Source organism: Diospyros lotus, chromosome 5, assembly GCF_014633365.1.
Source record: "Diospyros lotus cultivar Yz01 chromosome 5, ASM1463336v1, whole genome shotgun sequence".
Lineage (NCBI taxonomy): Eukaryota > Viridiplantae > Streptophyta > Magnoliopsida > Ericales > Ebenaceae > Diospyros > Diospyros lotus.
In genome coordinates this window covers 36,551,873-36,622,396 of record NC_068342.1, presented here as the reverse complement: position 1 = coordinate 36,622,396, position 70,524 = coordinate 36,551,873, and the positions used below count along the sequence as shown (strand labels likewise).

Genomic DNA, 70,524 nt, shown 5'->3' with positions numbered 1-70,524 from the left:
CACCACCCAATTTGTTATTATTGCCAACCCTATGATCAAATGTCATATTCAATAATTACACAATTATTTAGATCTTGATAATATTAAAAATATTTTTGAGATTATATGTGTTTTATTTAACGTGGTGGAGTTTGAATTTTTATTAAATTCTATGACATTAATGTAACAAATTAAGTTAAATTAGACAAAATATTTAAATTAAGTTGAAGGAATATAGTGTTAATATTAATAAATTTGAAGAGATGATATTAAATTATGAAGAAACTATATTTTTTATTTTTTAAAATTAGTTTGAAAAATAATCTTTCATTCATTTGTCAATATTAATGTTTTTTGAATTTTATATTTTTTGTATTTTTTCAATAAATACATGAAAACAACATTAGTCATAATCCGATGGTATTTTTGTCATCAACTCTTTTATTCTATTTTATTCCATCGAAATCCTTGTGTACTAATAATGGTCATTTATTTTTATTTGTACCGAACATAACCATGAAATGCAATGATTATTCCATTCTTATTCTCATTCCTTATTCAATTAAAAGCTATTTTGTTCAACGAAACCCAACATTTAGGAAATGCAATGATTATTCCATTCTTATTCTCATTCCTTATTCAATTAAAAGCTATTTTGTTCAACGAAACCCAACATTTAGGAATGCCAATTCTCTCGCATGTATGGAATTCGAGATTTCTTTACAAAGTGAATGGAATTCTAATTTATTTCTTAGAATAACATTATAAGTACAATTCTACTCTTATACTATTAAAAATTACCATGTACCACTATTATCGTCGTTGACCACCACCACCACTTTTATTCATTATTGTCATTGTCGTCATTGTCTAATGTCGCCCACATCACCACCTATATTCACCATTATCGTTGTTGTCCATTGTCATGCTGCCATTTGATGAATAAATATAATTTACTTCATTGTATAAAATTTTATTTATTTTAAACCCAAAATCTTAACTAAAATTATATTTTAAATGTAATTTTAGTTGAGGGAATGCCTATAATTATCACATGTGATGGAATGAGCATTCACTAGAGAATAAGAGATTCCACTCCATAGTTGCAACCAAATGCACAATATTAGCACGATTTCAAATATATATTTTTAAAATACAAATATAAACTAAACATATATAATTAAATATATTTATAAAAAATTAATTATTGAATTGCAAAAATTGTATTTTCCATAAGTGTAAATATATTTTCTAAAATATAAATATAAGCTCTACATATAAATAAAAGGTAAATATATATATTTTTATTTTCTAAGGTAACATTTGTTAACTAAGATATAGATAAAAAATATAAAATATGGAAAATATTATGGACAAAAGTGTTTTCCATTGTATTTGTTAAACTTTTTGAAAAGAAATTATATGATTTCTTATCTTGAACTTTCAAGATAAATTTATGATAAAAATAATGTGTAAGGCACACACTCACGAGTGAAAGTGAATTTGATACTTTGAAAATTTTGATTGAAAATGAAAATCTTTTGTTTGCAAATATGTTTTAAAGCTGAAGTGAGAAATTTATCAATTTAACAATCACAATAAAAGAGTAGAAAATAAAACAACAAGAATATACATAGCGATTTATTGTGGTTCAACTTATTCCAAGCACTACAAAAAAATAACGTTTTAGCGATGAAAAATTTCGTCACTAAAACATCAAAATCCGTCGCTAAATTTTTTAGCGACGAATTTAGTGACGGGTATCTTTCCATCGCTAAAAATGGTGTTGCTAAAATTTAGTGATGGGGTTAGCAAATCAGCGACGGAATTAGCGACAGGGTTTTACCCCGTCGCTAAATTTTAATTTGGTTATTTAATTTTATTTAAATATTTTTTTTATTTTTTAGTAATGGGGTTGACTCTGTCACTAAATTAAAATTTTTTATTTAATTTTTTTATTTTTTAGCTACGGCGTTGACCAAATCACTAAATTTTAATTTTTTTTTTTATTTTTTTTATTTTTTAGCGACGGGGTCGACCCAATCACTAAATTTTAATTTTTTTATTTTTTAACGATGGGATTGACTCCGTCGCTAATTCTGAAGTTAAATTCAAAATTCAACGCGCACTAGGCCCCGGCCTCCCCTCATGTGCGCCATGTGGCAGCGTTGGGATATTACTCCCCGCTATTATCTCAAGCTCTCTACTAGATTCGAACCCCCAACCTCTCATGATCAAGTTTCGCGCTCTAGCCAGCCAATCTGGAAGCCTCCTTGTTTATTGATGTATATAAAATATATTTATAGTATTCTCTTCCAAATATTTCAGAATTATATTTATACACCAAAATTTCTCAAACTTATTTAATGATATTAATTTTAATATTAATGTTAGTAAAGGAAAATGAATATTAATTTTAATTTTCTTTCATTATTAATTTAAATAAAACTTTATTAATTATTATATTAGCAGTGAAAATTTATGTTTTTATTTTGATTTTAATTTGTAATATATTTAAAAAATTATTATTTTAATTTTTACTAATATTAATGTTAGTAAAAATATATTATGATATGTTTAAATGTAAAAATTTTTATTTTTTATTTAATTTTTTTTATTTTTTAGCGACGGGGTTGACTCGTCGCTAAATTTTAATTCTTTATTTAATTTTCTTTTATTTTTTAGCGACAGAGTTGATCTCGTTGTTAAATTTTAATTTTTTTCTTTTATTTTTTAATTTTTTAGCAACGGGGTTGACCCGTCGCTAAATTTTATTTTTTTATTTTTTTTATTTTTAAGCTAGCGAAGGGATTTTCGTCGCTAATTCTGTAGCTAAATTTAGTGACGGGTATTTCGTCGCTAAATTAAAAAAATATTTTAGTAACAAAATAATTCCATCACTAAAAATTATTTTTCTTGTAGTGAATCCTAATCTACTACCTTAACTCGTTACTAAGTATTTTTAAAATCAATTCACTAAAAGATAAACTTCCTATCTTCAAGATAGGCCCTATAGCAAGGATGTTAGGAAAGTATAAATTTCCCACTGAAAGTGTGGGCCCTCTAGCAAGAGCTAGGAAATACAAATGAATAGAAAATAATACAATCTAAGTGTTTAAACCCTATGTTACAAGTTTCGTCAAAAATAGAATAAGACTTGGAAAGAATAAACAATGAATATACAATAAGTCTTTCCAGTAAATGTGGAAAGAAAAAGATGAAAGCATTTTAATAGAGTCATATCTTACTCATTTTAACAAACACTTCTTAAATAAAATATGTGTTACCCAAAAATATCTGAAAATGAGGTGAATTGGGCTTTCAAATTAAAAAAAAAAATTACAAAAAAAAATTATAACAAGAGTTTTAACTTTTTAAATGTGATTTTTCACAACCCATAGTCCACAAAGATCTCTGATAAAGTAGGCTCCCCTGAATTGGAGTAGGAAGGACCAATAGGGCTGGGCTAGCTAAACACATAGTCCATATCTCGAAGAGATGTTGAGCTAGTTGCAGCCCCAGCAGGAGGATCTTCTCTAGGAGCATATATTGTCTTCCCTAGGCTCATGGGTTTCTTGACCTTGAGATCTAATCCATTTACCATCAACTTTTACACGACTGATTCCAACAAGTTTAATTAGAAAGGATATAGGAGATGAACATGCTATAGGGTAAGGGTGAACACTTTTGGCTTCCAATCTTTGGGTAAACATTTTAAAATTTTTCTTAGAAATTAATGGTTAGGATATACTTTATCACGAGATTTCAAATTATTTATAATATATTAATAAATTGAGTAAATATATCAAAAATTAATTTATCAAATTTTATTTTAGGTAGATCATAGTTATTAACTAACATTCGTATTCTTGTTTATTTAACTTGGTTACTTCCCTCATGAGTGAGTTGAAGCATATCTCACATTTGTTTTAACAGTTTCATAACAAAGATATCCTATTAAATTCATTAGGTGAAAATACATAATATGTAGTAGATTTATGGTCTTTGCATTACTTAGTGTTATCCTTAGTGTCTTCTTCATCCAAGTCATTTCCAGGTTTAAGAATAATTGTACCATCTTAACCTATGGTTAGCATGTCTACTCCCTTAATTATTGCTTTCTAAGTCTCATAATAATCATTTGTCTAAACATAGATCTTCATTCTGTCTTTTCAATAAACATAGTTGGTTCCATCAAATAGACATAGTTGGCTCCATCAAATAAAGGAGGCCTACTGGTAGATTGGCCTTTAGTCCCATTTTCAATAATGGTTGTCATATCTAATAGGTGACAAAAGAAAGGCTATAAACTACTTATATGCTTGTTTTAATACCCTTTGTTGTACAAAAAATGCTCAAGAGTAGTGCGAATTGAGCTTTTAATTTTTAAGAAAACGTAACAAATTTTGTAGAAAATATTTTAATGAGAGTTTAATCTTTTTAATGTAATTTTTAAGGATGAATAATGTGATCAAAACTAAGGAAAGGTCAAGCACAACATAACAAATCTATCTAATTTTTGAATTACTAAATTGTAATATCCCGAGAGCTCAGAGAAATTAGTATATATCGAGGATAATATAAGAAAGGGAACAATACCAGCTGGATACCTTTTGAACTGAATGTTGACAAAGAACTCTCAAGTTAAGCGTGTTTAACCTGAGGTAATTCAGGGATGGATGACCCCCCGGGAAGTTCACGTAGGCCCATTAAGATAAGTTGTTCCGGTTCTTCCGATCGCTCGATCGAGATGTTACATAAATTCTACGTCTCGTTTTGAGTCAAAACTTGAGGGTTTCACTAAATATATATAAAAAAAAAGTTCTCTACCCTTTGTTAGATGTTAAAAAATTAATATAAATCTCCTCGCACAACAATAATAAACTTGAGACAAGTAAAATAAATTATCACTCAAGAGATATGCAAATGACATACAAAGTGTAAGATAAAACTCTGACTTATAACGCCTTTATAACAATAAAGATGAAGGAAAAGCACCAACTAAAATTATACACCACACTTGAAGGCTAGAGAGAAAACCTTCTTCTTTCTCATAACTTTTAGAGCAATAAGTGGCCTTCAATGAAAGTGGTTGAGCTCTACTTAAAGGCCCATTTGCCTCTTCCAATCGTGGGAGAGAAGAAAAATTCAAATAAAAAACTCATTTGCTGCAAAACCTTTTTTTTTGAAAACTTTTAGACAGAAAATATAAACCAAAAATTCAAAAAATTGTTTGACTTGAAATAATGTGTTCAAAACCTTGTAGATCATAGTGAATAATGAATTTTAGATTGATTATGCATAGATTTAGAAAAAGAAAGAAAAAAGAGTTCAGAAAAGTACTACTGATTCAAGATCAATTTTCAAAGGTATCTGAGACACTGATTGACCAATATTTTTGATTTGATTGACTAAATTAAAGAGCAAATCAAAATACACTGAAGCATTTTGGAAGGAAGTAGTCGACCATTCAATTATATGTTATAGTGATTTTGTTATTAGAGAAGATTAGGTGATTATACCAAGTTAATTTGTCAACTAATGTAGCAAGATGGAAGACATAGACTTACTAGATAAAAATGGTCGGCTACTTTTAAGCAAATGGTTGGTCACGTCTAGATAGAAAATTTAAAGACAAATTGGTCGGCTACATATAAAAAACTAGTTGATTACATCTTGATTGAAGATAAAAAAAATAATAGAAAAATCATTTTGAGACATTTTTATTGTTAGCCTTTTTCTAAATAATTTGAAATGATTTATTTTTTTTAAAAAAAATATTTTATTATCATCGAAAGAGTAAATGATTGTCCCTCGAAACTAATCATATATATATGATATTTTATAAAATATAAATTTAAACAATATATATAAATAATTTTTCTAAAAATACATATATTAATATATAAAATATGTAAATATATTTTAACTAATATATTTTCTAAATATGTGTACATATAAAGATTTTAGTAAATAAATATATTTCAACAAACATATCTCTAAATATATAAAAATATAAATATATACATATTGTTGGTTTTGTGTTTCTTAATGAGACCCAAGGTTATGATGATTTTTTGGGTGGGTTTTATCTTCATAGGTTTCGGCCCGAAATTAAAGAACCCAAGTTCATCACCACTTTTAAGCAGCCCATTTTAAAAGTCGGGCCACAAGTCCACTTCCTACTTTGGAGGTAAAATGGGCTTCAACCCATTTGGTCAAGTATGGGGAAGCCCACAGTTCTGAGCCCAAAAAACCTCTTCTCCCTTAGCCCATAAACCCACATATAAAAGGCTCTTTGTGCGGCCCTTTCTCTTGTTGTTTTCCTTTTCTCGGTCAAACCCTAGCTTTTCTCTCGAGTCTTCCTTCCTTGGCTGACTACGATCTCTCTCATTCCATATCCAACCAATCGTGATCAGGTCTTCTTGCCTTTGTGGGTTGATTTTTACTTCCTTTCTCTTGGCTGCCTTTCCTTGTGTGTGCGATAGGCGATCTGTCGATACCGATTGCAACCTCTACATATTATCGAGACCTAAGTCTCTTTTACGGGTAAGTTTTCTTTCTTGGCTTTGTGTTTTCTACCCTGCGTCTTTGTGACCGATCTACCTTTTATGATAACTTACTATGTGTGGCTTTGATCGTTTGGGTGAGAAAAGGTTTCGTTGAGTCCGACCAAGAGTTGTTAGGGATTTTTGGGCTTATGGTTTGGGGATTCGTTGTGGCTTGTGGTTCCTATTTGTTGGCGTTACCAAAGTTGTGAACGATTCTTTCAAATCTAAGCCTTGGAATAGTCTTCGTGACTGTCATTATTGCCGAAATAGGGAATTTTTATTTCTGTTCTTCGTGTTCTTAGTTTTTGTTAAATTTGGTTCGATTTGATTGCACTAATCCGTTCATTTTGTAGTTGATTTTTCGCAACATATATTGCTAGCACCATATCGGGGATGAGTTTTACCCCATCGTAGTGATAAGCAAGAAGAGTTAGAAGAGAGATGGGAAAGAAATGGTCAATTTTGATGTCGGAGATGTCTTTATTAATATTGTTAAGATAGATATCATATTTTTTAAAAATATAAAAGTAGCTATTTATCAAACTTAAAGGGGGACAATTGTTATTATTCTTTTTTAAAATAAAATATTATCTCAAACTTATTTATTTTTATATAAAAATAAATCTATTAAAATGACATTATTCTTTTTTTTATATGAAAATGATTGCCTAAATCTCTTTTGATATCTCTTTTTTAAAATGATAATTCAAAATACTTATTTATCTTTAACGATTATCTAAATATATTTGGTGTTTAATAATTACAAAATAATTATCCGTCATACAATTTATAATAAATTTAAAAAATAATAAAACAAATAACATTATAGTGACTCATAATATGATTTTTTAAATGAGTAATTAATTGACGATTGGCTACAGTCTTTGACTTGTCTACTCAATTTTTTTTTTTTGGGAAATACTATATTTATAAATAAATTTAATAAATAATTTTCATAAATTAATGTAATACATATAAATTTATAATAATTTTAAGTAAATTTATAATAATACGAAATAAAAATGCCTTAAAAATGTTGATGCTTGACGTCCGGCATCGTCGCTTAGTGCAAATTATTATAGGATAATCGGGGCAGTAATGGCTGCCACGTCACGAGGAATGACACCTGAGTTGAGTGTGATTAGATTACTACATCGTACCATAGGAATAGCAACGTTGAATGTTGGGGACGGGGGTGTCGACGTGGACGAAGAAGAGCCAAGTCTTATGGGGGGCTTCACATGCCTGGCAAGTGACGCAGGGTCGTGGCTACTCGGCTCTCCAGCGAAGCCACCCAAAACTCGTTTTCTTCTTGTCCACCTCAAAATTCCTCCGCTCCCTCCTCTTCCTGCTCCTTCCACTCCCTCCTTCCCGGCTCGCTCGGCTCTCAACCCCCCTCTACACTACTCCTCTTCCTAGTCTCAACCTCCACCGTCCGATCTGCATCGCCTCTCTTCGGAGTCTGGACGGCCCAGCGCCAGTCACTCTTTGCTTTTAACAAAAAAATTATTTCTCTCATAATAAATTAATTATTGTATTTTTATTTATAATTTTTTTTTTTTGTTTTTTAAAATAGTCAAATAAGTTATTCTACTCAGTTAATAGAATTAATTATATTTTAAATCAAATTCTAACCCCTCAAAATTAGATTCATTGAAAATCCAATGGATTTATGTACATTCTATTTAAGATTAGAAATGGAAAAAAGCAAGACTAGGGCATGTGCGTGTGCCCTATCTCCGACACGATTCCCCATACCTTGCCTTTTAGTCGGGCACAAGGTAGGGTCAAGGCTAAATTCAAAATAGTTCCTTCAAAAAATACACACACATATATATATATATATACACAATTTTGACATATATATAATTATATTACAGTTATCTTTCCAATTTAGATACATAATAAAAATATAAAACTATACTATTCATTCATAGAATTATAATCGAATTGAGTTGAGTCGAATTTTACCGAGCAAACAAACACATCTATCAAAAATGGTTTAGAGGTGTATCTATGCGACACGTGTGCAAATAAAAAAAATATTTTAAATCTTGTTCACATAAGTTTTATTTCTTTAAGTAAAATAAGAAAGGGTATTTTGGAATTCACAATATGATAGAGTTTTATAACTTCAAAATGACCTAAACTATTTATTTAACTAATAGAATAAATAATATGTATATATATATATTTTTATGTATAATTATAATATAATATATAGTATTGGGGCAAGGTTGAGTTTGAGGTTGTGATATTAAATATTATTCCAGTCCCAACCTCGATTATTCTCAATTGAAAAATACCTAAACTTAATCCTTACCCAACTAGGACACAGCTGATCCTCATGAATTCGACCCATTTTACCAACCTTAATTTTACAACAAGGTTCTTGTGTTTGATTTGTACAAGGTAGGGTTTTGCAATTATGAATATATTTGTAAATATGAGTATGATGTGTGATTGAGATCGAAAATTCAATTTAGATTTGAGTTTGGGCTCTTTTTGTCCCTACCTTATATAAGTACAATGACTTATTTGGCTTTCTGATCAAAGTACATGGACTAATTTTAACACTTTGACCTAATTAAAATAAAACAATTAATATTTATAACTTTTGTTTATTTAAATTGTCAATACAATTTTATGTATATATTTAGAGTAAATTTCACACACGATCCTTGAGGTTTAACCAAATTGCACCTACCATTCCCATGTTTTCAAATATGTAATTAAGCTCCATTGACTTTATATATTGCGTGACACTAAACACCTTGTTATTAATTAATGACCATTAAACTTTTTAAATGTTTAAAAGGCCATCTTCTCCATACATTATATTTACACAAAAATAAAAAAAAATATTGGGATAGCTAACAACTATTGCAAGTCGACTACCTCCATGTTGTAATGAGAGAAAGGAAAAGGAAATGGAGATTATCCCCATCACTGATCATCAATAGTCTAGGTTGCACGAAAACGGAAACAGGAGACGTTTTCGATAGGAAACGGAAACGCGGAAACGGTATTTTTCTAAAAAGATAAGAAACGAAAACGCGGAGTAAATTGTAAATATTAAAAATATAGAGGTTTTTTTATAAATATAATTTTTAATATAAAAAAATAAAAAATTCAAATATAAACAAATATTTGAATTTCTCTTACTGTAAGATTTCTAATTAAAACATCAACCAAATATTTGAACAAAATAACAACTTTTCAAATACGAGCATTTCTTTTACTGTAAGATTTCTAATTAAAGTATCAACCAATTCTTAACTGCATATATCAAAATTACATACAAAACTCACTTAAATTAAATATATAGAACATAATTGCCAACCCTGTAATTGCACATACAACACTGTAATTGCATACAAAACTCATTTAAATTAAATATATACAACTATACAAGCCATTAGCCAACACTGTAATTGCACATACAAGCCACAAAGAGGGAAGCAACCAAGGAGAATCAGGAGATTACTTACAAGAGTGCGACGAAACAGAAGACAACACGACAGCGAAGGCAATGACGAAGACGGCAAAGGCGACGGTGAAGACAGCAAAGGCGACGGCGAAGACGATGACGAAGACGGTAAAGGAGACGATGAAGACGGCTAAGACGACGACGAAGACGGCGAAGGCAACGACAAAGACAGCTAAGACGACGACGAAAGAGATGAAGTGAGGCGCTGAAGTAGAAGGCGATGAGCACCGAAATGAACCAGAGGGGCGAGTGCGACGAAGCTGACGGCGGCGAGAGCCACGAAACAACCAAACCAGAAGCAGGTAGCGGCGAGGGCGAAGGCAATCGAACTCGAACTGGAAGAAGAAGAAGGAGAAGAAGATGATGAGAGGAAAAATTTAGGGATTTAGGGCTTTTGTTCAAGCCGCGGCTCGCTGGAAGCAATTGAAACGCGTTTCCTTCCAGAATTTTTTTTTAATTACGGAAACGTCTCATAAGTTTATAAAAATTACACAAAGCCGTTTTTAACCGTTTTCGAAACGGGAAACAGTTCGGAAACGCCGAAACGACGCCTCCGAGCTATTTTCGTGCTTCATAGTCAATAGTCTCCCTATGGCTTTGAATTTCAATTGGTATCTAGAGAAATAAAGATAGAGACAAATGGAGCGATGAAGTTTCTCTTTATCACTAATCGTTAATTGTTGATGACATAAAAAAATCTCATTGTTTGAAACCCAAATAAAAAGAGATATACATAGAGGGGGTATATAGAAGGGGTATATAAAAGTAGAAAAACAAATATAAAGAGATAAACGAGATTTCTTTCTTATCATGAACTGTCAAATGATGGGGAAGAAACTTTATTATTGTACAATTGAAATTTAAATTAGATAGATAAAGATATAAACCTCGAAGACGAATAGAGATAAAGTGAAGAAAAGAGAGATAATGAGAAAAAGAAATCTAACCGATGACAAGATCAAAGGAGAGAGACACAAAAAGAAAGTGAAATAGCTATAGAAAAAGATAGAGAAACTTACACCAAACCATTATTGTCGCCATTGAACTTAATTAAAACCCTTCCACATAGTCTATTTAGAGATGATTTTGACTGCCACCAAATGGAGAAAATAGAAAGAGAAGAAGAGGAAGAGACAAGAATGAAAGTGATGGTGTAGAACATAGATAATCACTGGTGACACTTTTAAAATAAAAAATAATCGATATAATTTCATCAAATCTTAAAGATGGTGTACCAAAGTTACCTATATATTATGTGAAGTGTTAAACGTTGGATTTATATGTTATTTTTAAATATAAATTGAGAAAATAAAAATATTAAGCTTGCAAGCGAGCTTACACGAATAGTTATAGATGCGCACGAGTCGTTAAGGTTATGATTTATTTTTTCTTAAAATTTATTGTCTTTGCTCGGTTTTTCGTTGTCCGTGTTTTTTATTTCGACAGAATAAGTAAATCGCAGGTGGAAATTTTTTCTCACTACGCAACAACAAAGAGTCGAATTCACGATCTATTGATACGAATCATAACTTATCATGATCTGATCACTTGACCTAATAAATTTTAAGAGTAAATAAATTTTACTAAATTATTAAAAAAATGATATTGTTTGATAATTTACTGTTCATATACCAAAGGATATTCCTGCCAGCTTCTGACAATTTATTTATAAAATTATAAAAATAATGATAAATTATACTTAAATTATGTGACATGGAAAAATAAAAAATAACCCTTTACACTTGGGGCTATGTGCAACTTATCCTGTACTTACAATTATATAAAAAAACTCCTTTACATTTTTAAAATGTTACAATCAACCACAATCTATTTTTATTTTACATGATTTTGTGCAATTTATTGGTTAATTAATGCAAAATTATGTATTTTTTTGATATATTAAAATTATCTATGTAGAATTATATATTTTATATGTAGATTATTATACAAAATTATATAAAATAACAATAGATTGTGACTGATTGTAATATTTTGAAAGTGTAAGGAATTTTTTTGATGCAATCAAAAGTACAGAAAGATAAATTACACATGACCCTAAGTGCAAGAGATTTCATATAATTTATCCAAAATAAATTGTATTTAAATTTTTTTATAGTTGGGTCATTTGTGGAGACATTCATGTGATTTGAAATACTTTTAAAAGTTTTTGTACTTTTTTTTTTTTACATAGACACTCATTCTATAAACAACGTTAAATTAAAATTAATAAAATTAGATTAAGTTAATCAAATTAAAATTAACTCATAAGAAAATTAGAATATAAAAAAATTAAAAAAGGGCAAAGTTAATTAAAGTGGACTGACTATAAATGACTTTTGAATCTGAAATCCATCCAACGGGTTAACGAGAGATGAGAAGAAGAATGAGGATGGAGAGAAAGTTTGACGGCTGATGGTTCGTCGATGACTTTTTTAATTTTTTTTTATATCCTATTTGTTTCATCTTTCTTTTCTCCCTCTTTAGGTTGTCCTTGACACACAATAAGATGAATTGAATGATAAAAATTTATTAAATTAATTTTTTTTTTAAATTGTTAAATTTTTCTTATATAAAAAAAATACTTATTATAAATGTTTATGTTATTTGGGAGTTATAGCAATATAAATACACAAATAACCACATATTAACACAAGATATATAGTGGTTCAGTGTCTCTAACACCTACGTCCATTATCTCAAGGTTAACCCGACACTTGAGGTTTTACTATAATCACACTTAGATTTTCCAACAAATTCACTTATAAAACTTTTACACAGTACCGAAATTTTTTTCTTAGCTTACTCCGAAAACTAATACAATCCACCTAAATTACAACGAGTTATAAGATGTCACTCACAATCCACAATTAATACAACTAAACATTCATATGTCCAACAAACTTGGATTAATATGAATATGAATACAATAACAAATATTACAAAACAAATATACAAATGATACAAGAATTACCAACAAAAAGAAATCTGTTTCTTCTTTGCCTTGAGTTTCAAATTGATTGATCTTTGTAACTTGAGTTTTAGATTGTTTTAAATGATATATTGAGAGCTTGGGTGTGCTTTAGAATGATAAGTCTTGATAGTACATTAGCTTTCTCCAAAAAACTCTTCTTGATATATATACTTGAACTTCCAACGAATCTGTAATGGCTAGAAAATTCCAACTATTGGAGTTTGAAAGTTGACTATTTTAATTGACAATCAACTTTGCAACACCCACAATTGACTTTAGATGCCGACAGTCGACTCTAAATGCAGACAGTCGACTCTCATTAGCCTACAATCGATTGAACAAAACCTGTTTTTGACTATCTCGACTCTGCATAACCCACAATTGACTATCCCTCACCGAGAGTCGACTCTTAATCCAGATTTTTAGAAAAATTAGATTTGTTTGATGATATAATCCATAACATGTATACATTACAACATATTTACATTTTTTTAGTTTAAGTAAATATCTATATTTTCTTTAATTTATATTTTACCTTCCATTTACTTTAATACATAAATGTAAATAAGAAAGTACTTCCCATTTGAATTCAATAAAAATATCTAAAAAAATCAAAATCTATAATAATAAGAAAATAGAATTTTGATTTTAGTATTGTTGCGGGTATTTCTTGCTCTACTCTTTATGGGCTAGACTTAATTTTGCGGGTCAGCCCAATCGCATAAGGTCCAGTAGACCTCGAGCTGAACTCGTTGAAGCGAGCTCACACATTGTTGGAGCCCGAGTTCAAATTGCGAGGCCAAGCAAGCTCCTAAAAATGCCTCTAACTCGTCAGCCTATCTGTGCGAGCTCCCAACCATGCTTCGAGCGAGCTCCCAGCGATTCTCACAGCTCGTCGGCCTGGCCAATCAGGTTGTATAACGAGAAGGTCATTCGCCAGAGAATAATAGTAGGCTAAGCGCAGGGCCAACCTGGCCCCAGTCTCTCAGTCCATCTGACTGGCCCATGCTAGTCCCATCCTGGCCCTTTGCAACAACATTATTACAGCCGCGTTTGGGTTTCCATGCATTCACCTCAGATCCCATCCTCATTAATGACGGATCCCATCCACATTAATGAGGGTCTCGTCGACGCTTTGCTGCTGCATGGATGTTCCCGCCGACGCCGGTTATTCCATCCCATCATCTGTATACGTACAACGCATGCATGAGGACATATCCTCCTATATATCAGCCAGCTCTTTTGAGAGCCATGGTATGCTTTTTCTTTAGTCCACTTACGAATATCTTTGCACTTATTTACTTGTTCATTAACTTGGGCATTGGAGTACCTTGCAGGGATGGATCGACGGGTCAACAAATCGAACCAAATATCCCATTTTCTCTTTCTCGGATCCACCACATCAATGCGGCCCAACAAATCACCGTTGACCAATTCCGAACGTTGACAAGTACAAATTCGAGATTTAACAATTTTATCACATTCAAAATATGTATTTTTTATTTTTTTTTTAAAATCATTAAAAATCATTTTAACAATAATAAAAATTAGCTATCAAAATATCGAGAGATAGTTTTTTAAAATAAAAATATTTTCTTATATGTTCCCTTATAATATGCTAAACTTTTATCTAGAACAAATAACATTTTTTGGTTTTTTTTTATATACAAAATATTATTATACTTAAAATATGTTATCCAACATAAGATATATTAAAAATTTATTAGAGAATTTAAATATATTAAAAATAATTTTATGAAAATTATATTTTATTAAATATCAAAACATATAATAAATTGATTGGAGTAATTTGGCTCAGACTTTACACAATATGAAAGAGAAGAAACAATAAAAGGAGAAAGAAGAAGTTGCAATTGACGATGGGTTCTTGTGGATATATTTTTTATTTTAATTTAATTAAAATAATTTAAATTAGTTTAACATAGTTGGTAACGAAAGAGGTACTTTTGCCAAAAACTTAAATAACAGAAATTAGTTAAACTATTTTTAAACCACAAAAGATATTGTCTTGACGAATTATTATACTAACTATATGAGATATTTTACTTAAAAATAAAATAAAAGAAAAAGAAGGGGCCAAGTGAGAAAAGTGCAAGAATGTGGGACCCACAGCGAACCAGCTGTCGCGTCTTGGCTAATCGGCTCGAAGCCGAATCTGGCAGTAAAGCGAAGCTCGGCTTCAGACGCTTTTCCTTTCTGCCTTTTTACTTCTTCCTCGTCTCTCAGAACCACTCGCATAAATAAATTAACGTAATATATATCTTCGTCTAATCACAGTGTCCCAAACACCGCCTAAGTCCTAACTTTCTGTCTCTCTCTCTCTCTCACGCCCGCTGGCCAGGGATTCCAGTCTTTGATCTCCCCTGTTCTTTCGCCTTGGATCTCGATTTCAATTTAGTCGTCTTGTTCAGTGAGTAAGATCGGAGGTGAGTTGAATTGAACTCAAATTTTGTAGCATTTTCGCGAGTGAAACCGCGCCTGTCTCTTCTTTTTACGCCGTTAACCAATTTCGTGCTTATTTAGTTGAATTATGTCGATTTTCTTTCTTGTAGCTTTGTTTCTTGAGTGGGTTGTAGCTGGTTATTATGTTCGGATAGATCTTTTATACAGGATGAAGTTATTGCGTGTTGTTCTTCCATTTCAGTATGTGAGGCCGGTTATTGTGTTTTAGAATTCTGATTTTTAGTAGGCACGGGCTTTCTAAATTGAAACTGTGCTTGGAAGTGATTTTTCTGCGGTGTATTATCCACCAAGTGTTCCTAATACCTGGCCCTGAAAGTTGGCAAATAGTCCATTGATTTTCATTGCCTATTGTTTGATATTTGATAATTATTAGATTGCTAAACGAACTAAGTTATCCGAACGTTGGAGAGATCGAAGGAACCAACAAAGATGCTAGCTGTAATTTCTTGCTAAGAGGTAGAGTCTATCATGCACCAACCCCCTACGGTAATAGGTGGCTTCTTCTTGACGTTATGAAGTTGCCTTGAAGCTGCCGGACTTTGTTTGTGTTTCCTCCATTTATATGACCATAAAAGTTGAAAGAGGAAACGTAATTCTCAGATAATGTGCATGACAAAGAAGGGAGTGAGCAAGAGCACGACTCATTGTTTTTGGTATTTGGGTTTAAAAGAGAGAGGCCATGCTACTGCCATCAAGAACATTTCATTTGTTCACTAGTATTGAATTGTGGAAACTTCTAACTGTTTGTGATCTCTGTCGATTCTATATTGTAGTTATTAGGATCAAGATTCTTGAGGACAGTACGTATAAAAAAGAAGAAAAAAAGAAAGAGAATAATCTTCAGGAAGGAGTGAGAGCTTGTGTCCAAAATTAAATGCCGCTCTGTAAGAAATTCTTCTTGGTATGGAAGTCCGCATCATGGTAAAATACTACAGATGTTATTGGGCATTGTGTTCGGTTTTCTGTATATGAAGATGTTGGTGCTGTAATTTACTGGAAAAGTTAGAAATTTGATCCAAGTTAACCTTTAAAAGGGCCTGATGTCACTCAGAGACAATACAAGATTCAGCTAATTCAAAATACCAAGGGTATAAGAAGTTAAAGGATTGCTCTTCTTTGAGAGGAAATTTATGCTAATACAAATGGCGAAATCACCTAATCTTTCCAGCTCTTGCATCTTGAGTAGACATTATGAATGAGCCATTTTTAGTACTTAAGCTACTTTAGATGTTGAAGTTTGCCTAGAGTTTGTGCGGTAGAAGATCAGTAAAGTATGGAAGATTATTGGCTGGAAGTTATTAAACAATTAGGGTTTTTTAAGCCAAAGTGTAATTAATGTAAACTTTGGGGGTCTAACTGTAATTTCCCTATAGTCATTAGTTATATGGGGGTTCTGCCTCCTCTATAAATAAGAGGGCAAGGCGGCAGTCTAACATCTTCCTCTCTCTTGCCAAGTTCTCTTCTTTTATTGTGAGTATTCTTTGTTTTAGAGAAAGTGAGGCATATGTATTGTGTTCTTGAGTTTTCTTGGAGTGAACAAGGGCTGTACTTGAGCGATAGGATTGAGAGAGAGGTTGGGTTTTGTACTGATCAGTTTCATCCTAATAAAAGGCTGCTCTTGGTGGGTGTTTGAAGGCTGGATGTAGGATTGCCAAAGGCATTCCGAACCAGGATAAAATCTGCGCCTAATGCTGTTTGGTTTGATCTTCTTATTCTGTTATTTCCTTTTCTGTTGTCCATATATTCTGTTTCTATTCTTTCATTGCATCCGAGAGTGTTTGAGAGGGTTTATGTGAGGGTTTTCTCGTCTAAGGTTGTAACCTAAGAGTCCTAAGGTTAACAATTTGGTATCAGAGCCTCCCCTAGGATCAAGAACTGCTTTCTTGCAAGGATTCTTTATATTTCTTGTTGATTTAATCTACCTACTGTCTTCGGCCATGGCTGCAACAAGATATGATGTAGAGAAATTCACTGGCCATAATGATTTTGGCCTTTGGAGGATTAAAATGAAAGCTTTACTAGGGAACTTAGGACTGAAATCAGCCTTAGAAGAGGAAAGAAAATTGCCTGAAACTCTCACGGCAGAACAGAAACAAGAAAGGCTAAAACAGAAAGAGGAAATTGATGAGAAGGCCTTTAATACGTTGATTCTTAGCCTTGGTGATAAGGTTTTAAGAGAAGTATCCAAGATGACCACCGCCCTATCCCTATGGAATAGGTTAGAGACCCTATATCTAACCAAGACCCTTTCTACTCGGTTGTTCTTGAAAACCCGCTTCTTCTCATTTAGAATGGGAGAAGGTCAGAAATTGCATGATCATATTGATGATTTTACAAAGCTGTGTTTGGACCTAGAGAACATAGATATCAAGTATGATGATGAGGACAAGGCCCTCATTCTCTTGCATTCTTTGCCTAAGACCTATGAGACCTTTGTTGACATACTAAAGCATGGCAGGGAAAAACTGTCACTTGATGATGTAATTGGAGCTTTAAACTCCAAGGAACTGCAACAAAAGGTAGAGGTAAATAGTTCTCCAGGAGATGCCCTAGCAGCTGTGTCTAGGCCGGAAAAGGGGGATCAAAGAAATAAGGATAGGGGAAGATCTAAGTCTAAAAATAGTAGGAGATCTGTTAGGTGTTTCTTATGTCATGAGGAGGGCCACATCAAGAGAAACTGCCCAAACAAGAAGAAAGAAAACCAGGAGAAAACCAGCCTCGAATGCTCTAACACCATGTGTGGTTTTGGCTATGAGAATGCAGATGTCCTATAGTTTTTCTAGGTATGCTGGTAGAGTAGCATAGGTCCTAGGTTTAGGGTGTTCTTCTCATAGGAAATGGGTATTTACCCATAGAGACATGCTGGAAGGGGAAATGGTTTGTCTAGACATCAATCTAAGGCCAAGATAATTGGAGATGTGAGAATAGGAAGCATGGTGGAGCTGTTCCAGAATATTAGAAACTGTAAAAATGTCCCTGTTTTTAAATAAGAAAGTCTAATGTCCTTAGGAATAATTAGATAATGAGAATTGGAGTCCTAAGAAGTTGCAAGGATCTCTTAGAGAGATGGTAGCAACCCTCAAGAATAGAGGATATGTGGTGCATGTTTGCAGGTCTTGTGGATAAGCTGCAGCCACTAAGGATAGCCTATGATAAGTTAGGTTAGCTCATTTCTTGAGGATGGCTCACAATGGTGAGCAAGGACTGGGAAAGGTATCTAAGGCTAGGGATATTAGGGGAGGGGAAAATTTGCAGGTATATAGGAATAGAATCCATGTAGTTTTTTGACTAGGTCTCCATATGTAGTGTTGCCTAGGATGGGATAAGTTAGAAGCCAAAGGTTAAGTTACAAGTGAGATATGGAATTGTCGGGTCTAAGGAGTCTTATGCACTATTTTGAGTGCTAAAGAATAGGCTGTCAAATAGAATCTCTTGTGCAGAAGAGGGATGCACTCTTGTCCAAATGAATGCCATGCAGCCATGTAAATTTGGGGAGAATCTTGGACTTAAATGGAAGATCTCTTAGGTTATAGGGGTGGAGTGCTGAGAAGTGTCTATTTGAGAATTAAGGAAGGTGCTGGAAATGGGGAAAAGTCTAGGAAAAATGCTAGACAAATGGCCATTGATTAAAGCAGCACATGAAGGCTTAATTTTGGATCAAATAGGTATCACTAACAGCCATTATCCATGTGGAATCTAAGGGGAAAAGTGATCCTATAGAGTAGCCCAAAGGAATAGAGGTTAGAGGGAATGGTAAGCAAGGTTGATTGCTTAGAAGGTCTCTCTAGGGATGATGGTAATTCCGGGTGAAGGTATAAGGAATCTGATCCCTTTAGGATAAGTCCAAGGGTTGAATTGTTGAGTGCATGGAAAGCTGTGTGTATTTCAATGGTATGCCTAGGGAAATGTAAGGCAGCTTCATCGGTATTTGTTCATGAAGGATTCTCAAGGTATAGCTGAGTGTCAAGATCAGTTTTGAGAGTGAAGAATAAAGGGAGAAGCTGGAATTTCTAAGGCATAGAGGTTGAAATAGGATTTGGATAGCTTAAAGCAGCCTAGGTTACCCAATCTTAATCATATCTTGATTCCCTGGTAGATAGTTAGAGGAGAGTTAAGAAAAGAAGTCTAGCAGTCTTGTTCTGAAACAAACATGAGAAGAAAGGCAGTGGTAAAGCCTAAAGGCCGGATTTTTTGGGAGCTAGGAATGGAGTCTAGCTGTGAAAGGTCAATCCGGGTGAGGTGCACTGTGTTTGTAATGCTGTGTAAAATTTTAAACCCTTGAGGAGGATAATTTTTAATAAGAGTTGCAGGTTTAGTTATTGCAGCTAGAATTTATCCAAAGAGTGGTCCATTATTATGTTTTACAGCATTGATATGTTTTTCTTTGATGTGTTTGTGTTTGATTTGATCAGGTTTGTGTCCATCACTCATGTGGAGAGCAGGTTTTTTTTTTTTTTTGGCTATCGGATGAAGAACTCAAGGCAAATGGTGGAGATTTGTTGAAGTTTGCCTAGAGTTTGTGCGGTAGAAGATCAGTAAAGTGTGGAAGATTATTGGCTGGAAGTTATTAAACAGTTAGGGTTTTTTAAGCCAAAGTGTAATTAATGTAAACTTTGGGGGTCTAACTGTAATTTCTCTATAGTCATTAGTTATATGGGGGTTCTGCCTCCTCTATAAATAAGAGGGCAAGGCGGCAGTCTAACATCTTCCTCTCTCTTGCCAAGTTCTCTTCTTCTATTGGGAGTATTCTTTGTTCTAGAGAAAGTGAGGCATATGTATTGTGTTCTTGAGTTTTCTTGGAGTGAACAAGGGCTGTACTTGAGCGATAGGATTGAGAGAGAGGTTGGGTTTTGTACTGATCAGTTTCATCCTAATAAAAGGCTGCTCTTGGTGGGTGTTTGAAGGCTGGATGTAGGATTGCCAAAGGCATTCCGAACCAGGATAAAATCTGCGCCTAATGCTGTTTGGTTTGATCTTTTTATTCTGTTATTTCCTTTTCTGTTGTCCATATATTCTGTTTCTATTCTTTCATTGCATCCGAGAGTGTTTGAGAGGGTTTATGTGAGGGTTTTCTCGTCTAAGGTTGTAACCTAAGAGTCCTAAGGTTAACATTAGATAATCAGTAAAATTACTTTAAAGGTTCATAAAATCTTTACCATGCTAATCTTGTGGTTGGTGTTCTTGGTTAAGCTCTAAACTCTGAGAAGAATTTCCCAGGTAAAATCCAGGAAGACACTGCTAGAGGCTTTGAAGGAGAACTTGCTATACCGAAATACTAAGTTCCAGGAACAGCTTGTGATGTCTGATCCTGTTATTCAATCATATCATGATGGTGATGACAAAGCCGAGCAATCTAAGCATTCTTTTCAATCTGTTTGGCTGTCTCATTGGATGCGAACAAGCTGTAGGGCGGCACCTCAAGTTCATAATGAAACATCTTTGGGTGTTGAGAAGAACAACGATTATGATGCCAACAAGCACCACTTGCAAGGTGGGCTTGAGGTAGCATCTGATATTTCTTTATCCACTGAGGGATTTACTGAAGTAACTGAAGCCAGAACTATTAGAATCATGAATAATGGTCTGGCAACAAGCTCAAAAAACTTGATAAAAAAGAAATTAGATTGCCATCGCTTTCCAGGGTTCAGCCTTTGCCAAAATATGAGATGTGGCTTGGATCCACAGGATAATCCAGACAGTTCTTGTGACGGGCAAGTGTCAAGGCCCCAAATTGACTGCAACATTGAGCACAATGCTTCTACAACTGTGAGTCATTTTCCTTTAGTACGTGAAGCGGTTCCAACTGCAACAGAAACCTTGTCAAAATGCTATTTTCAGTCTAATGGCATATCACACCATGCTGAAGAGCCACTTAGTCCTCCAAAAGTTTCTGGTGATGACAACTTGGCTCTTGTAGGGCCTTGTCAGGACAATTTTACTAGGTTGAATCAGATGGTGCCCTACAGATCTGACAAAGGAAAAGCTCCCATGCTATCTTTTATGAGTAGACAAGAAGAAATGAACCATCTAGTCTCTGCTATATCATCCAAAGAACACATATCAACTGCTAATGCTACAATTTTGAAACATGAACATGATAACTATAAGGGATGTTCTGCAATTCTGGCCTGCGAGAAGAAACTGGATGATTGCTCAACCTGTGGAAAATCTGGAACTTCATTTCCAAGGCAGAGTAATGCATCCTTGTCAATCCATGTTCCCCTTAAAGGCAATAATCATTTACCTGTACTTATTGGAGATCGGTACCAGAAGATGCATAATTGTTCAGGTTCTGGGTTTATTCCAAGCTGGAGAAATTCCCCAGATGCAACCAATTCAGAAAAGTTATATCATGGTTTTTATTCAATGCTAAGGATACCAAGTTCAATACATGATCTGGAGACTACAAGAATTTGTAGAAGAAATCTCATGGACGGATTAGCTGGAAATGCAGCCCCCTTTTCTGAGACAAATCGTAGTTTGTTATTAGTGAAAAAGGCTGATGTTAGCTGGTCAAAAGAATATGAAACATTCAGAGAGTCAACAGTGTCTGATAAATCAAAAGGGAACATGTTCAATCAGCTTCTAAGTTCATCAACTCCTTCAGGGCTGGGTCAACGAGTAGTAAAGCTTCAGCCTCTAGGTAGCTCCACTGATAGTGAGGGAAAAGATGATACTGAAGATATCAGAACTCCTGAAGTTTGTCTGAAGAATGAATCATCTGCCGAGACTAATACCATGGACATTGATGCTTTCAAGGAGCAGAACCATATTTATGGTATGTATTCACCTTTTCCACTATCTTAGCCATAGACTTGAATCACATTTTCTTTAAATCTGACAAGATATGTTTATGTGTCATTTATATCCAACTGTGTTTGAAATGTGTTGATATAGTTGGTCATAGAATATAATTGTGGTGTTGCCTAGTTGTAGTCTAGGAGCTACATCTGGTATTAGACTTATCTGTGTAGCTAATGCAAGTGTTATCATTTTGATTGTTGCAGTTGGAAATTCTTCTGCATCAGATAAGGTAACTCCAGCATTATCTTTAACTGTATATCCTCTTATCAATGCTTCAGATATGTCTTTCCTTTTAATTAGCATAATTTCCAACTGGACAACTCTTTAGTTCATTTCTTTTGTTTACTCTTGTCTATCAGTCTGTATGTGCATGTGCTTGTGTCGTGTGTTTATGACCAGCTTATATGTCTAATGATGACCTATCTGTTGATACTTCTATTTTCTCTTTATGTGGATGGAGTGTACAGGGAAAATGCTAGTAGATGTAATTGGGAATGCATTTCTCTATAGCTTTGTTTAGATCTATTCATTCCAGCTCTCTCTCTCTCTCTCTCTGTGGGTATACCAGTTCTCTTTTAAGTCGTTGGAGATAATTGCATGAAATTTGTTTTTAAACGACGTGAAAATGAATAATAATTTGCATTGTTATGCCCACCTATACGTGCGTCTCCCTTTTACAACAACTTCAACCCAAATTCTGTTCCACTGGATGGCACATGCCCCTTCAAGGACACTAGTGTCCAGGAAATGGTTAGGATATGTTACAATGATCTGGCCAAAGTTGGGTTATTATTACTGTGAATGAATTGTTTTTGTAAATAAAAAATATTATTGTGAAAATAGATAAGAACTATTATTGTTAAGACACTCAATAGTTCTCAATAATATCATTTTTCTTTTTTCAATTTCATTCCATTAGACTACCTAAGCTGCAATGAACATTTGGGAGACAGCCTTTTTCCTGTCTAAAAGGATTTGATCATCATAATTATTTCAGGAAGCCTGTGACTGTGGGGCATTAAAACTGTAGTTGCTGGGTTTGGTTTCCCATGTTCCTTATTATTTTCTGCAGTACTTGCATCCCATTTCTGTCTAATTACAACATAGGGAGCCATGGTAATTAATGGATACTAGTACTGTCAGATATATAAATTAAAAGTTCAGTTTCCTCAGTTGGGCTTATCTTGAGATACCCCATGGTAGGAACAAGGGAACATTGGCTATTACAAGACTGTAGGAAATAGTTGTAAGGAAGCTTCTTTTAAGCTTGGTGATATTCTATTACATGGAATTTCATGTCTGCTTCATGATGCTTTTTGTTTAGAATGCCACCCTACCAAAATAAAAAATGCACTTGTTTATTTCAAACTTTTATGTAGAGTTAGACTTCATATAGGCGACCATACGTAGTGGGATTATGGCTTGGGATGTTGTTCCATGTAGTGAAAAGTTGCTGTATATTTCTTGCCCAAGATCATAATAGTGTCGAGGACCCTGATTTGCTGCCACGTAAGGAAACTTGAGTGGGGCTTTGCCTATGGCATGTGGCTTAATAAGGTGAGTAAAGTTTTCCCATGTTTACTTTAACCTAATTGGATTTTCCCTTCTCTACAAGCTCTTATTGCAATCTCATGAATAAACTTAGTGTTATTAATTGTCTAATAAATGTGAAGCAGTTTTAGAGAATTTTTAAAGGATTTCAATTTACCTCAATTATATCCATCCGTAGTCCTGCTTGTAGTAGACCAGGGACTAGACTTCTTACTTGAAGCACTGAAGACATTTATTGTTATTATCTATGACTCAGATTTGATGGGTGGCGGCGTTCACACTAGAGCTGCATTTGTTCCATGTAGGCAATTTCATCTGCCTTGGTCTGACCATTTTGCTTGCTGTCACCCTGGCTCCCATCACCCTCCAACATCTAACATTATGAATGGAAGGAAGGAGATAATAAATGAATAGAGTTAGCACTCAGAAAAAAAGAAGAAGGAAGAAATAGGATGAGATTATAGTAATTGGAAGCTAACTCTCATGTAATAGAGTTAGCTGATAATAAGTGAATGGAAGGAAGGAGGCATGATAGGTGGGAAAGTAGAAGTGCCTTGTCCATGCCATCCCCTGTTTACTAATTTTGTCGCTCAATTTACAAGGAGACCTTCTGTTCCAAGTCCATGTTAATCTTTCTGTTAATTCTACCAGAATTGAATTTTTGTCATCCCAGTATATTGTGACTTAAGTGGAAACCACTCAATCCTACTCATGATAATCTGTTAATTTGCAGGATATCTTGGTGGGCCAAAACCCACCATCTCATGATACAGTTGCCTCTGCTGGAGAGGAGGAGGTTGAATGCAGATTGGCTATCACCAGGTTACCTGACATTAATGAAGAAATTCCTGCACTTCCAGCTGGAAAGAGCTCAGTGGACAATGCAGAACCAAGCAATTCAAAAACCCTGAGCTTAGATGCTGAACATCTCCTTCACGCTGAACAGCCCAGTAATCCATCCTCGAATCATTACCCGAACAATCAGCCAACGCTAGACCCAGACTGCAGATGGCTTAAGCGTCTCAGACTAAGTGATTCAGTTTCAATTGCACTTGGTACTAAATGCTCAAGTATGGGAGACCCATCGTCGCATGAGAAGGTAAATAAGTTATTCAACAAAATTATCAAAGACAGCAAAGACAGTAGCCTGGAAACAACACCTCAGAAATCTCATGGCAAAGAAGAGATGACTGCAGCTCAAACTTCAATTTCTTTTGGGAAAAGAGTTTTCTCTTCTGTGGGTTCAGGAAAGAGAGATAAAGACATGCTACTTTCAAATTCTTGGATACGGAGGTGGTGTCGTAATCAAGCTGCAACTGAACAGGGGAAGCCTAAGGTAGCAGTTGTTTGTGAGCCACGGAGTAGAAAGATGGAATTTCATGAGCTTCAAAACAAGCAGTCTCCGAGCCTTGCTGCTATGGCTTTGATGGCAAAGGCCATGACTGGGTTTCCACCTTGTGAGTTGCGTAGAACGGGTTCATTTGTAGTTTGGAATACCAAAGGTTTCTAATGAACTCCGTGTTGAACAGTGAACTGCAAATCAAGGGTAAGCATTTTCATCTTGTAAAGCCTGTTTCTCACTGGTTTTGGTTTTGCTCAGCGTGGAAAAGAAATGTTAAACTAGACCTATTTGGCTTTCCTTTTGGATTTGCTCAGCGTGGAAAAGAAATGTTAAGCTAGACCTATTTGGCTTTCCCTCTAGATGTGCTTTTGTCTCTGCAATGCTTTGTTATCCATAAACACAAATAGCATGATTATCTTCTTTAAACTAGGCATTTTAACAATTGATTATTTGAACAAATAACCAATAATACACAGCTGGTTCTTTAACTTTCATTAATAAATTTAATCTCAACCATAAACTCTTATCGTACAACTCCACGGCCACTTTTAGAAAAACAATTGAATTTTGCACTTACATCCCAATATTCCATCAGAAGCAAAAGCAATCCAGTGATGTTTAAAGAACAAAGAAGTAGAAATTAAAACCTTCTAGTCTATTGAAGCCTGTGAGAATTAGGAATCTAAAAAGAATGATTTCTAATACACGTGTGATATATGTATTCAATCAATTTGCATTTGTTGGATTGTTTGCTTTCCATGGTTGATGACATTCATGCAGTAAGGGACTCTTTTCTTTTCAGTAACTGCTCCTTTTATCTCCAATATTTGTGCTACTCTTCTCAAATCACTCGCCCATTCTTCCTGCACATTTAACTTGGATCAATTTAGATTTTGCAGATCATATCCTACTATTTCCTTCACTTCTAATGCTTCCTCCCTCTCTAAATGTGCTGAAACTTGATATCGAGATTGGAGCTCAGTATATGAAATCCATGGTGCTAAAACTAGAGCAGGTACGCTTATGGGCGATTGTTATCGGGTAAATATTTCAGTGAAATTCAAGATATTAAAAGAACTAACTTTAGATGAAATAGTAGTATAGTTATTCAGTCGAGGCAGTCCAATACAATTTTCACCGACTCCTCTCAGATAGAGATCTAATAGGTAAGAATCCCTTAGATTGAAGCTCAACCGATCTACTAAGGAAGAAAGCAGCCAGTTGGTGCAGTCTCAAATTACTCAATAAATTATCTTATATCTATAAACCCCCTCATTGATGCTCTTATGCCTTACATACAAAGTTGAAGGTTCTATACTTGTATTATACAAACTAGAATATAAGTGTCGTTTGCTTAATTGGTTTTGCATGGGCTTGTCATATACCCCCAAACTAGCCCATGGGAATTTCAATCCCCATTATATGACTGTGCCATCGTCAATTATTGCCTTCTCTACTACGACAGTGATCCCTGACCGTATGTAAAATCCTTCCTCTGGTCTGTCGGCTTCTTGAACACCCTGCAAACAAACAATTAACATACATGAATATGCTTGATGTTGCCCCAAAAAACTACTTTCTCAGTAAAGAACTGATAAAAGGACTCCAAAAGCATGAGCACTGGAACTTACATCTTTGTTCATGATGACAACATCTTTGCCTACCTTTGCATTCTTGTCAATTATACAGTTCCTTCAAGGTCATACGAGGAATTACACTCATCACATTTGAGCCTATAAATCTCTCAAGATACATACTTCAAAAATTCTCTTTATTTATGCACCTACATACCTTATTTTTGTATTCCTTCCGATTCCCATTGGGACCTTGCCCTCTGCCAGTAAAGCTGCAATTTCTGATTCAGTTTGGTAGTAGTCTGCCCCCAACATCAAGGTCCCCTACATGGATGAATTTAGGAAGAAGGTCAATGAAGTTGGCATTTCAGTTAGTCGTCTTAGAAGTTCCCAAGTCCTGTCTTTATCTATATTGCTGGTCTGGGCTTTCTTACTTGGAGAACTAACTGTCTAATGATACTCTCACCTTAAGCTCAACCCCAGAGTCTAGTCGCGATCGTTCACCCACGATAGTGTGTTCAATGCTGCATTCTCTCAAGAAACAACCATGTGAAATAATTGAGTCCTTAATCTGCAAAACCAACTGAAACTTCAGAAGCAAGGCACTTAGAAGGCGGCACAAACAATGTCAATGTCCCATGTATATTATGCTACTGTACCCGGCACTTGTCCATTTTGGTTGGTGGCAAGAACCTAGGAGATGTGAAGATTGGTGTCTTTGGATCATAAAATTCAAACTTAGGAGACTGCATTAGAGAGAATAAGCATGTCAGTTTAGGATGTGAGGATCACCTCAAATAAGATACAAGTTGCAGTCAAATTCGCTAATTATTTGTCGTATATGGAAATCAGAAGGGAATTAATATAATAAAACGAACCTCTTCTGTTAGGGCCAAGTTAGCCTCATAGAAAGACTTTATCGTTCCAATGTCTTCCCAGTAATCTCTGAAAATATATGCCTGACAGAGATAATTTATATTAGTTAGCCATAAAGAAACCTTTCCTCAAACAAATTCAGTACCCTGAGAGAGAAAGTAAGCTTTTCCATTAACAACCGGTCCCAAACTTGAATAATGATAAGGACTGTATTAGGCAGATTGATAACTAGTGTAAAACTCGTTGGATCAAACAACATGAATTCTATAGAGAGAAAGCAATCTTTGACAGAAACTCAAACAATCCACCATCTGAAATAGATCAACAGGAGACAAAAATCGGAAGTCATCTTCTTACTTGGACATTGTGCTCCATCACAGCTGAAGGGATGATTTCAGATCCAAAGTCATTTGATGTAGGATATCTCCACTTGAGAAGCTTCAACAGAATATCTGTTCTAAACACATAGATTCCCATTGAAGCAATGTAAGGAGCTTTTGCAGCCTCTTGTGGAGACAAACCTAACAGAGTGGTATCCACCTCCTGTATCATAAGCCAACAGGAAACAAAGTCTAAGCTAATTTGATCAAACATAATTTGGGTCAGAAGTGGTAATATGAACTAGAATTAACATGAATTAGCATATGCTTACCATGGCTTCCAGATCAAAACCCTTTGGTTTTTCAGAAAATTGTATGACTCTTCCGTTTCGATCGATCTTCATCAACCCAAAATCTGAGGCTCGGCTGAAAAAAAAAAAAAAAACAAACAGTGAAACTAATCTCAGATGTAACTGAAATGTTTTCGTTCGCATTTTCTTTTTTCACTACCAATCTGATGAAAGAACAGTGGCCATGAAGAAAGGCAAGTTCGAAACATTTAAAGTGGCCTTAGAAAAACAGTCAAACTTGAAACATAAAAGGCAAATAGAAGGCTTAGCCAACCTTTCCCCAGCAGGTGTACATGAAACTGTAATATCAGCATTTCTGTCGATGTGATTCTGTCAGTGCATCATAAGAGTTAGAAAAAATTGAACAATTGAAAGCAACATATATATTCTAATTCAACTAAGGGGCATTTCCAATGCACAAAATTCTGTTTTATGAGGATTTGAATGGGGTCCTATTTGTCTGCAGCATTCCTGCACCAAGGGGTATTTCCACTAATACACAGAAAAATTTACCTGGATGAGGTCCATATAATCCATGCGGTAAAGATGATCGCCTGACAAGATCAGTATATTCTCAATATCCTTGTTCTTGGCATCCTACAAGAGTACACTAAAAATCATTATAACAACATAACTAACCTAAATCCCACTTGATGGGATCGGTAATATAGATTTTAAGTTGTCAGTCATTTCTATTTATAGCTATATCATTAAATTCTAAAGATCCGGTTGAAAGAGCACTGAGTTAAAATTTATGAAATTTATCGATTCGACTGACCTCAAAAACCCAAGTAAATTGCCTTACAGCATCTGCAGTCCCTTGGAACCACATTTTACCCGCCTCTCCAGGTGTTTGTGTGGCTGCTAGAACCTGTTTAGCAAGTAGATTGACTTGGCAAAATAAATTGTGGAAGCTCTTTTCATATCAATTTATTTTCCCTTTACATTAAGAACTCATACCTCCACAAATCCATCCCCAAAATTCACGCCATTTCCAAAATATGTTCGAGCAATATGCCGGTTTAGAGAAGCAGAGTTGAACTGGGTCAGCACAAAGATCTTGTTTATGCCGCCATTGATGCAGTTGCTCAATGGTATATCGATGAGCCTGTAACACCCACCAACTGGAACCTGCAGATTTTGCCCCGACAAAGAGAAAACCGACATTCTAGGATCAACCGGGAATATTGGCAAATTAAGATCAAAACTTTAACCCCGGATTTAAGGACCTGTTTAGGGGGTTTAGGGTTTAGGGCATATAGCTGCCCTGATCATGACTTAGGTATGGATTATCTGAACATCTAATATCCGAAACCAAAAATGATTCTTACTGCTGGTGTTGCAGCTCTACTTGTAAGAGGAAAGAGTTGAGTCCCTGCACCTCCTCCCAGTACAATTGCAGCCACATTTTTTGGGTTCGCCCGATGTCTTTCCAGCAGTGGTGCTGGTATGGTCTGAAACTGGATTAAAGTTTCATCAAGTAAGATTACGTACCCAACAAGTAGAATTTATGCTCCGTTTGGAATTAGGATTTGTGAAAGCTAAACGAAAGAAAAGGAAAATGAATGCGTAATGTACATGTAATGGCTGGATTTGGGGTATACATAAATTTTCACTAGTAAACTGTCCTGACTAATTTTTGTAATCTAAGGCCATACCCACAAGAAGTTATTGTTCCAACCATAGCCTAACTGTTCAAAAATTATAAATTCTCTAAGAGTAGAGTCGTAATCATAAGGCCCTTCACAAAGATTTGGGATTATGTCTCTGCTTGGGTATTTGGTTTGAAGCCCAGATAAAAAAAAAAAAAAAAGGCAATTGTGTTAGGTAATCGATAACCCAACATAAAACTCATCAAATCAAACCATGAATTCTATTTCTAGCTCCAAAAAGGAATTAAGTGTGTCAACCCAGTTGACACGTTCAAGACTACTGAGATCTTAAATCAACAAATCAGAGATTGGGAAGAGCTTACCAGAGTCCCTTTGCCATTATCTGATGTAACAACAGATGAGCAAGAAACTCCAGGTTGGATCTTCCTTATTCTATCGATTCTCATGCTTTTTGGGAACTGATTAACCCGAAGACTAGTACCCAGATTGCCTCTGATTCTTTCGCCCAGAAAGCCAAAGTCTCCATCACTGAAAGAATCCTTTCTTCCTCTTGCCAAGTGGGTATTGGCTCTCAAGTTTACACACCAAGAATCCATTCCAGTCGATTCACCAAGAAACTGAACCCCCCAAAAATGGTGGTGGTGATGATGATAGATCGTAATTAACAAGATGATGAACCAACCAAAACACTGATCCCAATAAAGTAGATGCCGAGAACTTTGGATCTAAGCAATCAAGCAAAGTATTGATCACAGGAATCCATGTTAGAAATTAAGAAATGGACGGTTGTGACCCCAAATCCGAAGCTACATAATATACAATATTTCAGTGAAATAAAGGAAGTTAAAGAATCAAAGCTAAATCAGATTGAAACTCACATGGCAAAGATTAATTAATCTGGAATGCTGAGGTCGGAGAAGTTCCCGGCAAATGTACCTAGAAGAAGCCGAAGGAACCAAAAATCTAGGAAGGGAAACGCATATTAAAGGAGGGCTTCTTTGAAGTTTGGGGCGGCAACAACTGTTTGGATACCCAGGAAATGAGTATTTGCAGAGGAAAGTGGAAAAGAAAGGGTCACAGGACTCTTGAACATGCAGTGGAAGGAATTACGTGAGCGACGTTGAAGTTGAAGTTGAAGTTCACTTTTCTTGGCTTGTGAGCTTTCACGAGAAATCTTGCAAATATGGCTCCTAAAATAAATCAATCCTTCTCTCTTTCTCTGAAATGCCACAAATGGCTCTCTGTGTATCTTTGATAATATTCCTCTCTGGCAGAGGGTGTGTGTTTCTAGGCGTTTTATAAAAATATTCCATGTAATTATAATAATATTTTACCATCGTGTGACTATAGTTTAGTTAAATTACTTGCGTATTTAAGATTATAATTACATTATTATGGTTTTCCTGATTGTTTAGTTCCATTAATAGTTAGATTGAATCATTGTGAGGTAAGGTTGGGTTGGGTTGTGTTTGTTTGTATATATGCTCGCACATAGGACATATATAAAAAGGAATGGGGTTTCGTGTCAAAGATATGAAGCACCTCCATGGAATTGGAATTGAAGCAAGCAATTGTAAGCAGCGCTTGCTTGATTTGCTTTCGTTTTGACAGCTGAGACCACTTGTCAATTGACATGTCGGGCACAGTAATTTTGTTCATCCCCGGGAGGGGGTGTGGATTATCCCCAGGTAATTTGGAGGTAAAAAAGTTTTAAGGGGTGTTTCCCCCTCAAAAGACTACCTGTTTCCCTCTCTCCCTTCTTTCCCTTGCTCTTGCTGCCTTTCTCCTGTTGCCGACTCCTTCGCCTCTACATCTTCCTTCTCAATCAACGAGAGAGAATGGAGCGATAATCGACGTATAAGAGATGATGGCAAGAGAGTTGATGGAGAAGAAGACGAGAAGGGAGAGAGGAGAGGAGAGAGACAAGGACCCCATGAAATTGACGAGAGATAACGTTATCCTGTTAAAAGGGTGAACAAAATCACACTTATTTTTGTGTGTTCCTAACCTCAAAACCTTGATATAAAATTAAAATTATATCAATAAGAATAAATGAAATCTCTCTATTTGTTTTTATGTAGGTGTTTTATTTTATTTTTTCTCAAACATTTTCATAAAATCACGGGGAAAAGGAGATGAGATTGGATGGGGGATCAAATGGAGCAAATAAAAACAAGAAGAAGAAGAGAAGAGAAGAGAAGAGAAGAGGGTGTGTGAGTGAATGATGGGATTGGGATGGGAGGAAGCGCACCTCTCAGTTTAAGCCCCTTGAGATTTTGGACAGTGAGAGGCCCACCAACACCAAACTATTCTTTTAACGGCTCATATATCAAAACAGCCCCATCCTCCCCACCCCCCACCGCAGCTGCTGATATCTAATTAGTTTTATTATTCAAGAAATTGACAGATTTCAGGGCATGCTGAATGGACGGACAGAAATCGGCCGAATAGCGCCCAAGTCGCTGATCAATCAATCAGTCTATCATGGTTTTTGACAATGGATTATGGACATGCGTCTACGGGCCACACATTTGGGATATAAATGGAATTATATCATTTTGCTTATAGATTTTTTTTTTTTTTTTTTATGATCCAAGTATTCGAGTTTCGGTCGTTCAATCTTGGAGGAGATCAGTTTTCTCCCCTGGTTCGGCCTTCAGATAATTTTGATACGATCGCAAGTTTATACACTCTTAAACGGATACGCGATCATTCCTTACTAAATGAGATATTTTTGTTTCTACCAAGAATTGATCTCTTGCCACTCTTAAAAAAATTTGAGAGTTTTATCACTTACACCATGTCTTAGGAGAAAAAATATTAAATTAAATAACAAGATTAAAAGCTAATAATTAATGTAATAAAATCAAAATAGATTTTATTTGTATGGAATTGGGCATGAAGGGTAGAGGTGTCAAAAGGGTTGGGCGGCTCGTGGGCCGCCCGGCCCGTTACTGTTCAAACGGGCTCGGCCGAGCCCGACCCCCATTGGGGGGCCGGGCTCGGCCAAAGAAATTAGGCTCATGGCCTGGCCCGTGGCCAGTTGGGCCCTTATGGGCCGGGCCCTTATGGGCCAGTGCCCTTATTCATTTTTTTTTAATTTTGTTATTTTTTAGTGATTATTGATATTAAATACTAAAAAATTTAATTTCGCAATATATATAAATAATAACCATCAATTTATTTAAAATTTTTAAGTTAAATTTTTTATATATTTAAATTATAAATAAACATTATCTTTTTTATATGTACATTATTTTTCATATCAATTCACAAGAAAAATTATAAGGCATATAGAATTTTGAAATATAAAATAATGAAATAATATTTAAAACTTAAGAATTAAGATAGAAAATATTTTAAAAATAATAAAATTAAATTTTATATATGTATTGTTTTGATATTTATATATGTATATATTATATGTATTATTTTTTAATAAATTATTTTAAAAAAAGAAAAAAAAAGGGTCAGGCCCACTGGGCCTGGCCCGCTAGCCCTTGTGGGCTAAGGGCCCAGCTCGGCCCTTTAGCCCACGGGCCGGCCCGGTCTAGCCCCTTTGTAGGGGGGCTGTGGGCCGGGCCGAGCCCTATCCATGGCAAAAGGGCCTGGGCCGGGCCAGGCCCTTTTAAAAAGCCCATGGGCCGACTCAGGCCGGACCGGGCTGGGCCAGACCGGCTCTTTTGACACCTATAGTGAGGGGGCAAGAAAGAAAAATATTGCAATTTTAAGAGGGGGTTTTGATAATTTTTAGTTTTTAAAATATGAAACCTTAAGTTTACGTTTTTTTTTTTTTGTTTTTAAGTTATTTTTAATTTTTAATTTTTTAAAATAATAAAAATATGTTTAATTTGACATTTTAAAAAATGTGAAAATATTTTATAAAGAAAATCCAAAACAACAAATGTTGTTTTGGTTGTTTTTAGCCAAAACAATTTCTAACTCCAAAACAATCCATTTTTCATGTTTTAACTCTAAAAAAGAAAAAAAAATATTCTTAAATTTTAAAAATAAAATTATATATTTATTTAAAATTTTAAAAATATAGTATATTTATATTATAATTAAAAATATAAGATAACATGTAATATATTATTAAGTATATTACACATATTATGTATAATAATATTTAATATAAATTATTACTCAATAATTTATTAATCAAATTCATTATTTTATTCTAATAGTAAAATTTTATTCTAGAGAGTTAATTTTATTATTTAATAATCAAATTTATTGAATAAACTATCATAAAATAATTTTTCTCAAAATTCTAAATTAAACGTATTTTTTATTTTTTTATTTTAAGAAATAATTTTTTAAAATGATAAAAAAAACACGTTTTTAATTTTTTAAAAATAAACTATCAAAATAGAAATCTGAAAATGAATTTAAAACTCAAAACTAAAAATTAAAAACGCAAAAAAAAACGCAACCTAACACATTGATCAATAATTGTAACTTTTTTAGTTTTATTTAGTATTTTTCTTTTCATTCTTCTTCCTTTCAATTCCAACAGCTGTCACCATGCTCACAAGACAAGGAAATAAAATGAAACTGAAATGAAAATTAGAATTTATTATTTTGATTTCTTTAAAAAATAAAATCAAAAATATTATTATTAATATTATTTCTGATTTTAAAATAAAACCCTACCAAGACTGGCTGATTTTGTAGGATTCTATTTTTTTATTGTTGTTAATGTTAATATTTAAATCCCCTAAAAATTGAATCGGTATTAAATGAAAAAAAAGAAAAATATTATTATTAAGATACAATAATATATTTATTAATGTAAAAAAGTCATCTTCAAGCCTCGAGAGATTGTAAGACACAACATATTTAGAGACATGCGGTGTCTCTCGGGCAAACCATCCAATACTCAAGTTAGTATCAACTAGGAAATAGAAAAATATTCAAATAATTTATATAAAACTTTATACATACCTCAATTAAAGGGATCACTTTTCATTTATAAAAGTTGAATGTCAATAGATAAAAGAATATTCATATATTTTAAAATTGTTTATTTTGAATTTTCAAGTGAAGATTTCAAAAATACGTTTGACACATTCTTAGAGGGACATAATTCGAAAGGCCCTTAGAAAGTGTATCTCTAGCACGAAAGAAAGACTCTTGGAAGGGTTTCATAGAGGTATTCGGGAGAGTCCCTCGTAAGGGTCTTTTGAGAACTACTATGTCGAAAAAATCTCTTGGGTTTCCCTTTTTAGACTTGATCCTCTTAAGTTTGTGTTAGATTTAGTTTCACTTTCTTGGGCACATCAGAATCAAAAAGTTCAAGAGACAATGATTGGATTGGAATTGAATTAAAATGCATACTTATCAAATATATGTATACAATAATTAAAACTATGATACAAAAAATTACAAAAAAAATAAAAATAAAATCCACAATATTAACAATATCAATATAAATTTATGATGAAAATAAAGTAAAACTCAAAATCAAGTACATACAAATAAAAAATTGCAACGAAATTATCTATACAATAATAAACGATATTCAAATGGACAACATTAATTATCCTTCTAAAATCTTAAATTATTATTATTAATATTATTATATCCTTAAAACACTTATAAGAAACACAGGAAAGACCAAAATAAAACACGACGACTGGTTCAGTCTCTGACCAATTTGTTGACTGATTGATTTTCGAATTTCTGAATCCAACCAAATGTTTCAACGGACAAAGTCAGCCAAATATTGGAAAAGGCTGGGAATGTTCATACGATGTTTTATACATGATGATGATGTGCAAGGGTTTATTTATTCATTAAAATGTTTGTTTTGTAACTTTAATTTTGATCGGAGGGCTCATAGATCTTATTCAGTGTCTTCTCTCACTTAATGCTAACCGATCAATATAATAGTATAATAATTAATTTGAAGCTAAATGTACGAAATTATGAATTTAAATTTTGTTCATTTTTTTAAAATAAAATATTTAAAAAAATTGCGTGGTTACTTAATAACAATAAATAACTAAATAATTTAATTGTTTAAGTCATTTTGTTAAAACGAATCCTGGAACTGGAATGAAGTTAATGGAAGAGGATTGTGATTATATATGGGGATTAAAGATAAGAAGAACATCTGCATGCAACGCTACCTGCTAAAGACTAAAAGATAAATTGAAAATAAGGATGAACACTACGGACCAATTATGCCCTCAACTTTCACGTGCCTCGTCTACTGCTTTTTGCTCACTTATTACCGACTTCACTTATTCGAGAGTAAAAGACTACAAAGAGTAACGAGACAGACGGAGACACACACAGCCAGCCAGACATGAGATGGGACTCTTCATTTAGGTTAGCTAATAAAGAAAGCAGTAAATATTCAATTTGTTAACTCCATCGTTACTTCTTGTTCAATGGATTTCATGTCATCCAATTCCCCCTTTTCTCAAATTCACAGCCAAGAACCTAAAACAAATAATATAATTGGGGATTTTGCTTCCAAGCAATTTGAATTTGATAGCTCAAGGACAGAAGAAACAGGAAGCAAATGATATCCCCAATTGCCCCCCTCCAATTCTAAATCTAACTTTAATTTACGCAAAAATAAATACAATTAAATAAACACCATGAATAAGAAGCAAAGACTAGAAGTAGAGATAGAAACAACAATCTCAAAAGGTTCCATAAAAATCCCCAAAAGAAACAAATCCTTGCGAGCAACTTCAAGACCATCAAATCCAGTAGCATAAGCATAACAAAATCTCGACACAAAGCGGGTTTAAAATAACCATTCTACATATAATTTCACGAGGAAAAAAATATGAGACACCTAAGTGTTAGTTGCCCTAGTATATATCTGCTGGCTTGAATGGGCAGATACCATCCTAATCAGTCCTCTGGCCATCAGTTCTTTTATAGCCTTCCTTGCAAGTGATCCATTGATCTGCAAGTTTAACAACAGATAACACACCGGAATTAGTGCAATGCAACGGTACTGGTGCGGGTAATGTTTCAACAATGAGGTAACCAATCAACAGAAGCTAATTTCTACATTTTTTGCAATTTTTCATGGGGCAGCTTTTTAAACTGAAACCAGACTCCAGGACTATCTACTTGTCATAATGAATACAAACTCAATGGTGTAACATCTAGCGGTAATCCTATACAGAGCCTGGATCATTATATTCTAAGTTCTAAGCCTGCACCTTGCCTGATGGGAGAGCAAAGTGCTAGGTTTTATCCCACAGAAAGTGTCTCAGCAGCCAGCTAGAATGTCTTCTAAATATTTAGCTTTTTTAGGATCCATTTAAATAAAAATTTGGCCCTAGGACCAGCCAGAATGCACAGGCTAGCAACAACATGTACACTATACATTCTGGTTTGCAATTACCAGTGTACAACTACATATACAGTAATAACAACAAGCCTTAATCCCACTAGGTGATATTACCAATATTCACTCTAGCTTTGCTACAAACAAATAAACACTTTTGAGAAAAAAAACATGAAGGAAAACATCTTAGGTTGATCAAGAAAACTTGGCAAACATTATTGATTGATCTCTTCCCCCCCACCCCCCACCCAAAAAAAAAGGCATAGGCAGTTGACCAACAAAGTCACAACAAGGCAACACCACCTTGTTGAAGTGTCATCACTTCTGAAGAACAAAACTTGACAGAAGCACAAATCACAAAAAAGACCAAAGTCCAGAACCTACCTAGTTTAGCTATTCAAAATGAATCCATCTTCCATTGTACATGTTCATGCTACTAGATCCATTAAACTCAATATATGAAACAAACAAAAACCCACATTCCATGGCCAAGTTCAGATGTAATTCAACTCAGCTAGTCCACGTTGGAATTACTTTGGATCAACTAAATGGATCAATAAACTTGCACACTCAAAATCTAGCTTCGAATTTTAAATTATGACTAAAGAGAAAATAATGAGATTTTAGACCTGCAGCAAAACACTGCATGTCAAGAGTTATCTAGTTCTCGTAATGAACACAATGGTGTAACATCCAGACTCATTCTAGGCAGAGTCTGGAGTATTAGTCTCTGATCCTGCACCTCCACTAAACCAAACCCACAGAAGGGCCTTGGCAGCCTGATAGACTGTCTTCTGAATGTTTAGGTGGTGTTTTCTACGTATTTCAGTTTTTAGTTTTAAATTTTGAATTCATTTTCAATTTTGTGTTTTGAGTGTCAATTTTTAGATTTTTAAAAATGCATTCTTTTTGTCATTTTGAAAAACTATTTCTTAAAACAGAAAATTAAAAAACAGGTTTGCTTTGAAATTTTGAAAAAATTTCTTTTATGATATTTTATTCAATAAATTTGATTATTAAATAATACAATTAACTCCTTTGAATATAACATTTTATATTAAATATTATTATACATAATATGTGTAATACACTTAATAATATACTATATGTTATCCTATATTTTTAATTATAATATATATACTACATTTTTAAAATTATAAATAAATATATAATTTTATTTTCTAAATTTAAGAATAAATTTTTCTTTATTTTTCCTTCTTTTCTTTTTTTCTTTTTCTATTCTCTCTCATGCCTGCATCTTCTCCGTCGCCAACAACCACCGTCGGACGAAGATTCACATGATTAGAGCCTACCATTAGAAAGGCCAAACCAAGGGAGTTAACATATACAAAAATGGGCCAGATTTAATGACTGAATTTTCATAGATTTGATTTTTAATTTTCGAACAAAACTCAAAAACACAATTAATTGCCACTGGTCACCGTGGCCGGTGGTTTCATGGCCGTTGGCTATCGTTTGGATGTTACTTGGTAGGCTAGCACACAGAACCCATCGGTCTTTATTGCTCTGCCATGGCTGTCGTTTGGATGTTGCTTAGCCATCAGCATCATCAAGCCATCATCGTCAGCTTCATGTGGCCGCCGGCAATGGAGGATGAAGGAGAAAAGAGGAGTTGGCGGCAGCGACGGGGCGAGATAAGCAACAACTTGAGAAGAAAGGGTAGAGAAGAGAAAGGGAGAAGAGAGGAGAGAGAGAGAGAGACAATGGGTTTTGTGTGCGAGATTTGGTTTTGGTCGGGTGGGTTGTTTTCTGTGTTTTGGTATTTTTAGCTCGTTTTGGCTGAAAACACCCAAAACAAGTTTTATTTATAAAATTTTTCCTTATTTTCGAAAATATGTTTTTGCAAATAGCAATGTAAACATATTTTCAGTGTTTTGAAAAATTGAAAACTCAACGGGTTGAAAACAACAAAGAGACCAGGGCCTTAGCTTTCTTAATTCATAAAGTAAAAAATGGAAGTAGGTTGATCAAGAATCAACAACTTCATATATTCCACCTTTCCTACAAATAAAGCAACACCTCAAAAAGGCCGAGAGAGCCTCTTATGTCGATCTAGAAAACTAACCAAGTATCATTGGTTGAAGAAAAAAATTGAAAAAGGAAAGGGCATGTGATGTAGACAATAGACCAATGTGTCCAACTTGTTGAAGATCAACCCATACTACAATGTACATGCTCATGCAACAAATCCATTAAACTCAGTATACCCAACAGACTTTCTTTCAGTAGCATAGATTATGAAATAGATTTGATTGTACCACCCAACTGTTGGAAAAGGAACCACAGTCCATGGCCAAGAGTCCTACCACTTAGATCTAAGTACTGGGTAGATCAAACAATTTGCAAACTCTTATATATAATTTTGAATTGTAAAATATGTCCAAAAAAGAAGATATTGAGATTTCGGACCAGCAGCAAGCAGTGGAATTGCTCTTTCCAGCACATAATCTATTAGGCATGCATACACAAGCATGAATACATCTCCTCCACCACGGTTGCTAGACCTAAACCACCAGAGCAAGGCAGCATGCAAAGAGAAAATGCCTATACTCAGCCACCCAAAGTAATAAGATTGTCCTCTTAATCTGTGAAATATTTTACACATGCATGCTTATGCTCTGACACCCAAAGCAAAACACTGGACTAATCTATCACGTGAAGACCAGAGAATTGAAACGGAGTTCCCACCCCTCCAAATCACCTCATATTTGTACAAAGCATGTTCTAAGCAACCAACCCTTCCATCATAACCCTCAACCCCGCTTCCTCTATTCAATCGCTAATTTTTATTTGCCTTCAACAATGCATAACCATAACCGCACAACATAAATCCGAAGGCTCTCTTTCTGTTCTAGATGAAAATCAGACCAGCACTAACAAACGGAAGGATAAAAATACCGATTAACGAGTGACGTGATAACATCAAGTAATACCAGTATATTCAATGGTCGATTCAGCTAAAAATGAGAGAGAATAATAGGAGTAATAAGCATACCCTCAGCCGATCGGAAAGAATGGAAGGAGTGATGAGCTTGTACTTGGGGGCTTCAGAGAGGAGCTTGTCGTATGTGGCCTTGTCAAACAGCACCATGTTGTTCACCTTCTCCTTCTGCTTTCCCTTGCTCCACTTCTGCAATTCAAAATTATTAAAAACAAAGCAATTCCTATACCTTTTCAGACCTCCCTAAATCAACAAAACTACCAAAAGTCCCGAAAAAAACACACGATTAACACGTATAAGAGATGGATTCGGTGACCTTTTTCTTCTGCTTTCCCCCGCCGGACTTCGCGGGCTTGGACGACGGAGGAGCCTTTTCCTTCTTCGGAGCCTACAAAATCTAAAACTTAGCAACTTCTCAAAAGAAGAGAGATTTCCAATACGTAAAAGAGCAAAAGAACGGATTGATGCAATGGTTAATCGATGGCAATACACACCATCGAGTTCGATCAGTGGAGAGAGAGAGAGCGGCGGAGCGTCTGAAGGCACCGAGAGAAAACGAGGAGAGGCTTCTAACCCTAGCAGAGGAGGTGCCCCTCTGAGGCGTTTAATAGCCATTTGAATCGACGTCGTTTTATGCCCAATTTTCCGCCACACGACGTACGGGATAGTCCAACCAGTCTTGCTCGCTTTTTTATTTACCAAATCTGGTGTGCAAATGCAACCATCTTTCTGGTGGGCTCATGCCCAACTGACAATCTTGGGCCTCAATCCCAATTTCAATTAAGAAATAAGAATATAGATAGTTAAGATGGAGGCAAGTGGTTAGTTGAGATTAGATTTGTTAGATGGGTTTGAGGATCAATATGGGCTCCTTTTGGGCTTTGGGCCTTGGATCTGTGGTTGAGAGGCCCGTAGATGAGGCGAGCTCCTTATGGATCTTTTTTATCCTGGGGCCCAATTCTTAAGGTTGGGCCACTTTGAGCAACCATCTTTCTGGTGGGCTCAGGCCCAACTGACTATCTTGGGCCTCAATCCCAATTTCAATTAAGAAATAAGAATATAGATAGTTAAGATGGAACCAAGTGGTTAGTTGAGATTAGATTTGTTAGATGGGTTCGAGGATCAATATGGGCTCCTTTTGGGCTTTGGGCCTTGGATCTGTGGTTGAGAGGCCCGTAGATGAGGCGAGCTCCTTATGGATCTTTTTTATCCTGGGGCCCAATTCTTAAGGTTGGGCCACTTTGAGCTTTGTAGTAATACCCATCATCAAGAGTAATTATAGAACATTATTAATTTATAAAAAACTAAAAATTTGTTTGTTTTTTAAAATTTATTTTATATTCTTAGCTAAGTTTTATCTTACCATAATAATTTCATATTGAAAATTACTATTAAACATTTTTGACATAAAATACTACTAAAAGACAAATTATCAGATAAAATAAATTGAATAATTAAATTTTTTTAAAACAAAACATAATAAATAAAGTATCATATAGTCAAATTTGACAATAATAGGGGAAAAACGTAGAAAATATTTTATTTTTTAAACAAAAAATCTTGTATCTGGATAGAAAAACAAAATTATATGTAATTAAAATTAAATTAAACTTATTTTAAAATACCAAAATTTTATTTGAACACTTGGAAGTGACATTTTATGTGACATTTCTATATTAGTGAAATATATATTTGTATTGATCAACACACAACATAATATATCAATAAAAGAATATCACACAATCATTTCTAAGTGTCCCATCCTTGTGGGAAAGATACCTATTTTTTTATGCTTCAACACACAACACAACATAGAATATCACACAAAATAATCTCTAGGCATAAGTCAAGTGGTGAACAAGTGATATGTTGGGTTAGTACCAGTAAGGTCATAAGTTCGATACTCGATTTAAGTAAGGGAAAAAAGTTTGCCTACGATTTACCTCCCTCTGCCGACCCAAAATGAATTTATTGGTTCTCCAAGAGAATTTGGTCTCTTGGAGCTTGATTATAATATTTTACCTTCCACGTGCGTGAAACAGTATGTAGGAAGCTCTTAAGGTGAGGAATTTTACTTTTTACACCCAAAAAAACCATTTATTTTGAGTTAATGTTTTGGATAGTATTCTTTCACTTTTGGACTTTTGAGCTTCTTTATCTTTTAATAATTTTTTGTTCATAACACATCAATAGTTAAAATGTATAGTGAATACATTATTTTAAAAAAAAATTAATTGCAAGGGAGTGCATATTTATTTATTTAACTGGCATGCATTAAAAAATAATTAAATTAAGCATAATGAGTAATGGTTAAATTGTAATAAATGTAAATTATTTTAAAAGATGAATAATTTTAATAATTGATCAAATATTACAAAATATAACTAATAAAAATATTTTAAATTAAAAATAAAATATACTAAATATAAAATACATCTTATTGTTAATATATATGTATATAATATAATGATTATAAATTGAGATGAGGTGAAAGAACTTAGATATGATGTTCCCATATTTGAAAAAACTTAGATTTGTTGTTCTAGATCAATGTCCCCGTGTTGTTTCACAAATGAAAATATTTCATATCACCAAATTAATATACATCATCAAATAGTGATTATTCCAAACTAACGACATAAAACTTAACTTTCTTATTCAAAAAACCATTATATAATTAATAAGAAAAAAACTCATCTCTTCATCTAGAACTATTATGTCTTAAAAAAACTCATCTCTTAATTTGAAAGAAATGGGTTTTTTCTTATTAATTTTAAAATGAATTTTAGAAAAAGAACGTTAAGTTTTCTACCGTTAGTTTTAGATAATAATTGTTTGGTAATGTGACTTATTTTTATTGATGAGACAACCAAAGGGATGGGAAAGAGGACAACAGATTTGGGTTCTATTTGAAAGATCGAATGCCACCTCTTCATCTCCACGCTATTTTCAATTTTCACCAAGATTTAGATTCGTATATGATTTATGAGGAGTGGCTGTAAGTGACCCTCGTATTATTTGGTCGCGGTTAAGGTTAATTTGTGTATTATTTGCTTAATATTTGGCACATTTCAATTGAAGCATGCCAAATAATCTCTTAAGTTTTTGTGAATGACAAAATAAATCTGGACAATTTCAATTTTAAAAGATGTTGAGACTTTGTAATTTGTTATTTAATATTTTTTTATAAATATAGAGTGTTTTCTCATCTCCGCATATACTAAAAATTCTATAAAAACTTATTATGGCTAGAGAACACAACTTAGTTCATAAGAATTGGTTCCCAAATTAGGAAATTTGATTTATTCTCACATAAAGGGGATTATATGCCTAGAAAACTTATTATAGCTAGAGAATATAACTTAGTTCATAAGAATTAGTTCCCAAATCAGAGGAATTGATTTATTCTCATATAGAAGGGATTATATGCCTAAAAAACTTATTATAGCTAGAGAACACAATTTAGTTCATAAGAATTAGTCCCCAAATGAGGGGAATTGATTTATTCCCACATAGAAGGAATTATATGTCGCATAAATGCCGTTCTTGAAATATTCTTTTGAAAATAGAATTTGTAAAGAGGTTCTTATCCTTACTTTCTTTCACCAACTCTTCACTCTTCATTTTTATATTAAATTAAGTTATTATATTTCATTAATTAAATTTATTTTTTAAACCCCATTATTAATTCATGTTAATATTACCATAAACTTCACAATTAAGTAATTTTGAAATTTATATTAATATATATCACTTCAGTTTTATTAATAGAATTTGATAAAAAATAAAAAAAAATCAACCAAATCTTAACAAAAATCAAAGTTTAATAATTATAGTGAGAAACCAAAAAGAAACCCCGAATCATACGCTTTCGTGTCATTGAATCGGACACCACTGCAAAAAGTTTCTAAAAATTAAAATATATTTACGTGTAGAATAAGAAAAGAAATGAGGTACCAAAGAACACCATTTTTTGATTAATTAAACTAAGCAAGCTTTATAGAATGAATGAATGAATGGATGGTAGTACAGTACTAGTACTCGTGTGCCTGCCTTATCTCTTCCTCTAGAGAGGGGATGTGAAAAGATGGCTTTTTAGTTAGAATCATGGAGAGTATTGGATAGAGCATTAGAAGCATCATTTTGAAAAGGCAAGTTCCTTCCCCCACTTGCTATTATTATGTTTATGCTTCTTCTCCACCAAACCCCATTTGCTCTATGTATTTGGCTTCTTTTGTTAATTAATTAAATTTCTTTGGGGGTTATCTTAATCATGGGAGTAAATGGAGCCCAGAGATCTGATCCGACTCACTTCCAGTTAGAAGCAGCCGCCTCGACCCACCTCACCTATAAAGCCCAATCATTCACGAAATTTGTCTCCATAGTGGCACGGTGGGCATATCTAAGGTATCTCATTATTTATTTATTTATCTATTTTTGATATCTCATTAATTATTTATTATAAAAAAATTATAGAAATGTGAAACCGGTCGGCTTGAGTTAAGTAACGCGGCCTGAATATCTTTTAAGTAAAAAGATAATGACCATTTGGTTGGTTTAGTCATGAAATCGATACAAATGTTAAAATTGAATAAATTGAATTTTTTTAAGAAATCAAATCAATCTAAACGAATAAACCAAAAAAACTAAACAACTCGAAAACCAAAATAACTAAAAAAATACAAAAAAATGAATTGATCAAAATAATTGAAAAACGTAAAAAGACAGATAAAAACCGAACAAACTGAAATAATTTCCGATTTATTGTTTCCTCTGGCCACCGAATCAGCTTGTGACTCCAATAACTAGAAGTGGTCATCTGATTTCTCCAACCGCAGTGGTTCATATATTCAAAAATTAGTTTTATCCAACAATTGATTTGTTATAAATATAAAATTAATTTTATTATCTTGCATTTTTAGAAAAATGTCGTTGGATGATTGGAACTGATTGTTAGATTAGTGTTGGCTCAACGATCCACATACTTGAAAATCAAAAGAATTTAACAACTGAATTTCAATAAATCTAAGTTTTAATGTCTAGAATAGCCACCCTCACTTGTGTCTAAATATACTAGAAAATTGAGAAAGTCGTCAAAAATCTTACCAAAGGGATTGATGCCCAGACATTGTAAATTGCTGAAGGAAACAAAGACAACATTTGAGGTGATGGTGGTTGCCAAGTTGGTGTCGATGGCCAAGCATGGTGGTGCGATAGAACTAGTGGCTTGCGATGGAAGGAAACAATCAAAGGGAGAAATAAATGCTGATATTGATGAATAGGAAATGGTCGGGTGGTTGGAAAATTGGGATTGATCGAAGACAACGACTAGAGATGAAGAGATGCATTTTTCTGTTCAATTCGGTTTGTTCCATTCTTCTATTTTATTCTGGACAAAAAATGATGTCATTATTAAATTCAGTCGATTTGATTATTTTGGTTTTTTTCGACACGAAAATTGAATTGAACCAAAATAATCAAAATTTACAAAATTTAAAATCGAATTGAACCAAACCTTATCAAAAACTAAACTAAATCAACAATTTAAGTCGATTCGGTTCGATTCTTTTAATTTTTTTACACAAAAATTGAACTGAACCAAAATAATCAAAATTTACAGATTTTAAAACCAAACTGAATTGACAACTTTGTTTAGTTCGGTTTGGCTTAGTTTGGTTAAATCGAAATTTTGTACACCACTTACTAAAAGAGATTTATTATTTATAAGTGGTAAGATAAGGTAATTACTTAACATACCTTAAAAACTAACATTACTCGTAGGAAAATATAACTCCATTATTAAATATTGTGAATTGTGAGAGAGTTTATACTTTTTCTATTTAAAAGTTATAACTTTTTGGTTAACGTATCATTACGAGCGCCCCCGCTGTTTGGTTTCACGATTTTAGCAGAAGAGATAAATTAAGAAATTCAGCGGGCAGATTTCAACTCCTAATACAATCACAAACGTGAGGGTGACAAATATTTTTCATTTTTTAGGATAGCTTTTTGTCTGCTGAACTATCTTCTGGCCAGGACTAAACACGGAATCTGAGGGCTTAAAGAGCAACACCCCAACATATTTTTCCTTTATTAGTTGATCTACGTCTAGAGATGGCAAACGGGCTGGGCTGGGCCAGCCGGCCCGCCACCAAGTGGCCTGCGGGCCAAGCGAGCCCGCCCAATTTTTTTTTTTTTGTTTGATACCATTTTTGGCCTAGAGCGAGGGGCACGGGCGACAGAGGGCGAGGGGCGAGATTGAGAGCGAGGGGCGCGGGCGACAAAAGGCGAACGAGGGTGATTGAGGGGCGAGGGCGAGGGCGAGGGCGAGACAGAGGGCGAGCGAGGGGCGTGTGCGAGGGCGAGGGGGAGGGTGAGGGCGAGAGCGAGGGGTGTAGGCGAGGGCGAGGGTAAGACAGAGGGCGAGGTGAGGGCGAGTGCGAGGCAGATGGTGAAGGCAAGGCAGAGGGTGAGGGCGAGAGGCGAGGGCGAGAGGCGAGGCTGAGGGGGGGTTTTGTGGCTGATTAGCGGGCCGGGCCAAATAGGCCCGGCTTTAAATGGGCCAGCAAAATGCTGGCCCTAACCCGATCTCGGGCCGGGCCCATTTTGCCATCTCTATCTACGCCCTGGGGGCACAAAAGTTAAAAATTTTTGAGCTTTGTTTAAGAGAGCTTTAGCGATAGAATTGAATTATGGTTTGAAAATGATTGGCATAAAGCAAATAATGTAAAATAATGAAATATATTTCATTTTATTTGCAAGACTATGAAAATTGATGGAATGGAAGGATGTTAAACAACAAACGATTATTATACATTTTTAATAAAAAAAAATAGTGGTATTAAGTTAAAAGGCAAATTTAAACTTTTAAAAAACAACTAATTGTAAATAATATTATCAAAATATAAAAGTCAATTTTTGGTTCATTTTTATTCCATTCAAATGAATATTAGTAAATTTAGGCAAAATTGATTCAGCAAGGACAGATTGTTAACCTTTAAAAGTGATGAAAGTAACTGTGTCTTGGTTTCAAATGACCTTTTGACCAAGCCCTAGACACCTTGTTTGGATTTTGCCATATAAAGGGGGTAAGCTCAGCCAAGCCCAGCCACCCGAGACAAACGCTGCCTTGGAAAGAGAGAACCGTTAGACGTTTATTCGTGAAATCCAGAGAGTCTTCCCCGTTGGGGCCCACGAAACAAACCGCCCTGGGCCCCTACGCAATTGTTGGCCTTTTGGGGGTGGCCCAGCGTAATAACCGAAAGAGAAGGGACCTAAGTTTCAAGTGAATGAAACGGGGAAAAGAAAAGGTAATATTGCTTTTTTCTTAGCTAGTAAGAAAGAGAGCAGAGTCACGTTATGTGACGAAAGATGATATTTTCGTAAGCTCCAATGCTAAAATAATAAATAATTAAAAATGGTAATTTTTGATTTTTCAAGTGTATAAATTGAAAGATGTTAGGTAGACCTTCCAATATCTAAGGTCTAGAATATTTCAGAAAACACAGAAAAGAAAAGGTAATAAAAAGAAAATTGGAAAAACAGAGGAGGGAATAAAATTTTCAAGTTTATAAATTCCAGAACAAACCTACATAGCTCTTCTCAGTCCAGAGCCACTCCTTCCAGAGCTCCCTGTACACTCTCTTCCTTTTCCCTTCCACTTTCTCTTTCCGCCATGGCCATAGCTTCATCGAACACATGGCTCCGCCATAGCTCTCTGATCCTCAGCGCTCTCTCTTTCGAGTGAAAACGCCAGCACCGATCTCCGCAACCAGTTCCGAATGGATCCCTTCAACTTGAAAGCTGAAAAGGCCAACGCGATCTCGAGGTACCGCCGCCGCCAGAAGCTCACCACGATGCTCCGCTTCGTCGAGCTCTTCTTCTTTCTCGTCATGATCTCCAGAGTTTCCGTTCAGCTGCCGTTTGGATTCAGGCTCTCCGGCGAGTACTTCCGCCGACTCACGGCGATCTTCTTCAGTCCGCAGTTCGTGTTTGTGCTCGGGAACGCGATTGTCGTCGTTCTTTTCGTGAAATCCGGCTGGCTTTCCGGTCAAGACGCGGAAAAGAAAGCTACAGCTAGAGTTGATTTCTGCAAAGAGTACGTTGAAAACAGCTTGAAGAATCACAATAGCGATGGATTGGATGCGGATAACCGGAGGGGAGAGAGGAAGATTTATAGGAGCCAGTCGGAGAATTTGAACAGGGAGGGCGGTGAGAAGCGCCGCCAGGAACTGAGGCGGACGGCGACGGAGGCATGCCGTAATAGTACGGCGGCGGAGGCGTGCTATCCGGAGGACGAGATGAGCAACGAGGAGTTCCGGCGAACCGTCGAGGCCTTCATAGCCAGGCAACAGAGGTTTCTGAGAGAACAAGAGTTGTCAGGTATACTTAGGTACTAAGCCTACAAAGCTCAGAGAAATCCCCTGTTTCAACTCTGTTTTTCTTTTCTTTTCTTTTCTTTTCTTTTCCTTCTCTTTATTGGAATATGTGAATTTCAATTTCCATGGTAGAAAGAAGGTGCTTGAACATCATCTTTCTTATATTTCTCATAAACAAATTTCAATTTCTTGTTATTTTATATTTATTTATTTTTTAGGCACATAGTTTATATATACCTATTATATGCACTAAAAAATAATACATTTTGATAATTTTCTATCTCAACTCCATCTTTTCTTTTTTCGTAACTTAAAAGATTTGATAGTTCTATATCTCTTTGTGGTTATTTAAAGTAATTTTCTGTCTTCAAATTACAGTAATAAGCAGAAACACACTCAAAGTTTCAATGCTAGAGTAAGTATATTGAGAGAATTAGTCAGTTCACAGATGGGGTTCACGAACATAGAACATAGAACAAGAGTAAGTATTTGAGTAATGAAATGTTTTGAGAACTCTGATTTAATTGATGGAAAAAGGTGATTGGGAAGGAGGGAAAGAAAAATGGCAAATTGGCGGAGGAGAATAGCGTTCTAATATGCTGAGATAGAAAGCATATGCTTTGATCCAGAAAACAGGTGATTAGTCAGAAGACATTAAAATGTGGAGAAGACAGAACATTTTCTACTTTGAAAAGTGAAAAGCTGTCATCCAACAACCCAGTATGTAAATGGACATGTGAGTTATAGTCCATTTGCAGCACTGATGATGCTTCCAGGCAAGGCAATTCATCAACAAAACTAAAGCATCTTTTGTCTTTAATCCCTAGCAGTAGTACCGGGAACCTAATTCAGTTCCTTTGATTGATTTTATTCGTTTCATTTTTATATAAAATTAATTGAATTCCAAATATTTACTGGTTGCTTGTTATTTGATGGACATGGAAAATTAGGTATTCCTCAACAAGGATGGAGAATTGAGGAGAGAAGGAATACACACAAGGGGAATATGGGAAAGGATCCTTGGCGTTGATGATCACCATTCCTCCTAGTTATGCTTTCTAGTGCAAGGAGGTCCAAATCTTATTGAAAATAATGTGACAATAGTTTTTGCGCTTTGATGTATATTATTTGTTTTAACAGTTGTCTTGGTGGGTACATACCCAAAAGATTGTAAATTTAAGCTTGACTTATCAATGACAGCTTGAAATCCAGTTAATACAAAATAAATAAAAATATGAATGATTGTCATTGGAATATTTGAAAATCTAAAGTAATTCGAAGGAAAAAAAAATGAGGATGACGATTTGTTACATGGGAACGAATAGATATTATGAGATGAAATAGATATCGACTAAATACATATTTTAGTTTATGTTTTTTTTTTATTTATATATTTAAATTTTTTGTTATTTTAATTATATCTTTAAATTATGCAATTTAGAATTAATGGTACTTTAATTTTTTTTATTTTAATTATATCACTGATTTGTACTTCGATAAATTTATTAAAAAATAATAAATTTAGAAATATAATTAAAATAATAAAAAAAATTATAAATATAATTGATTCAAAATTATAAATTAAGGGTGTTTTGGAACATCAAAACGTCCGAACGTGATGGCCGCCGACCAAGAGAACAATTTTTACGCGCGCTTGAGTGCATTCAACTGACACTCACACGAGGCAACGCATCCCACTTTGATCAGAAACATCTGATGGATTCAATGAACCAAAGCAAAGCAAATGAGCCACCACCTACCGAATCCACAAGACAGCCTTCTACTACTTCTTGCTCTTGCTCTCTGATTAATCCTCAAATCGTTTCAACTGGGTAAACATTCATCTTCTCCTGATTTGGATATAAAAACTGTCGAAATAGATCACAATCGTGAAGGGAGATTCTGGATTAAATAATTAGACTGAAGAAGATTGCATGATCCGGTTTTGGTGCTGATGCATCAATGCTTGAACATGGGAAAGTTTTTATAATCTGAAACATGCAATTACATTCAGAAAAAGAGCAAAACCGACCTATACCTGCACTACTACAAAAAATTAATGTTTTTTTGTCGTTAAAACATCAAAATCCATCACTAAATTTTTTAGCAATGAATTTAGTGACGGATACATTTTCGTCGCTAAAAAGAGCGTCGTTAAAATTTAGTGACGGGGGTTGTACCCGTCGCTAATCAGCAGTGCCATATCTGAAATTTTGTGACCCTGAGTCAGAAATATAAAAATAAACTCTGAATTGTAGTGTACATTCAAATTTTATTTTTTTAATAATAAAATATTAAAAAATAAATAAATATTCATATCATATCAAAGAATAAAATAATTTTTTTTCAAAATGATCAATTAAAAAGTACTATTTTTACAACTTTGAAGGCAAAAATATCAATTAAATTAACATAATCAAATTGTTCGAGCATTTTTTTTTAATAGACAACAAAGTCTATCCATTCAATCTGTCTTATCACATAGTATATCTCAAAGGGTCAGTTATTGCGAACGTGTCTTAACCCATTATCTGATCAACTAATACAACATTTTAATCTATTTATGTATTGTAATTAATCCTAACTTTTAGACAATGCTAAATTAACAACATTAGCAAATATATATATGTACACACATACATATCTATATATATATAATATATATATATATAACGAGTTTAGGGTTGAGCAATAACGAAACCCAATTGGTTGTGGCATTATAAAAGTGTTAAAATAAAGGGTCATGCTATTTGTACATCATTTATGTACACCTTGGACTACACAAGACATATAAATGATGTAAATATCTCTCATTTCACTGCACTCATCACTTTAGGTGAGAGCAGTTTAGATATTGGTATATCATTGTGTAGCCCAAGGTATATACAATGATGTACCAATAGCATTTTTCTAAAATAAAAAATAATTATTGAGCCTTAACTATAATAAAGAAAAGTAATGATTCACATAGGTGTGTTTGAGAGAGAGATTACAAGAGAGAGAAATGTTAGGTATTCTGCAAATTTTGGAGAATGAGAGACTTTATACGGGGACAAAACTATCATTTTAAAATAAAGACAAAATGGTCAATTTATCTCCAGATTTATGGGCCCCCTAAATTGACAGAATTTTTGGGCCTTGAGACAACTGTCTCTTGGGCTATACTCTAGGTCCGAGCTTGCTAATAGTGACGGAATTAGCAACGGAATTGATTCCGTCACTAAATTTTAATTTTTTATTTAATTTTATTTATTTTTTAACGATGAGATTGAGCGCTAAATTTTAATTTTTTTTATCCTTGTTGCTAAATTTTATTTTATTTTTTAATATTTTTATTTTTTATTCTATCGCTAATTCCATCCTTAAATTTAATGACTTAATTTATGACGGGTTTTTTGTTGTTAAAATAAAAAAATATTTAAAAAAATTAGCAACAAAAATTCCTTTGCTATCCGAATAATTCCATCACTAAATTCTTCCGTCCCCAAAAACTATTTTTCTTCTAATAAGTTCTGCAAGTTGTTCGAATGAATGAAGGAGAAGGCAATGCTAGCTACTCCACCAACTCAGCCTTTCAACTTCTCTCTCCCTCTCTGAATATTTATAATTGTAAGTGTTGTTCAGCTAAATTTGCATGTCTTTTCTTAAAACTTGTAGAAACAGGCGATGTTAAAGGCGAAGCACATACTGGAAGAGAGCATAATAGAGCTATGCAACAGCGGAAGCCTTACTGGGTGCATAAGAATGGCGGATTTGGGTTGCTCTTCGGGGCCGAATACTCTTCTGTTGGTGAAGCAAACTATAGAAACAGTGGATTTGATATGCAAGAAGTTGAACCGAGAAATACCCACACTCCAGGTGTTCATGAACGATCTTCCTGGAAACGATTTCAACGCCATTTTCAGGTCGCTGCCAAGCTTCTACGAGCAACTGCCGCTCTGCAAGGACAAGTGCTATATCGCCGCCATGCCTGGCTCCTTCTACGGCAGGCCTTTCCCTGATCGTTTTCTTCACTTCGTCCATTCTTCCTACAGTCTTCACTGGCGCTCTCAGGTTCCTGAAGGGCTCAGAAGCGAGTCGGGAAGTCGAATGAACAAAGGGAACATTTACATAGCGAAAACAAGCCCGCCAAGTGTTCGACAAAATTACTTGGATTCGTTCCGGAAAGATTTCACGCTGTTCTTGAGTTTTTGCTCGGCGGAGATGGTCACCGGAGGTCTCCTCTTCCTCACTATCGTCGCCACGGGCGATTCGGACGGTCACCTGAACCAGGGGCGGATCCAGCATTTTAAAGTGGGGTGGCCTAGGCTAGGTTGGGGTAGGCTGAACTGAATTTGGGCTGAACTTTTTAACTTAAAATTTTAATTTTTTTTGTGGACTGCCCAGGCAGCTCAAATTTAAATTCGACGGTGACCGGAGCACAGTCTGGGAGCTGTTAGGAATAACCATACATGACATGGTCTTAGAGGTACATTACATAATTAAACTGTTGCCCAAAACAGAATTCAGGTCACACATGAATAGTAGAACTTTAACAAAAAAAAAGAAAGAAAGAAAGAAAGAAAAGAAGATAAAATAGGATTTCTAACATGCAATGCAGGGGCTAATAGAAGAGTCAAAGCTGGAGAGCTTCGATTTGCCATACTATGTGCCAACCATGGAGGAAGTGAGGCAAGTGGTTGGGGAAGAAGGGTCGTTCGAGTTGCATAGGCATGAGACTTTGGGAGTGGCATGGGATAGTGGTATTAATGCTAGCATTAATTAGCAATGAGTGCGAATGCACAAGAGGGAGAAGGGTGGCAATGAACATAAGGGCTGTGGGAGAGCCCATGCTGGCCAGCCATTTTGGAGGCGAGATGATGGATGGCTTGTTTGAGAGATTTGCAGCCAAGATAGAAGAGTACTTGAAAGTAAATAAAGGGGAGTGTGTAACGATGGTCATCTCCATGACCAAGAAATGAATTTGCCTTTCAAATGTAAGCAAATTAAGCAAGCCCCTTTGGGAGCTAATTTTAACTGCTTTAGATATGTCCCAGTTGATATTTTTCATAGATTGGTTGATTCAGAAAGTAAAAGCTTTAGAAAAGACTTTTGAGAATGATTACCTAAAGATAGGAAATCTAATTATGATTACAATAGGAGAGGGGTGTTTCGCATACAACCCTAATCATGATTACAATAGGAGAGGAAATCTCTCTCTCTCTCTCTCTCTCTCTCTCTCTAATAAAGAAAAGAATCTGATCACTAGATTCATTGATTGGGAGATCATTTGGTGTAGATGAGGAGAGAATCTTTGTGGCCTGGCTTTATCAGATTGGCAATTCAACAACAAACGAATCTCTGTGTCTTAGCGATTAGGGAAAGGGAACTCAGGCGATGGAGAAATCCAACACTCAAGTGGCTTCATGGATCGCCACCATTCAACGCTCATAATTTGGCAAGAATCATCTTCACTTTTTGTAGTTTATTTTTTAATATTCATATGTAATATTTTCATAGAAATATATTTAGCTATACTTTTTTAAAATATATATATATATATATATAGTTTAGAATTAGATTTTATAAATGCGTTTTGAAATTTAAAAATATATTTTCTCTAATTATGATATTTTTTAATTTTAAAAATAAAATTTATATAGTCTATCTCTATGTGTCCATATATATAGCCAATGAATAAGATTTGATCACGTCTCTCACTACTTTTAAATACTAATTTATTTTGTTTTTATTTGGTAACCTGCTTATGCTTCTGCTTATGTTGAATAAGATGGTCAAATTTTGGCCATTGGGTGCATGGACTCGCATCCATATCCATACACCGATGGCACTTAAAAAAGTATTTTTTAAGAGAGACGATAGTTGAAAACTCATGGCAGGGTAAAATAGTGAAATTATATTATTTCGTCTCCCATATTTAACTCTTAATTTTATATGTAATTTGGGCAAACATATTGTACTTTGCTCTTAATTTTATATTTACAAAGAAAAACAAATGACTTCAAGAAGAATTTTTCTGATCCGAGTTTTTCATTGTTTGAAATTTTTATTCATTTTTCAAAGTTAAATTTTATTGATTTTTTGATAAATTTTTGTAAGTATAACAAATAAAAAATTAATTTATATCTTTTAAAAAAAAAATAGAACACATGTTAGAAGAATTAAGCACTATTTTCAACTTTCTTTTATTTTTTTTGGCAACTCACATCAAAATAAATGACATGTTTAATTTTAATTTTTTACTAATCCAAATGAAAACAATATTATTGTTGTCAAAATACAACAATAGATTTATAGATGCGAGAGAGTCGTCTTTAGGTTATTCGAAAACTACAAAATGAAACACAATTAGGGGCGTGGGGTATTTCCTACGCAAGCCCTTTAATATTTAAGTTAATGTTAGTCAAAATATAATAAAATATCAAGTAACTTGTGTAAAAATTTTTGTGTATTTTAATAAAAGGGATCATTTTTTATTTATAAAGATTGAATATTGAGACATGAAAGAACATCCATATTTTTTGAAATCGTTTGGGACAGATTTCCAGGTAGATTTGTAAATTGACAAAGTCTTGGCGTGTCATAATCTAAAAGGTCTTCTAAAGAATGTATTTATGAAAACCAAGAGAAAGAAGTTCCGTGGGGGTACTTGAGAAATGACCTCCAAGAGGATCTCCTAGGAATTGTTTTGTTAGGAAGGTCTCTCGTACCTCTCGGAGGACTTTACTTTATAAAAAGATTTTTGTATCTCTTGGATGTGACATAATTATCATGTTGCTCACATCGAATAACATGACAATTGTCTAATAACTAGAGGTGAGCAAAAGTTCGGTTAAACCGAACTAACTGAACCGAATCAAAAAGTTCGGTCAATTTTTCAAAAACATCGGTTCGGTTCGATTATATTTTTCTTTAAAAATCGGTTATTCGGTTCGGTTTGGTTATTTTGATAAAAAATACTTAAAAAATTGAACCGAACCAAACTTGTAGCAAATAGCCTCACTTGAACTGAACTGGCCACAACCCCCCATGCGAATCGAACTGCCCCCCTCACAATTCATGCACGTGGGTGCGACATTTCATCTTCTCTGTTCTTCGTTTTTCTCTATCTCTATCTCTCTCTCGCATCTTGGCATTTCATCTTCTCTTCGATTCGAGTTCGAGTTCACAAATCTAGCGATGGCGAATACGAAGATGAAGGCGAAGGTGAAGATGAAGGCTCTTCGATGGCGATGGCGAAGACAAAGGCTCTTCGATGCTTCGTAGATTAGGCATTGGCCGAAGGCTCTTCGACTTCGTCTCTTCATCTGTTCTCTCTCCCTTCACCATCCGTCGCTGATGCAGAAGAAGAAGACGAAGGCCGAAGACGAAGACGAAGACGAAGACGAAGACTACGCCGATGGTTTTTCAGTAAGTTTGCACTCTATTTCTCTTTTACATTGAAATTTTGGAACTTAGATCTACTAAAATCCCACCATTAGATGCTTTTAGTTTTTGGGTATGTGGATCACCGTGGTTGGGGGAATTTGATGATCGGTTCCGATCATCAGAATCACTGGCCGGCTAGGTTGCTGCCGGTCTCTTGGTTAGTTTTTCTCTAGTTCGATTTTCGGTTTCGGTTCGGTTAGCATGGTTTAGGTTTCGGTTAGTTTAATTTATTGGGATTGATCGGTCGATTCGGTTCGATTATTGCATTTGGTTCGGTTTATAATTTTTGGACGGTTCAGTTCGATTATAACCGATTGCACACCCCTACTAACAACACGGGAAATTGTGAGAGGGTGAAAGTAAACCTGATTGCAAACCCCACCCCCCTTGTTAACTTGTGTCAAAATGTTATTCGACACAAACAACATATCATCACTCTATTATTTTCTATAACCTATTGGTTGTCATGATCCTATTTTTTTTTTTTTTTTTGCTTTGTCTTGGATGATGCTAGTTCTAAGGATTGTCAAAATATTTGAGTAAATAATATAAATCATAGATCCCTTTACGTCCCTATATATAAAAAATTTAACCAAATTTCTTTCTTCGTTGAAATAAATATATTCCATATTTTATAATTATAAATGATACACAAATTTATTAAAAAATATTAAATAACTAATCTTTTTATTCAATTAACATTTTAACTCAACTTAACTTGATTAAATTATGCAAAGATTTGTTAAAATATGCTTTATATATAATAATCAAATTTATACACAAGTAGTTTATATATAAATAATTTAGTTAATACATATTTAGATAATAACTAAATATGTATTAACTATTTAGTTATTATTATTATTATTATTATTATATCCCTTTTTTCATTCATTTAATATTTTAATTCAACTCAATTTTAATCTTTTACTAAATATTTTTACATAATCAAACTCATTTCACCTAAACTGGCTCACCTCACTTCACCTCAAAGCCTAGAAGACAAAGAATGTCTAATTATTTGTTGAATAAAAAATATAAGTCTTTCGAGAGAGAGTATTTAGGTATCAGATTATTGTACATTTCTGTAGCAATTTTCTTATGTTGATGACATATTAGTGTTAATTATTGGTTAGAACTCATACATAATTTACAATTAGGTTCGAATAAAGAAATGAGCCAAGGTCCTTGTGTACAACATACTTACTGATTGGGCTAAGCAAAGCAAATAGTTTAATTAAAAACTTAATTTTGGGTCTTCATTTTGCTAATGTATTGTATTGTAGTTGTTATGGGTATTTTTCGGACCACTTTTTATGAGTTAGACTCAATCCAGTAAGTCGGCCTAATCTCTCAAAACCCAATAGGCCCAAGGCCGAGTTCGTCAAAGCAAGATTGCACATCGCCGAAACCCGAGCTCAGACTATAGAATCAAGCGAGCTTCCAACGAACATAACAACAAGGCCATTGAATAAATAGAGGCGGAACCTATCTACCCTACCTAAGGCAAACCAGATCCTTGGTAATGCGAAATTCACTCTTGATTTTATAGAATTGATAAAGACATTTTGTTCTCATGATACTATCCTTTCACTTTTAGATTTTATGTAAATTGTAAACACCTCACTCTATAAATAGGGGTCAAAAATTATTGTAAAAAAAATGATAAATAATAATGATATAATGTTACTCTATCAGAATAGTCAGAAAACAGTAATGGACTAGACATAATTATGACAGAACCACGTAAAAAAATTTTCGTGTGTAATTTATTATTGGTTTTTATTTGTTCCTATCGTTATATTTTTGCTCATTTCTCTCATTACAACTCTGCAAATCACGATCCACCACCTGATTTGAGAGGGGAAGTGGTTTTCAAAGCAGTGGGTAGAGGACTTAGTTAAAATAATAATTAATTAATTAATAGTTGGTAGAGTACAAGTTCTTTATGCTGATTTTCAATGGCGTCTCTTACCCAGCAAAGTTAAAAAAAGAAAGAAGAAATTAATGGCGTAGGATGCAGGCTGTTGTTCTAATTAGGCTGTTGTGTCAATCCTAATTAGTTGGGGCCTGGGAGTGGATCCAGTGGTGGGGTGACAAAATCACTATCCTTCATCTAAAACATATGTAATTGGACTTTAACTATATATATTTGTTGGAAGGAACCTGTAAACAAGTCGGCATCAGTTTGGTTCTCTCTCTCTATATATAAGCCTAATTGCGAAGTTCGTCACCAGAAAGAAGGAAAAGCCGCCAACCCACCTGCAGTAGCCATGGAAGTAGTGCAAGTTCTTCACATGAACGAAGGTGATGGCAAGACTAGCTACACCACCAACTCCTCCGTTCAAGTAATTATAAGCTCTCTCTCTCTCTCTCTCTCTATGTATATATATATATATATATGCCAGTGTCATCAATTGCCATGGTTGTTAACTTTCGAGTTTTGAATCTGCAGAAACAGGCGATGTTAAAGGCGAAGCACATGCTGGAAGAGAGCATAACAGAGCTATGCAACAGCGGAAGCTTTCCCGAGTGCATAAGAATGGTAGATTTGGGGTGCTCTTCAGGGCCCAATACCCTTCAGCTGGTGAAGCAAACCATAGAAACAGTGAATTCGATCTGCAAGAGGTTGAATCGAGAAATCCCCACATTCCAGGTTTTCCTGAACGATCTTCCCGGAAACGATTTTAACGTCATTTTCAGGTCGCTGCCAAGCTTCTACGAGCAACTAGACCTCTGCAAGGACAAATGCTTCATCGCCGCCATGCCTGGCTCCTTCTACGGCAGGCTTTTCCCTGATAACTTTCTTCACTTTGTCCATTCTTCTTACAGTCTTCACTGGCGCTCTCACGTTCCGGAAGGGCTCAGAACCCAGTCGGGAAGTCCGCTGAACAAAGAGAACATTTACATATCGAAAACAAGCCCGCCAAGCGTCCGAGAAAAGTACTTGGATGCGTTTCGAAAAGATTTCAGGCTGTTCCTGAGTTCTCGTTCGGCAGAGATGGTCGCCGGAGGTCTCCTCTTCTTCACCATGGTCGCCACCGACGATTCCGGCGGCCACCGAAGCACAGTCTGGGAGTTAATTGGAATCACCATACATGACATGGTCCTAGAGGTACATAAACTGTCCCAGTGATATCCCTAAAACAGCTAAGCAAATGTTTTGGCCAATAACATTGTTGAGTAATTAATTTAAATTATCTATATAACTTGTTGGCATTAATCTAGCTAGATAGGGATTCATGGGGCAAGGAAAGCCTTTCATAGTGTGGTATTAGTTGCATAAAAATTCTTTTCATCTTGTTTGAATAGTAAGAGTTTCTGCTCTAGTCGTCGGTTACTAACAAACAAAACCCTTTTTTCTCTGGGATTCACATCAAGTGTAGATAGAAATCCACACGTAAGGTAGAGAGGGTTTGAAACTGTGATTAATACAAATGTGTAAATTGCATGCAATTCATGCAGGGGCTAATAGAAGAGTCAAAGCTAGCGAGCTTCGATCTGCCATACTATGCGCCAACCATGGAGGAAGTGAGGCAAGTGGCTGGGGAAGAAGGATCCTTCGAGTTGCAGAGTCATGAAGCCTTCAGGGTGGCTTGGGATAGCAGTGGCTATGCTGCAGGCATTGGGAATGGGCACGGATGCACGAGAGGGAAAAGGGTGGCGATGAACATCAGGGCTGTGGGAGAGCCCATGCTGGCCAGCCATTTTGGAGTCGAGATGATGGATGGCTTGTTCGAGAGATTTGCAGCCAAGATGGACGAGCATTTGAAACTGAATGATGGGCTGGGTGTGGCAATAGCCATCTCCATGACCAAGAAATAATCACTCACTCAGCCAATTGTGGACGAGCATTTGAAACTAAATGATGGATTAATGTTTGAAATTAATAACTCTTATTATATGTTTAGAGGTCATACCAACCCACAAGATGACTTCTATTTTGTTGCATAATTCTCAAGAAAATATAAAATAAATTCGTGTAGATTAATGGGTATTTGTATACTCGATATTTTTATTTTATTTTAACAATTTTACGTTCATGGTTTAAATGATTTCATAATAATTTAATAAATAACAATGGATTTTAAAAGTATTAAAAAGTATTGGGGTGGGCCAAAGGTCAAAAGTGTAATTTCAACGAGAGCCGGGGGGGGGGGGGGGGGGGGGGGGCGACATTCACCGGGGTCGACACATTTTCCAAAATCAAGTTGGGCTTCCCCAATTCTATTTTTGGGTTGGTCATTGTCTAATGAAATGGTCCGGAAGTTTCTTACGGCCCGTATCCTTTAAATAAATGGGCCTTATCAAAAATTTATATGAGCCCAAATTGCACTTTCAGTTTATCTCCTCTTCTCTGGGATGAACCCATGGGCCATGAATGCCTAATTAAAGAGTTGGAAGAAAAGATGTGGCCCCAGCCCAATATTTCAATGAATTTTCTTGAACTTCTTTGTAATCGACTTCATATTCTTCATCTTAACTGACGTTACTCTCACGGGTTTTCATGTCAACTCAAGAAATTAGGCGTGATTTGAGAAGTATTTTTTAAATGAATTTATTTAAATAGCTTTTTTAATATTTAATCCAGAGAGAGAAATTTAAGAGACTAATAGTTATCAATGACTTTCTTTGATAATAGTCTTGAAAGATCTTATCGAGACTTTTTCCGTGTACTCTTAAAAAATTTTCTTAAGTCTAAGAATACGTTAACTATCCTTCAAGATCTTCGCCTAAAAATCCATAACAGACAATTCCAAAAGAGTCGAATGCTCATCCACTTAACAATTCCAATCTTCATAAATGGAGAGTGATTCTTCTGATTGATCGACATATGACTAAAACTTTATTTAGATTATATTTTTATTATTTTTTTTATAATTTTTCGAAGATTGACTTTAAGTATAAAACCCGCATGAGAGACGCCCTAAACCCTAACTATTTTTTGTTTGCAAGTCTCTTGGAGATTATAAGCTCATAGACACTCACCCATAACTATATAAGTTTATTGTTGTATTAAAATAACAATAATATCTTTTTTCAAAAGATAAATGAAATTTAGGAATAAATTGCAACCACAGAAGCAGCAAAATCCCCAAGTAGGGATGCACCACAATCTAAACTATGTCCTTAGCTAGCCCATTGCAAACATTTCCCATAAACTATGTACTTAGCTAGTGGTTATCAAAATAAGTAAAATAAGATTGTATCAAAATAATTGTAGAATATTTTTCGAACTAAGATATAAAATAGTCAAGATAAAATTAAAAAATATTTCAAATTTTTTATTAAACTGTTTATTAAACTTTTTAAAATGTAATGGAGAACATATATATCATTTTTTTTCTTAAATTTATCTAGAGGGAAGAGAGATAAATTTATCTAAAGAAATTTAAATAAGAAGTCACGTGATTTTTTTTTTTTAAGGATCATCAGATAAATTTTATAAATACAATGAAAATTATTTTTTATTCAAAATATTTTTTATATCTATTTTTTTTAATTTATATATTGATTAACAAACATTAACTTAGAACATTAATTTATATATTGATTAACTTAGAACATTAACTTAGTTTTGAACTAACGTGTTTAAATAAAATTTTTGGATATTAAGTTAATAAATTTTTGCCCGTGACCTGTGTTATGTTCAAACGGAGGACCTTAACGTCACTAACGGGAGGGTAGGGCCCAAGCCGAACTTAAAAAGGCAGCAACGATACGAAGAAACTGAAAGGAGAAGGCAGCAGGCAGCAGCAAGGATGATTGAGAGGCTGTTTTGCCAGGTTTTCTTAAATAGAGTTTTAAGTCATCTTTGGCTTAAAGTTTCTTCTTTTTTTTTTTTTTTTAAATCTTTTAAGTTAATAAAGTGTTTAAATAAAATACATTTTAAACTATTATTTATAATGTTATGTGTTTAATAAAAAGAAAATTATAAGTTGTGAAAATGACTACAAAGTTAAAAAAAATAAATAACATCACATATTTATTTAAATAAACCTACAATTATAATGACTCTGAGCAAGACACCCACCGCCACCGGCCGTTCGATTAGTGGAAGAATCAAAGCAATATATATTGGCCCTTAGATTGTTATAGTGGTCAGTAAAAAATGGTGGATGATCTGAGTTTTCAGATTTGAATTTATTCCCTGTATAGTCATTGTGGATTAGACTCAAATTTACCTTCTTTATAAAAAATTATGAAATCGAGCGACAAAGACCTCGTAAGGGAGGACATGTTTCAAAAAGAATTACTTGCGTGGAAATTATCATCATTTGTGACTAATGAGATCTCTAATGCCCATTTGAGGTAGTTGATTCGTCTAGATCCAAAAAAGAGGTTCATTGTTGTAAATTGGGATTCGATACGAACGAGATTGGTAAAGAGTGTTATTAAAGGTATTTGCTGACTTTTAACACCCACCGTAATTGCTAACTTTTAAGCCTCCGCCTTTCTCAAGGCAAGAGAAGTCATACCAATACGCACTCAAGAGATAGGTCAAATAGTGAACAAGTGATATACTGAGATTAGTATTAATAGATCATGAATTCGATACTTGACTTAGGCAAAGTCTAAAGACTCGCTTGCGATTTATTTTCTTTACTAAAATCGAGAACATGAGCAACGATAAACCACGCAAGGACAATAATCTTAAATCGTACCAATACGTCATTTGCGACAACATGGAAAATCCATATGACACAACAGAACCCAACCAAAGTTATCTAGCTAGGCCAGGCAAGGCATGCCTTCCAACACGCAGACCACCTAGGTATCTCACAGTACTCTTAAAACTAAAACAACCTAATCCCATCTTATGCATATGCATCTTACTCCACCTTTATGCCGATACTATTTTGTTTAAAATTCATAACGATATATACAAGCCTGATAAATTCCTCTTTTCTAATTTTTATTTTATCCATTTTTACAAGCCCAGGCCCAATAATCACGTTCTCTACAACTAGAATCCCATATTCCCAGTGACCCTCGACCCTGAAACCACCGAAACCAAACTGTAACGACTCGCTCTCATTTATGGGTGTTACTAGTAAACAATTACCCACCTGCTCAGTCTTTGGTGAAAGATGGACCATATTTCAAGATGAAACGCCCTTCGTGGAAACTAAGTTCGTCCTTCCCTTCCCTCAACCCCAGGATTCATAGCAGAATTAGACTTCAACCTCACCGCATTCGGTTAAAAAAAAACTCATGAAGATGCCCAACCACCATTTTCTTATTTATATTTAATTTTTTTTCATCTAAAAGTTTTACCGGACTCCATAAATCACCATTAAAATCAATCCATTAATTGATTACCAATTTTGGAGAAAAAACTCATCATTTTCAATTTTCTAAAATTGGTAATCAATCAATGGATTGATTTTAATGGTGATTTATGGAACCGATAAAATGATGGCCAGAATATGAAATATTCCATTTCAAGCCAAGTGTCAAATGAATCTAGAACCCACCCCCCCCTCCAAAAAAAAAAAAAAAGAAAAAGATGATCTTCGATTTCTCAACAAAAGATACAGAAAGCTAGTAAATAAACAAACATGCTATCTTCCCACTCCTGGGCTTGACAAAAACCCTAGATCATAACAATATATCATAGCCCTGCAAAGCAATCTGTTAGAAACAAGAATCCATTAATCTGTCATCTCCCTTCCATATATATACAATTCTGCGACATCGTTTATTTAGGAATAACGGAATCCAGAAAGCACACTAGGTAATAACATAAATTTCCACAAGATGATTACTTAATTTAAGAGAACATTTACGCAGCAGTTAGAAACTCTTTTTAAGTTAACGTCAAGCGCCCCCCCCCCCCAAAAAAAAAAAAAAACCTCTGAGTTTAATAGATCAGCTTAAAACCAGAAAAGGCCTAAATCACCTTAGAACCACCAAAAGGGGAACCAAAGGATTTTCAGTTCCTATGTATATTATAATGTTTAGGTCTATCTCTAGCAATTGTTTATTTGCATTGAAAACTTGGGTCTTGCACAAGCCCTCTAGGTAGCTCTACCTGCATCAACAAATACTTTCAGTGAAAAAATTTACTTTCCTTAAATCCAATTATGACTGAAAAAAATAAAAAACAAGATTACAAGACATCAAAACTTGGAGATGACATATAAAATTCAAAATCTCTTTGGAGCATTGTAACACTTCACACAACAATGAACATTCTGGACCTGTTTAGATAGCAAAGGTGACTAAATGAAAAACAAAAAAAAATCAACTTTGAACGTGGGTGATTCAACTCCAAATTTCATTCTGGAACAATCATGTTTTTACCTTTTCAAGCACACTGCACATTACTCAGTCCTTACCATATATCTGCAGACTTCACCTTTCATTTCAAGCAACTAGATGTACAGTCTTTTAATTTAAAAATTCCCAATCAACTCAGTGAAAGCCTATCATTATAGAGCGTAGTTTCTAAGAAGGTTTACATATATGTTAACCTAAATACCATCCTAATATTAGAAACTTCATCAAACTTTTTTTCGTTTCTTTCATGACAGGTAGAACCTTCACTAGACTTAAAAAGTAATTCCATTTTAATCTTCCCACTAAACAAATACATGCATCATATCTATCCTATGCCAACCCACCTGGCATACAAATATTCTGGACTAAGAGAAAATGCTAATTGCCTGATGGACACTACCAGGGAAGTAATCCAATGTATTTCATGAACTGAATTTCAACTTATGTCTATTTAATCACATGCTACGCATACAAGTCTAGGCAGGTCCAGCTCACAGTTCAGTTATGCAACCACAAAAATCTAGGTTGGATCATCTGACTAAATATTAAAATTGCTAATTTGATAGTCAAAAGGAAACAGATGATGCGGCAAATAAAGTTCCATATCTTCAACAGCAGCCTGGAAACTGGTACCACATGCTTCATGTATAATGCATAATCTGATGTGTATTACTTGTATAGCGTTAATAATTTTGGCATCATGCAACAAAAATTAGTTTGTCCAGCCAGGTTGAATATCCCCAAATCTAAATCAACACAAAAACTGGAGACTATAGTGGCCTCACTATTAAAAATTGCACACCACATAACTTCAGTTGAACTGATTAATGTGCAACTAATTAATCTTTTGGAGGTAAAACTGGAAAGGCATTATGTTAAAAATCTAGGACACCAATAAAGTAAAAGGGAGAAAGATCAGGTGCTTGCCTTTAAAATGAGAGCACACATGTTCAAAAAGAAAAGTCTCTTTACTATCTGCCAATTTATCTTTCTGGATTGGCAGTAACCTATGCTGCCATTTTCATTTCTATTTTCTGCTGATGATCGTAACCGATGAGTGAGAAGTCAGATGCCACAAAGGAATCTATATCCTTCTTCTGAGGATTGATCTTCAAAATCTACAATTTTAAAAAGTATTCTCCTCAGAATGCAGATTACAGAATTCAGAAAATGTGAAATATAAGGCAAGGACAAGGAGACGATATTTCTCCAAAATGCTAATAGATACAAGATTTCTTTTCCTATAAGGTATGCATCAACATATACATGTATATAAAAAGGAAAAGAGACACTAAAGTTGCTTATACTTACTGGAAAAGGTTTAGGAAGCTTCTTAAGCTGCTCCTGCAGAGGCCTGACATGAGTGCAATAAACATGAGCATCCCCGATAACATGTACAAAATCACCAGGAACAAGGTCTGCACAAATGAACAGAGATCAAAACAAATAAACCTACATATATAACCCAATCTCTGAAAAGTAGTTCACCCCAGTTATCTTCAAAAAAGGTAGTTCACCCCAATCAGACTAATACTAAGGATGTGATAGAAACTGATAATGCATATTCTTCAATTTATCAAAGCAAGTTATTCAATACAATTCATGTTAATGAAAAAAAAAGGTATCATGAGATGCTAAAATGCCAGACAGATCCTATAGAATTAAAACACTCTGACAAATAAGCACAGAAGTGTTTAAAGTTGAGTGATGAGTGCATACCACAAACATGAGCAATCATGCATGTCAAGAGGGAATAAGAAGCAATGCTAGATGGCACGCCTAGACCCATGTCAGCAGATGGCTGATACATTTGACATGATAACTCCCCATTGGCCACATAGAACTGTCACCAGATAAAACAAAATATAATAAAATAACATAAGCAAAAGGATGTTCAAAACTTGACAAATTGAAGTTACAAAAGACAGTGGTGAACTTTAACACTAACCTGCACAAACATAGGGCAAGGTGGAAGTGCCATCAATTTGAGGTCAGAGGGATTCCAATCTGACAGCACAATCCGGCGGTCATCTGGTTTGTTCTTAATTTTGTCAATAACATCCAACAACTGATCAAACCCCTGGCCTGTGTAGTTCGCATGCATGTTTGTGTACCTGTACATCAGAAGTTCCATGGATACAGAGTGAAACTAACCCCCTTAATGAATCTAAAATAAACCAACCAGGCAAGAAAAGGGGAGAGACAGGGTATTCACCAACCTGGCACCAAAGTGTCTCCACTGGAATCCATAAACCGGTCCCAGGTCACCTTCTTCTCTATCAACCAAGCCAATACTGAAAATAGAAGATATAACTATATCAAATAAAATTGCATATAAAACAGCACTACACCTTATATCAGTAGCTCTGTACTTGCCTATCAAGGTAGTCTCTGGAAGCCCTGTCATCCCATGTATGAATGCCTTTTTCCTGTAGGACCTGTTAACAACTCAAACGTCATATGCAACCCAAATCCAGAAGAGCTCAATGTTTATAGTTCCATTTGTTTTGTCACATTGTTTAAAGGAAATAGCAAAGAATTCTTTATACGGACATCCTATCAGACAAAAAATGAAGATAATCATAAATAATCACACCATATGAAACAGAGATTTCTTCAAATATTGCATGGATGTTTCATGCATGCAACAATGCTGAAATAGAAAGATTTTTCTTCATAATGTTTGGTTATTTATATGAATCTGCCAAGTAACCAGGCATCAAACACAGAACATGTGAAATGGTCTTGGTTTCTTGTAAAAAACTTCCCACCAAAAGCATCTCCAAACATTCCCCACCTATAGCTATAAATTTCTTGCTCTTTACACAATATTGTAGTGAAACTGCTTTTATGCTTTTTGGAAAAACAACTTCAGCTTTTAGGATATCAAGGCAGAAACACAACTCAAACAACAAATTACATGCTACAAATGACAACACTTTCACCAACATATTTGATATCTCCTTCATGTAATGGGCAGACCATGCATAAAAAGGAACTCCAAATAAGGGAAAAAAGATTTCCCAAAGTCTTTTAAGACCACAAATTATCTATGGTTCTGAGAACAAATGAAATCCTCTAAAAGCCACCTTAGAAGAATGGTACCTAAGAACTTTGTTTGGTTTTACACATGAAGTATATATAATATTCATACAAGACATGCAGGACCTGATGCATGCATTAACAAGTCCCAATTTCCCAACAATCATCTTAATCCTAAATCATATATCTGATGCAAGTGGAAATGAAAAATCTTCTGATACTACCAAATGAAAAAACATAAAGATAAATCATCCATTTGAACAACTAAAACAATCAAGGATAAAATAACTATTTCTCAAATGAACATTTAGTTCATTCTAAGTTAAAAAACATCCTAAACCCTAATCTCACTTAAGGAAAATAAACCTTGTAGAAAATGCTCAATTGTTACCTTAGCACTTGTTGAACCACTGATGAACCACAGTAGCTCCTCAACAACACCTCGCCACAATACTTTCTATATAACAAAAATAAAAAAAATATACATATCAAGCTATGTGAAAGAATAAATAAAAAACATTGTCCAGTCTATTCTATAAGCCAATACAGGTAGAGTATTACCAGCAACTAATACAATCAACATTTGCAACTAAAACAAAAATCATGAGAATATGGGCATACCTTAGTTGTAAGAAGTGGGAAATATTTTCGAAGATTGAACCGCATCTGTGCATACAAAATGGGAAGGAACATCAGAAATCTCCTTCACTAAGTGATGTATGGAAAGTATTCTTCAGAATTGAGGACATGATAGTCCATATGAAATGAATTTGTTACCTGGCAACCAAATTTTGATGATGTACCAATCCCTGCTTTATCATTTTTTAGGGTTCCATTTGAAATGATGTCTTCAACCAGTCTCAAATACATATACTCCTCATGCTTCTCCAAAACCACCTTAGGCAAGAAAGAGAATTTCACCTCAAAATTACCAGAAACTAGGCTACTCACAGACTGATCACCAGTTTCATAAAGGGGTGCAGCTGAAGAGTTCATCATACGAACATAAGTAGTGAATGAATAGCGAATGTTTTGCTCTGTGTCCACCAGGGGGAAGGATGAATACCATGGATGAAATACAGAAGCATCAATAGCAGGGATGAAAGTGTCACACACAATGTTTCTCTCAATTTCGGCAATGTGTATGGCATCACATTCAGGAGCATTTAGCATCTCCCTGCATTAGAAAGAGATGAGATTGTAAAACAAAATAATAATAATATTAATAACAATAACAACAATATAAAATTAGATAAAGAAAAGGAAGACAAACAATCCAAAAGGCAATAAACAACACATAGCACACCTTAAAATCTGGCCACCTCCAATCACGAACACTTTCTCAATTGATAAACAGTAAGGAAATGCTGCTAACAACTCCAAAGCAGAAGCTATGCTTCCACAAATAACGACATTTTCTTCAGTTGCAATGTCAAAACTCCCAGAACGAGTTAGAACAACATTAAGGTAATTTGGTAGAAGCCGATGCTCCAGCGGAATACTGTCCCAGGTTTTTCTACCCATAATTACTGCATTCTTTTTCACAGGAGCTAATGTTGTCAAAGTAAGGTCCTTGAAAAACTTGAGGTACAAAGGCAAGCTCCAAGGTAGTTTCCCATCCTTCCCAATACCCATATTCCGAGTTGCAGCTACAACAACTTGGTAACTCCTTCGTGGATCAGGACTTGTGCTGATGTTTGCATCAGGAATATCCACAAGGGCATCACCAGCCATGACAATTAAAAGCCTGAAGGAAACTCAAATATGATGGCTCTCAATCGAATCACACAACCATAAATAGTGGAAGCACAACCCAATTTGATATTTGTAAACAACAGAGAGAATATAATTATTCCCCATCATCAGGGAAATTACAGAACAAGCTATAAGAAAGAAATATATATACAATCAACATATATTTAGTGAGAAGAAAAAATTATACAATCAACACATAACATTTGAAGGGTCCTACCCCCTCTATATAATTAAGGTTTCCCGCAAATTCAACCCATACAATTTGAGAACACTCTAAAACTTTGAAAATGATTAAGTTTACATTGATCTCCCAAATCTGGAAATGTAGAGAAAACTAGCTGAATCAACTGTATGGTCCTAAGACAACAAACAAATTGCTGAAAAACTAAGTCCAGTGAAGGGGAAGAAAAACAATGATAGGCTCAAAGAGCTTCCTAAATAAAAGAAGACTTCGCAAGGTAAGTACATCTATAAACTCTTTATTATTCACTAATAGTGGATGCTTCCATATACCACCTTCATAGGCCTAAGATGGTGTATAATCTTATGAGCTGATATTGGAAGACACAAATTATACATGCAATTTCCCAGAGATCATAACCAACATTATAATCTCACACAATCTCATGCAAAAAATGTTACATCAGTAGGTAAGCAGCCATCTTCACCAATCAGTACGTGTTTTTCACTGAGAAAATTTACTACAAAATGTGAATCAGCAGAAGAAAATTACATATCCAAGCATCAGTTCACATCTAATGTGAAATAAACATTCGCCTCAATGAACAATATACAATGTAGTCAAAATATCACCTAATTGACGTACAGAAATAACAAAAGGAAAAAAAAAAACTGAACCATTTCTGAAAATCCAAACGCAATTAGCATGTTTTATTTGGCCATATCTCAGACAGAGATTGGCAAAACAGAAAATTTATGAAGTTTCAAATGTCCTATTGTTCCAAAGACCAAACAAATAAATTCCCCATTTTTATAGTTGTCCTGAGGGAGAAATTATGGCAAGCCAGAAACTTGTCGAGGTTAACTGGACAGGTCACGAAAGTTCTTCATGAGATTGAGCTGCCTGGAAGGAACATATAGAAATAGCTAAGTATGCAGAAAAACAACAAGGAATAGAATCTAAGACCGCATCAGGCACAAGGGGATTACACCCACCAGGGGTACTCTCAAAGTCAATCTGGATGCAGGACTCCACAATGAAACCATGTGCAGAGCCTCCATTGCCAGGGATTACCAAAGAAAGTCTTGTGGGCTAGTACCAAGATCTCCCCAGCCTGCTCACTCTCAGTGGCTGAAGGTATTATGGCAAAAGAAACCTTGTCTATGGCAAAAGCTCGAGGATGGTAGTACATCCAGGTAAAAACTGACTCTCTAAACCTAGTGAAGCTCTCCTCTGACCTTGCAAGGATCTGCACAGGTCGATTTAAAGAAT

At 34.7% G+C, this 70,524-nt stretch overlaps 7 protein-coding genes across 13 annotated transcripts in view; 4 read left to right on the top strand and 3 right to left on the bottom strand.

Annotated features, from left to right (window-relative positions):
* The first annotated feature begins 15,277 nt into the window (after positions 1-15,277).
* On the top strand, positions 15,278-28,399 carry LOC127801396 (uncharacterized). 4 transcript variants are annotated; one of them, XM_052336496.1, is made up of 5 exons: positions 15,278-15,438; positions 20,693-22,253; positions 22,483-22,508; positions 24,564-25,376; positions 26,072-28,399. In XM_052336496.1, exons 2-4 carry the CDS (start codon positions 20,774-20,776, stop codon positions 25,338-25,340), a joined length of 2,283 nt encoding a protein of 760 aa, XP_052192456.1. In that variant the 5' UTR covers positions 15,278-15,438; positions 20,693-20,773; the 3' UTR covers positions 25,341-25,376; positions 26,072-28,399. The 4 variants fall into 4 exon arrangements, with proteins under 4 accessions (XP_052192456.1, XP_052192457.1, XP_052192455.1 ...); XM_052336497.1 differs by having other exon boundaries at positions 26,063-28,399; XM_052336495.1 differs by lacking the exon at positions 26,072-28,399 and having other exon boundaries at positions 24,564-25,531.
* On the bottom strand, positions 26,544-31,677 carry LOC127801397 (glucose-1-phosphate adenylyltransferase large subunit 1-like). Its single transcript, XM_052336499.1, has 15 exons — positions 30,784-31,677; positions 30,268-30,630; positions 29,624-29,752; positions 29,253-29,423; positions 29,071-29,163; positions 28,806-28,889; positions 28,567-28,622; positions 28,275-28,368; positions 27,980-28,165; positions 27,625-27,705; positions 27,406-27,492; positions 27,213-27,317; positions 26,964-27,070; positions 26,804-26,864; positions 26,544-26,692 (listed from the first exon to the last, which is right to left on the bottom strand). The coding sequence occupies exons 2-15, from the start codon at positions 30,499-30,501 to the stop codon at positions 26,591-26,593; spliced, it is 1,590 nt and encodes a 529-aa protein (XP_052192459.1). The 5' UTR covers positions 30,502-30,630; positions 30,784-31,677; the 3' UTR covers positions 26,544-26,590.
* A 4,870-nt stretch (positions 31,678-36,547) lies between these two features.
* On the bottom strand, positions 36,548-40,827 carry LOC127802775 (40S ribosomal protein S25-2). The gene is made up of 4 exons (XM_052338796.1): positions 40,680-40,827; positions 40,502-40,573; positions 40,240-40,374; positions 36,548-36,833 (listed from the first exon to the last, which is right to left on the bottom strand). Exons 1-4 carry the CDS (start codon positions 40,680-40,682, stop codon positions 36,720-36,722), a joined length of 324 nt encoding a protein of 107 aa, XP_052194756.1. The 5' UTR covers positions 40,683-40,827; the 3' UTR covers positions 36,548-36,719.
* A 6,946-nt stretch (positions 40,828-47,773) lies between these two features.
* LOC127801262 (uncharacterized) lies at positions 47,774-49,796 on the top strand. Of its 2 annotated transcripts, none has more exons than XM_052336203.1 (2): positions 47,774-48,567; positions 49,514-49,796. In XM_052336203.1, the coding sequence occupies exons 1-2, from the start codon at positions 47,967-47,969 to the stop codon at positions 49,591-49,593; spliced, it is 681 nt and encodes a 226-aa protein (XP_052192163.1). In that variant the 5' UTR covers positions 47,774-47,966; the 3' UTR covers positions 49,594-49,796. The 2 variants fall into 2 exon arrangements, with proteins under 2 accessions (XP_052192163.1, XP_052192164.1); XM_052336204.1 differs by having other exon boundaries at positions 47,774-48,577.
* Positions 49,797-52,054: 2,258 nt separating this feature from the next.
* On the top strand, positions 52,055-53,515 carry LOC127802235 (probable caffeine synthase MTL2). The gene is made up of 3 exons (XM_052337947.1): positions 52,055-52,875; positions 52,950-52,972; positions 53,164-53,515. Exons 1-3 carry the CDS (start codon positions 52,230-52,232, stop codon positions 53,326-53,328), a joined length of 834 nt encoding a protein of 277 aa, XP_052193907.1. The 5' UTR covers positions 52,055-52,229; the 3' UTR covers positions 53,329-53,515.
* Positions 53,516-58,147: 4,632 nt separating this feature from the next.
* On the top strand, positions 58,148-59,884 carry LOC127802351 (probable jasmonic acid carboxyl methyltransferase 2). The gene is made up of 3 exons (XM_052338105.1): positions 58,148-58,339; positions 58,447-59,106; positions 59,457-59,884. The coding sequence occupies exons 1-3, from the start codon at positions 58,265-58,267 to the stop codon at positions 59,814-59,816; spliced, it is 1,095 nt and encodes a 364-aa protein (XP_052194065.1). The 5' UTR covers positions 58,148-58,264; the 3' UTR covers positions 59,817-59,884.
* A 3,730-nt stretch (positions 59,885-63,614) lies between these two features.
* Positions 63,615-70,524, bottom strand: part of LOC127802578 (bifunctional dihydrofolate reductase-thymidylate synthase-like) — an 8,612-nt gene continuing 1,702 nt past the window's right edge. Inside the window, exons 3-13 of one of the 3 annotated variants that reach the window (XM_052338462.1) lie at positions 68,623-69,063; positions 68,094-68,493; positions 67,938-67,982; positions 67,708-67,773; positions 66,651-66,712; positions 66,494-66,568; positions 66,223-66,388; positions 65,994-66,117; positions 65,586-65,692; positions 65,202-65,392; positions 63,615-64,026 (exon numbers count right to left, since the gene is read on the bottom strand). In XM_052338462.1, coding sequence (XP_052194422.1) covers positions 65,282-65,392; positions 65,586-65,692; positions 65,994-66,117; positions 66,223-66,388; positions 66,494-66,568; positions 66,651-66,712; positions 67,708-67,773; positions 67,938-67,982; positions 68,094-68,493; positions 68,623-69,050 — 1,584 coding nt within the window. In that variant the 5' untranslated portion in view covers positions 69,051-69,063 and the 3' untranslated portion in view covers positions 63,615-64,026; positions 65,202-65,281. Of the gene's footprint in view, positions 64,027-65,201; positions 65,393-65,585; positions 65,693-65,993; positions 66,118-66,222; positions 66,389-66,493; positions 66,569-66,650; positions 66,713-67,707; positions 67,774-67,937; positions 67,983-68,093; positions 68,494-68,622; positions 69,064-70,524 lie in introns of those variants that run through there. The other 2 variants (XM_052338461.1, XM_052338463.1) reach the window with 2 other exon arrangements.

Coding starts and splice junctions, on each gene's coding strand:
- LOC127801397 (XM_052336499.1), bottom strand. CDS start 30,501: ATGGATTCTTGGTGTGTAAACTTGAGAGCCAATACCCACTTGGCAAGA. Junction 29,753..30,267: donor ATAATGGCAAAGGGACTCTG/GTAAGCTCTTCC, acceptor ACTTTAATCCAG/TTTCAGACCATACCAGCACC. Junction 28,369..28,566: donor TGTACACCTGCTGGGGAAAG/GTTGGCTAAGCC, acceptor TTTTTTTTTCAG/CCGAGCCTCAGATTTTGGGT.
- LOC127802351 (XM_052338105.1), top strand. CDS start 58,265: ATGGAAGTAGTGCAAGTTCTTCACATGAACGAAGGTGATGGCAAGACT. Junction 58,340..58,446: donor CCACCAACTCCTCCGTTCAA/GTAATTATAAGC, acceptor TTGAATCTGCAG/AAACAGGCGATGTTAAAGGC. Junction 59,107..59,456: donor TACATGACATGGTCCTAGAG/GTACATAAACTG, acceptor CAATTCATGCAG/GGGCTAATAGAAGAGTCAAA.
- LOC127801262 (XM_052336203.1), top strand. CDS start 47,967: ATGGATCCCTTCAACTTGAAAGCTGAAAAGGCCAACGCGATCTCGAGG. Junction 48,568..49,513: donor GAGAGAACAAGAGTTGTCAG/GTATACTTAGGT, acceptor ATGGAAAATTAG/GTATTCCTCAACAAGGATGG.
- LOC127801396 (XM_052336496.1), top strand. CDS start 20,774: ATGTCTGATCCTGTTATTCAATCATATCATGATGGTGATGACAAAGCC. Junction 22,254..22,482: donor GGAGCAGAACCATATTTATG/GTATGTATTCAC, acceptor TGATTGTTGCAG/TTGGAAATTCTTCTGCATCA. Junction 22,509..24,563: donor ATTCTTCTGCATCAGATAAG/GTAACTCCAGCA, acceptor GTTAATTTGCAG/GATATCTTGGTGGGCCAAAA.
- LOC127802775 (XM_052338796.1), bottom strand. Junction 40,375..40,501: donor GGGGAAAGCAGAAGAAAAAG/GTCACCGAATCC, acceptor TTTGAATTGCAG/AAGTGGAGCAAGGGAAAGCA. Junction 36,834..40,239: donor TTCTTTCCGATCGGCTGAGG/GTATGCTTATTA, acceptor TTAAACTTGCAG/ATCAATGGATCACTTGCAAG.
- LOC127802235 (XM_052337947.1), top strand. CDS start 52,230: ATGTTAAAGGCGAAGCACATACTGGAAGAGAGCATAATAGAGCTATGC. Junction 52,876..52,949: donor AGTGGGGTGGCCTAGGCTAG/GTTGGGGTAGGC, acceptor TGGACTGCCCAG/GCAGCTCAAATTTAAATTCG. Junction 52,973..53,163: donor GCTCAAATTTAAATTCGACG/GTGACCGGAGCA, acceptor CATGCAATGCAG/GGGCTAATAGAAGAGTCAAA.